This window comes from Camellia sinensis, chromosome 7 (assembly GCF_055761805.1).
Source record: "Camellia sinensis isolate YWXY chromosome 7, ASM5576180v1, whole genome shotgun sequence".
Taxonomy (NCBI): domain Eukaryota; kingdom Viridiplantae; phylum Streptophyta; class Magnoliopsida; order Ericales; family Theaceae; genus Camellia; species Camellia sinensis.
In genome coordinates, this window is record NC_138967.1 from 60,439,832 (window position 1) to 60,511,920 (window position 72,089).

A 72,089-nucleotide genomic window follows, 5' to 3' on the forward strand; every position below is an offset into this window, starting at 1 on the left:
ATGACTTCATTGATGGCGTGCCAGAGGATATTTTGCTGAGGGAGCCGGACTCCCACCTTTCCCACAACGTTACTGAGGTACAACACTATGTTTATGCTTTACTGTCTTTCATCTGGCTGTGTTGTACCGCTTTTTGTCTGACTCTTCTTTTATCACATGTCATTCATCTGATTCATTCTTTGTTTGCCACATGAGGACTCTTGCTCCTATAAGGGCTGCGGGGCAGTGATAGCCAGGGACTAGTATCACGATCTCCCCCCTCAGGTCCGTGACCTGGTCGATGAGGAAGGTTTTGGCTTACTCTGCACCGAGCTTATGCCCCACATGGCTAGCCGGGCCATACTCGGAGCACTAGTGGAGAGATGGTGGGATACCACCAACTCCTTTCACTTTTCTTCTACTGGGGAGATGACGATGACCCCCTATGAATTTTCGATGATCACGAGCTTAGGAGTAGGGGGTGATCCGATCCCTTTCGACATGGACATGGGCTAGTGGGAGGCGGCTTGGATCTACTTACTCAGAGCGAGTCCGCCTCTATACAGGCCAGCTATGGTGCGATACAATTGGTTCCTCGAGCAGTTCCGCCGTAGTCAGCCTGAGACACAGGAGGATGTAGAGCAGTACACCCGGGGCTTCTTGATGTATCTTATTAGTACCACCTTGTTCATGAATAAGTGGAACACTGTAGGTTTGTACTTGTTGAGTGCCTTTGTAACCCAGCCCCGAGTCCGATTTTACGACTGGGGTGGAGTCGGCCTTGCCAGACTCTATGACTACATGAGTTCGAGTTCTCGTATGAAGGGACACAGGGTCGGAGGCTACTGGAGAGCCTAGGAGGTATGCACTACACTTTTAGTTTTGTTTACTTCTTCTTATGCTTTCTGCTTTACATTTTCTACCTTATATCTGTTCATGCATTGTGTCTTCTGCCTTGCACTTTCTGTTTAGCATCTGTTCACACACTATGCCTTCTGACTTGCACTTTTTGCTTGGCATCTATTTACACACTGTGCCTTCTGACCTGCACTTTTTGTTTGGCATCTGTTCACAGACTATTTAATTCACACTACTGACCTTTCCCAGGCTTTGCCCCAGAGCCGATGGATGAGATTGCTCCAGCCATGCCCTACTCGCGGTGGTATGATCGCAGGTGCCACTGCCGGAGCCACGAGGACATGACCTTTGCCTTCTATCATCGCTACTTCGACACAGTGGTTGCCCACGAGATAATCTAAAACTCATAGCAACTAATAGCCTGTAAAATTTCTTTTGCAAATCACCTAGCAGCCTTGGGTGACGATGCCAGCCGAAGTTAGAGACCAGTATACCAGAGCCTAGGTCATGTCCCGATATCAAATTCTGCTAGAGGGCCCATTTTGTCAGGCTTGGTTCCTAGGTGAGAGGTTTGTATGACAAACACTAGACTTGCTCGCCCTGGTTGTTCCTATACCCCCCAGTATCCATGATGACAGTTGATAGCCTCTCAGCCGAGGCCATTATCCGGTATATGGTGGGGTTGGATTCCAACTACTTTAGAGGGGAGGGTGACGACACAGCCTTCATCAGAACTCACCTTATGCCACACTTGACTGAAGTTCATGCCGGCGATGCAGCAGGTACTTCCTTGGCCGAAGAGGCTGCTTAGGAGGCTGGGCCTGGAATTCGAGAGGCCCCTCCTGCTATGAAGGCTGCCGGTTGGTCAGTGATTCCCACTACGATTCCTTGTGGGCAGCTGAGCGGGATAACCTATTAGTTCCCGATAGAGCCATCGGAGGCGAGGCACGGGTATGTTCGAGCTCCAGGCGCACCTCAGGTATGGGCTACACTTTACAACTTGCATCCCGCACAAAATTTTCAGATAGTAGTTATTCCAATTCACTTGTAAGAATCCACAGAGTATACGGAGGACCTTTTCAGTTGGTTACCTACCTAGTCCACATGATGCAGAGGGGGGAGATGCTACTTGCTTTACACAGTATCCAGATACACTTCCCATCTCCTCATGCATTGCATAGCTTCCCACACTGTATTGACATACCATATTCCCACTGCCACACGATACTCATATTGTGCGACACTCACAAACACTGCATACTAACATACATTCTGATACTGCTTCACATTGTACTGATACATTGCACCCACGCTGCAACTATTTTCTATATCATACTCATACTGCACACTCCATTCTACAACAATACATACACTGTATCTGATATGTTGACGCTTGTTTTTTAGGTTCCACCAGTACCGAGGGCGCCAACGGTAGCGGTGGCACCTCCTCCAGCAACGGAGAGGAGAGGTAGACACGTCTCAGCACACGGCCATGACGAGCATCGGGGCCAAGGCAGATGCAGAGGTGCACGGAATCAGAGCAGCTCGAAACAATTTTGACTAGGGATGATATTGAGACCTGCGACTCTGAGGAGGCAGTGAGACGATGCTCTGAGTCTGAGAGCGGGGATGATGATGCTGGCTCTGGCTCGGAGAGCAAGAAGGATGCTGAGACTGGTTCTGAGTTAGGGAGTGGAGATGATGATACTAGCTCCGGCTCAGAGTCTGATTTTAATAGTGGCGCCGATGGAGATAGTTCCCCTGAGTCCCTACTGAGGAAGAGGATGAATAGGGCCTCTTAAGCTTGATGCGACTAGTGCTGATTTTTGTACTCTTTTGCTTAGTTCCTTTTGTTTTGGTAACTTAGCACATGTATAGCTTCAGATACGTTTTTACCTTTGCTTCTAAAAGACTTGTACTCTTTTGTGTAAAAAAAAAAAAAAAAAAAAAAAACTATGATTGAGGTAAACGCTGCAGTTTATGAAAAGAGTTATTGTTTTTGCATCATGAGCACCACATTTGCTTTGAATGAAAATGGAGTTGGCTTTGAAACTGAGAATGCTTGTATTGGAACGATGTTCTTAATTGAATAATGAGTCGACCAACAACCAAAATACAAAATACAACTCGATAAACAAAGTAAAAACAGCTCAAACACAGCTATGTACACTTGCTCAAAACGAAACACTCAAAACAAGACCTTTAAAACACAAGAAACAAGACAAAACCAAGATGCCAAACTGCTAGGCCACAAAGTGGGCAGCCGGGCACTTGTGGTGAACCACTAGATGGTTGACAGCTGGCCTCCACTCACAGCCCTATCTTCTACAAAAGGTCTTCCTTCGCCATTTCTTCACCACAACTTTTTTTTCCTATTGTTTCTTTACAAATGGAGATCTTCCTTGCCGAGAAGCTCATGGATTGGATAGCCACTTTAGACGGCACAGAACAGGTAAATTTTTTAGGTTTCGGCATAAACATGCTTTTTTCGTTGAGCCATACTCCTCTTTGTTTTCCGTTCCTCCATGTCGCAGCCCGATGTTAGGATCCAATTACGCATGTATTTTTTTTCAGAGCATAGGAAATGTGTCCGACTCTTGAAGGGTCTCAAGCATTGCTAGAATCCCAAAGCGACAAAGAAATCATGCCTCAACCCCATTTTGGCCATGCCCTGGCTTTGGGACGAATGTGTGGGCTTACTTTGCACGAAGCTCGATCTTTGGCTCATGACGGGGAGCTAGATCTACCCTCCTTGATTCACTGATTTTCCAACATGAGAGATAAAGGAAACCTTCTCTGGTGAGACTTTCATCAACATGCCCTCTGTTATGTGTGCTCGTGCATTTCCTTCTTGCCCCTAGTTATGGCGAAGCCAGAATTAAGCTAATCGAAGTAGGCCAATACTTGAAAGAGGATAAGAGCTACGTTGGTTTGGCACTGGCCGAGACCTTGATAGGTTTAGATGCTTTTCGTCGACGTGAGACCACCAGGTTTGCAAGGAGTCCACTAATGCTCCAGGTTTTGTTTCCTACCATTTCTTATATATGTGATTCTTACATCACTCGACAGTCACGCTTTACTTTCCGCTCAAAGACCTTTTTCTTTACTTTTCTCTCAACGTACATCTCTCCATTCTTTAATCTCTCTTCTTTTTCATCCTTTCCCAAGTTTGGCTAATTGATAAGCTGAAAGTGGTGGACTCTTGCCCCGAATATTCAGCTCAGGCTTACTTCTTCCGCCAGCAGCTGGTGGATTTTCGCACAGAGGGATGGTGGTGCAACTGGATATGCAGCAGATCTACTGCTGACATAGCTTGGTGTTGCCCTTGGCTTAATTTGGCAGAGATGAGCCACAACATGACCCGATAGCCAGGCATACAGTTGATTGGCCTCACGCATTGCGTGCTCTACTTCCCTTTCCGATTCAGACGCCAGTTCGGACATGATCAGACCCGTCCAGATGAAGGGGTAGAATATCTAGCTTCATTTCTCATTCGTGGTTCACACTTCACTCGGTAGCTCACTGCTTGGATGACGAGAGAGCTTCTAGCCAATGCCCCTAGTTTCAGTTATGCCATTTCTAGCGATTGCTTGGCTTGGCTTGAGGACAAGGCACATGTGGGGCCAACTTTGGCTGCAGAGACTTTCACGAGCACTAGCAGAGGACGCAGGTACACATGATCTCACCTATGCCCCTATTTTATTGCTTTGAACTTCTTTTCAAGCTTTATGATGTAAAAGCAACTTTGATTTGCAATCAAAGGATTGGAGAATGTACTTGTGTTGAAATCAATGGAATTAAAGTTGTGAGCACTAAAAATTTTCCTTTTGGTCCCAAAATGGTCTAAGTTGTAAAAAGGTAAAATTTTGAACAAAATCAACCTTTTATTAAAACTTTTCAAAACAATTTTTGGGAACGATCACTACCTGACACGCATGGAATCAATCCTCGAGATGTAAAACCTCAAATCAGAAGATTACAACTGCTCGTAACTGCATTCACCATCACTGCTCTGCCTTTCAACTGGCCCTTCCACCAAAATAGAGGTAACACAACCGAGATAAACAATGATGGACAAAGATGACCTGTTCGAATAGATGGACAAGACAACTAAGCTGGAGAAAATTTGCGGCCGAACTGCAGGATGAAGTTACCTACGTATCCTAAAGATGGGAATCAGGCCTTACGTAGTTCAGTTCAAGTTCAGTGGGGTATTAACTCTCTGCTTTTGTGCTCTAACTTTTGCCAAAGTTGCTTTTAGGATTTTCTACCTTGCGAGCTCAGTTTTTGTTTATTTTTAATTTTTAATGTTCTAACTTTTGCGTAGGTCACCCTTCTGAGTTTTCGTCCTAGCAAGCCTCTTAAGAATAATATTTCTTCAACTTATCCATGTTGATCAGCTGTGAAAATTCCAGGCCATCGAAGTCCATGAGAATAATCACCCCTCCTGACTGGATAGATTTGATGATGTAAGGACCAGTCCAGTTGGGTCGGAACTTGCCCCTAGGGTCATGGATGGGAGCTCGGTTGTCCTTGAGCACCATATCCCCTTCTTTGAGATTTCTGGACTTGACCTTCTTGTTAAAAGCCCTAGCAATTCTGCGCTGGTTGCCCTAGACATGATGCAATGCCTTCAACCTTCTCTCATCAAATAGTATCAGTTCCTCAAACCTGCTATGTTGCCAATCTGCCTCTGCTATCTGACACTCAACCATAATTCGCATTGACGGCACTTCAACCTCTATTGGCAGAACGGCCTCCATCCCATACACCAGAGAGTAGGGAGTTGCCACTATGGATGTCTGAATCAACGTTTTATAGCCCAGAAAGCAAATGGCAGTTTATCCAGCCAGTCCCTGTAGGTCTCAACCATCTTCCACAGGATGTTCTTAACATTTTTGTTGGCGGCCTCAATAACTCCATTGGTCTATGGTCTATATGCTGATGATTTGTGGAAAGCCACATTATATTTCTCAAGCAGATCCAGCACCTCTTTCTTGAAGTGTGAGCCGTTATTTGATATGATCTCATTCGGAATCTCATATCGATAGATGATGTTATTCCTGATAAACTTGGCTACATATGATGCCTTCAGCACAGCATAAGATTGAGCTTCCACCCACTTTGTAAAATAGTCAATCACCACTAGAATGAACTCATGCCCATTTGACCCTTTTGGTGTGACAGCGCCGATAACATCGATTCCCCAAACTGGGAAAGGCCATCGTGAAGTCATATTGTAGAGCTTAAACGGCGAGATGTTCATGTGATTGGCATGAATTTGACATTTGTGGCATCGCCACACAAAACCAATACAATCCTCCTCTATAGTTGACCAGTGATAGCCTTGTCTGAGGAACTTCCTAGCTAGCATCACACCATTCGTTTGTGCTCCATACTCCCCTCTGTGGATAGCCTCCATAAGACACATCGATTCTTCCTCTTTAACACACAACTTGAGCAATCCCAGATGGCCTCTTCTATATAGCTTATCCCCACAGCTGATAAATTGGATAGCCAGACGCCGTATTCCCCGCTTATCTATGGCACTCGCCCCTGGTGGATACATCTATTTTTCCAAAAAGTTTCAAATATCGCAATACCAGGGGTTTTTGTCTTGCACTTCATCTATTGCAACGATGGTTTCATAGGCCGGCTTGTGTTTCTATTCGATGATGATTGGATGCATTTTAACTTCTAGCGAGATGTTTACCATAGACAATAGAGTTTCCAATGCATCAGCGAACTGGTTGTTCTCTCTCAATAGGTGTGTAAATGTTAGTTTTTCAAACCTCAGAATTGGAATATCCAGGGCTTGATGGTAAACCTTCATTTTCTCCTCTTTGACTTTCCGGTCTCTGTTTGCTTGAGACACAACCAAGCTTGAGTCTCTAATGACATTCAACCTTATTGCCCCTAGTTCAAGGGCAGCTTCCACACCAACAATACACGCCTCGTATTCTGCTTCATTGTTCGATACTTTGAATCAGAGTTTGTAGGCTAAGGGTATATGGGAATTATCAGGTGCTATTAGTAACGCACCTATCCCATAACCGTATTGATTAGATGCTTCGTTAAAGTACATTATCTACATTTCCTCTTTTACTTGTAGAATGTCTTCATCTGGGAACAAATATTCCACTGCCTCATCGCCCTCTACTGGGTGGTCTGCCAGGAATTCCTATATAGCTCTTCCTTTGACTGACTTGTGTGTAATACATTTGAGATCAAATTCGGAGAGAAGAAGCAACCAACGAGCTAGCCAACTCGTAAGTGCTGGTTTCTTAAAAAGATATTTGACGGGATCTAATCGTGAAACTAGAATTACGGAGTGAGCTAACAAGTTGTGCCTCAACTTCCTGGCAGCCCATACCAAGACTAAGCAAGCTTTCTCTAAGGGAGTGTAGCGGGTCTTGTAGTCTACTATCTTCTTACTTAAGTAATAGATGGTCTTCTCCACCTTATCTTCAGATTCTTAAGCGAGTATACACCCCATGGTCGAGTCCATCACCGACAAATATAGAATTAGAGGCTTCCCCACCTCTAGTGGCGATAGCACAGGTGGATTCTGGAGGTATTGCTTAACCTGCTCAAAGGCAAACTGACATCGATTGTCCCATCGAAACTTCTTCCCTTTCTTTAGGAGACCAAATAGTGGTTCACAAGTCAAGGTTAATTTTGAAATAAACCGTCTTATGAATTTCACTTTACCTAGAAAGCCACGCACCTCCTTTTCAATCCTTTGTGGTGGCATTTCTAAGATGGCCTTAATTTTGGAAGGATCTACTTCAATTCCCCTCTGCGTGATTAGAAAGCCCAGTATTTTCCCTGCCGTTATGCTGAAGGTGCATTTTTGCCGATTTAACCTCAATTTGTGTTCCCTAATTAGTTGAAAGAATTTTTCCAGGGGGGTGTAGTGGCCTTCTCGCTCTTTGGACTTGACAATCATGTCATCCACATACACCCCAACCTCTTTGTGGATCATATCGTGTAGAATGGTGGTTGCAAGCCTCTGATATGTAGCCCCAGCATTTTTCAACCCAAACGGCATGACTCGGTAGCAGTACGTACCCCATGGCGTGGTGAAAGAAGTCCTTTGCCGGTCTTCCAGTGCCATCAAAATCTAATTGTACCCAAAAAACCCATCCATAAAGGAGAGTAAGGCATGGCCAGCAGCAAAGTCCACCAACTCATCAATGTGCGACACTGGGAAGTCATCCTTTAGACTGGCTCCGTTCAAGTCTCTGAAGTCGACTCAAACCCAAATCTTACCATCCTTCTTCAGCACTGGGACGATATTGGCCAACCAGGTCGGATACTCGGATATTAACAAGAATCTTCCATCAATCTGCTTGGTGACTTCTTCCTTGATTTTCAATGCCCAATCCGAACGAACTCTGCGCAGTTTTCATTTCATTGGGCGGGCCTCGGGGTCGATAGGGATCCAATGCTATACGATCTCAATGTCGATTCCAGGCATGTGTTTGTAGGACCACATGAAAACATTTTTGAAATTTTTTAACAAAGTGATTAAACGCTCGCGTTCCTCCGAAGACAACGTCGACACGATCTAGACCAAGCGCAGATCCTTCTTAATGCCCACATTAATGGCAATGATTTCATCAAATCATGGTTGAGAAAACCTCTCATCCTCTCGATTAATCAAGTTTTTCAAAACCAGAGGAATTTCTTCATCTTCGTTTTCATTAAAATTCTAAAAATCTTGGTCAATCCAATAAACCAGCGACATAGAGAAGTACACAAAACGTGCAACATTTTCATTCAAAAGGTCCAGATCTTCGGTTACAGACTCAAAAGAAAATCTGAATGAAGACCTATATAGGACTTTGGCATCCGGGTTACCACCCCCAGGAATGCCAGACTCAGACTCCCCAGACTGACTTGAATCTAATCCCGACTCCATAGACTCAGTGGAATCAGATTCTGACTCATCACCGATTCAAAATTTGAAAGATAGCCCTCCTCCAGTTGCCAAGTAAGATGCGGCGCTTTTGATGCATCCAAAATACCACTGTTTGGGTCCACACCCAGTTCTTCACTGATCATGGAGACAGTAAAGTTATCTCCCAAGTTCTCTAGGTTAGTCGTAGGATCTGTAAGGAGATTGGCCAGTGATGCCCCTACTTCAACCTCGCTGCTGTCTGAGTCATCTTTCGTGCTCTAGCTAGCTTTGATACTTGGTTCAACCCTTTCCTCATCATTATCCTGTAGTTATAGATCAAAGAAATTCTCGAATCCAGGTACGCGCTTCTTTGAGGAATTTACCCAAGGCTCAAGAAAGCCACAAAAAGGGAAATCCTCTCCCTCTCGAACAAAACGACCATTAAGCATCCCTCGGATTGGCCTATGGACGAGCTCATAATGATTCCCAACTCTCTTAGCTTTGGCTTTACCCCTCATCTTTTCTCCCTTTCTTATCCAGTCCTCTTTGGCGGGCACATAGCCTAGGCCAAAGGCATGCGAGTTGTGTGGCACCTCTGTTAATGCTACAACACCTTTCCGCCTGCTCTTTCCAAGCCCCATTCCTGGAACATGCTACAGCTTATTCATGAAGTAGATGGACTAGGCACTGACATACATGCCTTTTTCTATGGCCAAAATTGTCTGCACTATCCGGGCCTCAATCAGAGTGAATCCGAAGAGGAATACATCCTCGTCGCCATGGTTAATCTCTAGCACTGGCGTAGTCACCTCCGGAGGTGGATTGATGGATGAGTTTCAAAAAACAATTGCTACTCCTCCTCTATGAGGATACTTCAACATTTGATGGAGGGTGGAGGACAAAACCTTCACGTGATGTAACCAAGGCCTTCCTACCAGCAGATTAAAGGTAGCTGGTACAACCAGGATATGAAACTCGATCTCTTGCTCAGATGGGCCCACCTAGACTCGCACTTTCACCATGCCTATGACCTCTCGACTGGTGTTATCATATACCTGTATAACCTGGGTAGTGGGAACAAAGTTTGCCGATTTGAGGCCAATTGCATAGGCAGTATGGGATGAACAGACATTAATGGCAGAACCGGTATCTACCAACACCATTGGCACCCACTTCTCCTTGCATTCCACAGAAATGTATAACCGTTTGTTATGACCCGACCCTTTCAGTGGCAGCACTTTGTCAGAGAAAGTAAGCAATGGCTTGGCAGCACCAGGAAAGACAAAGCCGACCAGTTGCTCAGGCGTAGTATCAATGGACAATTTAGCTTTGTCCATCGCCGACAATACTACCTACCGATCCCTCTATGTGGCCATGAGAATACCCCAAATAGAGATGTCAGCTTGGAGTTTCTTGAGTTGTTGTAGCACTGACTCTTCTTCTAGTTGCTTCTCTTTCTATTTCTCGCCCTCCTTGCCCTTTCCAGACACGTCTACTTGATTCAGGTATGGCAGCTTAAAATACCATCCACTGCGAGTAAGATGGTCTATCTCCTCAGCATAACATGTATTATCTGGGATGCAACCTCCCCAATCTTCGTTGGTATAGGCCAGACACAAATCATTGTCGTCCCATCACTCGCGCTCAGCGGCCGTCAAACAATTGTCCGATTCCACTTGAATCATTTTAACAGTACAAGCGTCCCCCTCAAGAAGACACGTGGTTGCAGTCTTCTAACTATCCTCAACTCTTTTTCTCTCAAACTGTATCAATGCAGCTTCCTGTTTAGTGTATGTGGTGTTCACAACCCCCACTTCTTGACTTGGGTTTCCCACGCATGTGCCCTCTTGCAGTTTTCCTTTCTCATCAACCTTCCTGGCCACTGCAGCTACCTCGGCTATCTTTGCCTCTAGTTTTATCCCAGTTTCTTCTTCCTTGTCTGGCTCATCACTCAGCCATGCAGTGTTATCGTTCGATCCGTTTAGGTTGAACCACCCGATCTGTACATCTCCCTGATCATGCTCATCAAAGAACTACAGGTTATCCAAATCCTCTTTGAGATCTGCCAAATCATCCAACCCTTGGCTCGGGCCACCCTCCATGGCCACATTGATGTCTTTCGAGATTAGTAGCACCAATTCGAGCTTGGTTTGACTCATTGGCACAATATAGCAACTTGGGTCATACACCCTCTCAGATAAGTCCCTAGGACACTCTGACAATAGACTAGTACCTGCTTCCAAGGGAAAACCGTTCTTTACCATGGGTGTTGTCACCACATTGTGAGGCTCAGGTTGTGGCTTAAATGCATCTATCATGCACAGATTTGTGCCCTCAGGAATGAGCAGCATTGGTTTTGGTAGATGTGAGAGGTTAATATATTTGCTGGGGTCATATGTGACGGCCAGTGTATGGATCAGGTTAAGATTTTGAGATGGAGGGACTTGATTATGGGTTGGGAGTGGATTTGTGATTACATTTGGTTTCTGAGGTGGAGCGATCACCTTGTTGTCAATAAGATCCTGAATCTCATGATGCAATCGGAAGCACTGGTCGGTGTCATGACCATGTTGTTGGTGAAACACACAATATTTTGTAGGGTTATGCTTAGGTGGAAGAGGATCAGCAAGCAGATGGGATTCTAAGGGTTTTAGGTGCCCTTTTTTTACTATCACATTCATGGCTTTGGATAAGGTCATGTATAGTTGGTTAAAAGTCCTTTGGGGTCGGATAGGATTGGATGAGGTTTGTGGACCTACATTGACAAAGGTGTCGGCAGTTTTTGTGGTGGTGACAACACTTACATCCGATGGCCCCGCAGTTGTGCTACCACTAGCAGCATTGGAACTGCAAACAAACGGCCTTTTTGCCAGCTCCTTCTCATCTATAATAAGCCCCTGCTTCATGGCATCTTTGATTTGCACTCCCATTTCATGAAGTTCTGTAAACGTAAATAACGGGAGCACAATCATTTTCCGGAATAGCTTGCCATGCAGATTTCGGACGACCATTCTGATTTGGTCCTTCTCAGAAGGCCTCGTGGTCATCATCGAGGCTTTAGCTCTCCATCTTATCACAAACTAAAAGAAACCCTCCTTCGGCTCTTGACATGTCACCTCGAGATCATGAGTTGTGACCACAATCTGCGTATTGTAAGAGTACTAAGCAATTATGGCTTCGGCCATCTCCTCCTAATTCTGTTTGACAGAATCTTCCAACTTAGCATACCAAATGGCTGCTATGCCCGACATGGTGCGACCAAAGAGAGATAGCTTCTATAGTTTGGTTAAGCCCATCGGGTGCAAGATATCTGAAAACAGTCACAATTGAACCATCAGATCCCCGAAACTGTCAAAACGATCAATGTGTGGCATTTTGAACCGCTTTGGCAATGTAACCATGAAATTAGTGTCTCTGTCCTCTATGTCTAGAATGGAATTGACTCATTGCACTCTCTTAAACAGCTTCTCCAATTTGTTGACTTTGAACGCAGTAGGATCGACTTCAAGTTTGAATGGTTCCTTGGTCTGATAAATTGGGGCTTTGGAAGCTTGTGTGGGGATTGGCTCTGTTTGGATTGGAAAAACTAGATTTACCCTAGTTTTTTTTGGATCTTGAGTAGTGGAAGTATTAGCAGTGGCACCAAGCACAGGGATAGCTGTAGGGGGTACATGTGATGCAGAGTCTGTTGCTAGCTGTGGTTACTGTTGTTGTAGCCTAGTTATGACCTCAGCCTGATGAGTCATAACCTCAGCTTGATGAACCTCGTCATGTTGTAGTGTCACAACTATCTGTTGCAAATGGTGTGTCAATTCCTCCATACTGGCTGGGGGATACTGTGCCATTGGAATAGGTGACATTTCTTGAGCTGAACTGGAAATAACTGATGTTCCCGAACCAGAATGAATACAGGTGAACTGAGAGGTGATTGCTGTAAGAATTGGACTGGAAAACTTTGTCCGATTCTCTTTCGTCTTGTAACCAGTGAGAGTGAGGTAAACACGGGTTGTCCTCAAACAAGATCCCCGGCCTTGCAAAGTCTTCCGAATAGCACCTCAGTTAAGATGTGATTAACACAGACATGATCAAAGCTGTAAGATTGTACTCCGCATTGAATTCCGCCACTAAAATAGATACAAACTACACAACTGATATGCACATTCCAAAACAGTTTCACTGTAAAGCACATACCAGTTAAGAGAGAACCGAAACACCCCTATAAGCGGGGTAGGGTTACCATGTCCTAGTTTTTGTCATGAACTAGGGCTTCACTATTTCAAACAAGCGGCTTCACGCAATCCTGCATATGGGTGAGTATAATGTCCTAGTTTGGAACAGTCTCTATGGTTTTACTATATGTATCTAGGCCAAATGGTCAAAGAGGATGCCTCAGCAAGACTACCTAATATACCTCTCACACCTATCACCGAGAAGTGAAAGAAGGATCAAACGGTACAGCGGTAGTCCAGATCTAAGGGTTGTGTTCCCAACATGGAAGAGCCCGCGACCGGTCAGCCTTTTGGCAAGTTTTTGGGCAAGACTTCGGCAAACCGTCCAAGAATAACATGTGGCAAACACAGTGACTTAAACGCACCAATGCAAATGCAATACAAAGAACATATATCAGTAAATAAAACTTCACATCATGAAGTCCAAGTCAAGTTCTCTAAATTCCCTAGCAGAGTCACCAGAAACTATAGCTTGCTTTTCGTACTCCTTTCGAATATGACTAGCCCTACAGTTCGAACTCCCGTGGTTCTGAATCTGATTCCACACATGCAATGTGAAATAAGTAAACACAAATGAGTCCAAATCTAGCAATTCTTTCGGAAAGTCGATTTTGAATCAAAATGACAAAAATGGACTACTTTGCCAAATACAGAGTCGCCACCTAAATATTTTTGAGAAATTTAAGAAACCCAAGACTCGTGCCAAAGGCCACGTATCCGTTATCACCAAAATGTCTCAGCTTAGGAACTTAGGTACGAGAGGGAAAGGTCATGAATTGAACACCCCACTCGGCCGATCAAAGATCGGCCTCTACTAATCATGATGTAAATCTTATTTACATTATATGCTCTTGATTTGGTTATTAGGCTAACATTACTCTGTGTTGCACACAAATATAAACTAACTTGCAAAAATTGGAACGAATATGATCTCATGTTTGTTTTTGAAAATTGTTTCGAATATGTACCACTTGAAAAAGTGATCTCATATGCACATTACTCAAATTAACCCAATTTAAGTAATTAGCCTTCATCCACAGGTATTCAAACAAGTATATCAATTTAGAACTTAGCCTCATGGAAAACATGTTTGATATGGCAACAATCATACTTATGCAATATGCTAAAGCAATAAGTGCTCACCTAATACTCCCAAGTAAGCTGATACAAAGAAAAAGAATTAGAAAACATGCATGTTCCTAACGGATGAAACATGACTAATGCAATACATGGGAAATGCAATTAATAGGCTTGGCTATAAATATGGCATATGAATCAATTTGTCAGCATGCGGTTTTAAGCACGTTTTCAAAGAAGTATTTAAATGACAACGTTTGTTAGCATGATGAACTGAGCCTCATGCATGCATGACAATGGATGCTTTGTACATGGAAAATGCTAAACAAAATATGATGTGCTACACTATCCATCATAAGCGGGGAAATAAAAGGGAGAAAGACGTGGGGTTGGAAGACATACACACATATTACATATTTCGCCCTTGCATAGCGGGGTCCAAAGAAACGAATTAGCTAAGCTAGCTAACTAATTAATATTACGACACCGAATTTAACTAACTATTCTGGCTAATTAAATAATTACAACACAAAATAATTAATACAAATTAGCTAATTAAACTAACTAACTAGTTACATTACAGAATTAATTAACTAAGTAATTAATTACAAGTTAACTCACAATATACTACTAGTAACAAAACAAGTCTAACAGGTCCCGAGGAGCAAGGAAATGGCTTATGCATACACATGAAATTGTCCCCCCCCCCCCCCGAGAATGCCTCTGCACTGTTTTGCACCTCTGCCTCTACTATGCTCTGTGAAGAAAGTGGTACTACTTGGTTGAAAAAGTGGCCGGCAGGCCAACGGTGGTGGCCGGCCGCCCACTAATAGTGGCTTGCCACCCAGTAAAGGTGGCCTACTGACCACTAATGTTGGGTTTTCCCTACTACAACAGAAAATAAACATAGCACAAATAGTGCATTCTCAGGGGATGTCTGTCCACCATGCCTCTTTTTATCATAAAACATCTTAAAGGAGAGGTAGGCTTGATTCTCAAACCATCAATCGATGCAAATTCATTGCATGATGGCTTATGAATCAAGGGATATAATTTCAATAAATGCATAATTAAAGACTCATGAACCTCCTCCCTATCATGATGTTGATCAAGGGAAGCGGTTGACATCGACTCTTGAACCGTTTTCATCAATAACAAGTATGAAACGACTCAAGACTCAATGGGTTCAATTAATGTCTGATTGAACCCAAGTTGATTTTATTATCTAGCTTCATTTTACCCAATTTTATTACTCCATTTCATTACCTTTCCATTCATTAATCGATTGAGTCCAATATTGAGCATTAAGTCCACTAAAGGAGGGAAGTCTCAAACCAAGGGTTGGTTTAAGGCATGAGAGAGGTCATGCCATTGGTAATGAACCTCTAAAGAGAGTAAACCATTAAGCACAACAATCTCTATCTCAAGCTTAAACAAACAATCGGTTTGAAACGACTCTCAAAGCAAGGAAGAAGCCAAAAAAAAAAAGAGAACTACAAAGATGATTAGAGGTGAACACAAGTATGGAAAGCTTGGAATAAATGTTATGAATTCAAATAGGTTGGTGTCTAATGCCTAAAACACCAAACCTATTAGGACCGTTATACTACAAGCATGCAATACAAAGCATAAATGACATAAACAACTTAAAAACAATCCTAAAATAGGCTAAAATAGCACCGAAATTAAGGTAAAACATCTACCAAAGGAAACTAAAATAATGGAGCAATTAGCTAGTAAACAAGCCAAAGGAGGAGAGGCTAACCCCTCCATTTTTGGGACTTCAAAACCACATTTTAGCCTCTGAAAGACCTCTGAAAATCAGTGTTTAAAAGCACAAAAAAAGATAATGAAAAGATAGAAAACACAGGGGTAAAGGCCTAAGAAGCAAGGTTCAAAGAAAGGTGATCCACCCCTCTACCTTTAATGGCCTTAAATCACAAGTTTCATCCCATAAATACAGGTGAAAAATAGTACAAAAACAACAATAAATGATGGTCAATGAATACGGGAAAGAAGCTTGGAGTTATACCTCTTAAAGAGGAATGATCCTTTGAATCACAAACCACTAATTTCACACCCTCAAGAGCTTAAAATGCAAGCTCAAACACCTCAGCAAATAATCCTCAAGGTTTGGTTGGAGTGTCTAGGCAAAGGGTATAGAAGTTGCAAAGGAGAGAGAGAAATGTAGAGAGAAAAATATTTTCCAAAACTTACTTCCACAAATTTTTCTAGCCCTAAACTATGAGAGGAAGTCATCTATATGTAGAAATATATGAGACTATCGTGAAAATATCCATACAGATACAGCTAAGGCAGTGCATGCATCTGTGGAGACAGCTGGCACAGCTAGCAAAGAGATCTGAATTTTTACACAAGTGGTCGGCAGGCCACTAGTAGGTCCGTAGGTCCCCGGGTGTTCAGGCTTGAAAAATCTACTCTTTTGGTCCTAAAACAAGGCACAAGGTTTGTAGGTTCAAAACTGAGGTTTCCTGTTGAGGAAATCGAGCATTTGGACAAACGTGTAAATTCATCATTGGGTGATCAATTGGTGGCGCCCAAGTCTTAAGGGTCGTAAAAAATGGGGTGTCTACAATCTCAAAAACATTTCTAGGTCGTTCCCACCTTTGCACTGCTTCAATTTTAGAAGAATCTATTGTAACTCCCTCCTTTGAGACCACATGACCCAAAAACCTTACTTCCGAGAGTCAAAACTCACACTTCTCATATTTGGCATACAACTGATGTTCACTAAGGAGTTGTAAGACAATGTGAAGGTGCTTCTTGTGCTCCTCCTTAGAAGGTGAATAAATAAGAATGTCATCTACAAAAACTATCACGAACTTATCAAGATAATCTCAGAAGACTCGAATCATTAAGTCCATGAAGGTAGCAAGAGCGTTGGTCAAGTCAAATGGCATCACAAGAAATTCATAGTGGCCATACCGTGTACAGAAGGTCGTCTTTGGAATGTCCTCCTCCTTCACCCATGATTGATGGTAACCCGATCGTAAATCTATCTTTGAGAAGCACCGAGAACCCTTAAGTTGGTCGAAAAGATCATCTATTCGAGCTAAAGGGTATTTGTTCTTGGTTGTGACCCTGTTGAGTTTACGATAATCGATGCATAACCACAACGGACCATCTTTCTTTTTAGCAAAGAGAATCGATGTTCCCCATGGCAAAGTGCTAGGGCGTATAAAACCCTTGTCTAACAATTCTTGTAACTGCTCCATTAGAACAAGCAGCTCTGCTGGGCAAATCTATATGGTGACATAGAGATAGGTGTTGTACCGGGAACTAAATCTATAGAAAATTCTACCTCACGATGAGGCAGTAACTCAGTGAGATCTTCAGGAAAAACATTTGTATATTTACAAACTACCTTAGTAAACATCTCCCGAACCATATTATTCTTATCATCTACGATGGTCGCAAGAAAGAAACTGAGTTTGCCCCAAGTTCATGGGTCATACGATGGTGACAACCCACCGTTAGCTCTATCCCCCAAAAAATAAAAATAGTCCCCTCCTACGGTACACACCGTAACCCTTCCATGGTAACAATCCATAATAGCACGATAAGAGGGCAACTCGTCCATACCAAGAATGACATCAAAGCCTGACATTTCTAATAACACAAGATTAAAAGGGAGTTAACGTTTAGCCACCTCAATTATACACCCATGGCACCCCCGATCCAAAACGGCTTGACCCCCAAGTGGTGACTCAACCATAAGTGAAGATTCTAATCGTTCTATTTTCATACCCAACATGGATACAAATGCAGATGCTATGAATGAATGCCATGCCCCGGTATCTATCAATACATTGACCCATGTGTTATAAACGAGATAGATACCTCTCATCACTGATGGCCCAGATGACTGTTCAGAAGCAGTAGCAGCATAAACTCGTCCTTGGGGCCTTTGATCACTCTGATCACCTCTTGAAGTATTGGCTGCAGACACCCCATTTTGACGACCCTTATGACTTGGACATCATCATTTGCACACCCAATGATGAGTGCATATGCTTGTCCAGTGCTCGAAGTCCTTAACAGAAGGTCACAGCTTTGAGACTTTCAAATCCTACACCCTTGTTGCCTTGTTTTTGGACCAAACCCAGTGATCTTCAAGGCTGCAAACCTCTGGTGGTCTGCCGGCCACTCTATGGGCTACCAGCTATTGCTCTTGGTTGCCAACCACTGATGTGGCCTGCCGACCACCAGTGATGGCTTGTAGCTGGCCTACCACCAATGTGTTTTGCAGATATTTTTTGACAGCTGTGCCAGCTGTTTGTACAGATGCAAGCATCTGCTCCCACGTATATGGCTGGATGTTCTTGAGGGAATTTCATGTTTGTCTATATATAGAGAGCCTTCCCTCTTGCTTTCAGGTTAGAAAAAATTTGGAGCAAAATTTTTCCTCTCACTCTATACAATCCTCTCTCTCTCTCTCTAGCAAATTTCTTAACCTTTGCTTACACACTCTTCACCTTTGCCTATACACTCTTAACCAAACTTCTCCATCTTCAAGTTGAGGTACCTTTGAGCCTTGTTTGAGCTCTTGAGGGTGCGTTGGTCTTGTTTTATTACTTGAAATTGATTCTTCTCTTCAAGAGATATAAAGCTTTGCCTCTTTACTTGCTTTAATCACTTTTTTTTTTCTTCTATTTTCTAACTATTTTTAGGTTGTAAAAACTCTGTATTTTTTGGCTGAAACTTGGGTTTTAAGGCCAATAAAGGTTGAAGGGCGGCTCATCCTTCTCTACACCTTGCTCTTAAAGCCTTTACCATTGTGTTTCCCACCTTTGCATTATCTTTTTTTGAGCTTTTAAATTCTAATTTTCAGAGTTATTTCAATAGCTAAAATCATGTTTTCAAGTCCAAAGTTAGAGGGGTTAGCTTCCCCTCCTTGTGTTTTGCTTACTAGCCTAGCATGCTTCATGTTTTAACTTATTAATCTAAGCTATTTTTGTCTTAATTCCAACATGTTTCAAGACTATTTTTAGACTATTTTAGGACTATCTTTAAGTGTTTGTTGCATTTGAGCTTTGTTTTGCATGCTTGTAATGTAATTGTTCTCATGAGTTTGGTGTTTTAGGCCTTGGACACCATCTTATTTGAGTTGATTGCATTTATTTATGGCTTTCCATACTTGTGATTACGCTTAATCACCTCTGCAACCTCCCTCCTTTCTTGGCTTTTGTTTTTCTTTGAAAGTGGTTTCAAACTACTTGTTTGTTTAAGCATGAGATTGAGATGTCATGCTTAATGGTTTAATCCCTTTGGGGGTTCAATACTAGCGGTATGATGTCTCTTTCATGCCCAAAGAAACTCTTAGTTTGGGCCCTCTTTCCATTAAAGGACTTAACTTCACCTTTTGGACTCAATTGATTAAAGAATGGGTGGTAATCTAAAATGAAGTAATAAAATTGAGGGTAAAATAAGTGCAAGATAACAACTTGTTTGGGTTCAATCGGACGTTAATTGAACCCTTGAGTCTTGATTCGTTTCATACTCATTAGTGAAGAAAACAATTCAAGATTCATTATCAACTACTTCCCTTGATCTTTCATGATACGGAGGTGGTTTTAAGAGTCTTGTTTTATTGCATTTATTACACTTGCATACTTTGGTTCATGAACCATCATACAACGAAATTGCATAGGTTCATGGTTTGTGAATCAAGTTATACTACTCCTTTGAGCTGTTCAAATGATAAGGATGGGGTAAATGTGAAAACAAACCCTTGAGAATACACTGTCTCTGCTCTATTTGCTCTCTAGTGTAGCAGGGAAGTTTTGTCATCAATGGCTAGTACGCCATCATCACTGGACGGCAGGCCCTCTGCTGGCCACCAGTGCAAAATCAAGCAGTGTTCTCCTAATAAAGAAAAAAGTTGGTCTAGAGGTGGAAATCGATGCAAGTGTTCTAGTGTGCAACAGAGACATTCAGCAGCAGAAACAATCCCTTTTTTTGCGTGGAAACCGCATTCATGCATGAGTACTCCATCGATCCTCAGGATCTGTATTGTATATATTAGTGTTGTGATTAAAGTAGTGGCTTTGTACTTAATTAGTTAGAATAGCTAATTCATCTCGTGATGTAATTATTTTAATTAGATAGATTAGCTAATTAATTAGTTCATTTATTGTTGTTATAATTATTTAAGTAGTTTGGCTAATTATTCATTTGTTTTGTAATAATTAGTTAGCTAGTTAGTTTATTCAGACCCTCCTATGTGAGGGTGCAATGTTGTAATAATGTGTATGTCTTCCAACCCCAAGTATTTCTCTCTTTTATTTACTAGCTTATAATGGTTAGTTTAGGAGCATCATGTTTTGTTTAGCATTCTTCATGTTTGCATCCACTTGTATTGCATGCACTGAAGCTCGGTACATCATTCTAACTTGCATTGTTATTGCTTATACTTCTTTGAATACATGCTTAGACCGCATGCTATCAAATTAAATCATATGCCATATTAGTAGTCATGTCAAGTAATTGCATATCGCATATGTTGGATTGGCGATATTGCATAGTTAGGATCATGCATCTTTCTAACTTTTTCATCTTTTTTTGCTTGGAGTACTAGGTGAGCCTTCACTCGCTTTGGCATATTGCATTGTATGTTAGTGTTGCCACATCTAGGATTCTTGCCATGAGGCTAAGTGCTTAAGTGTTAAACAGCTTGAATGCCTGTGGATGAAGGCTAATTGCTTGAATTGGAATAATTTGAGTAAATGTTCATATGCGACCACTTTTTTCAAGTGGTACATATTTCGAAACAATTTTCAAAACAAATGTGAATCAAGTGTTCCAATTCTTGCAAGTTTGTCTATACTTGTGTGTGTGTGCATCACATAGTAATGCTAGCCTAAGAAATCAGAACAAGAGCATCTAATTTACATAAAATTCATATCATGATTAGTAGAGGCCAATCTTTGATCGAGCGTGGGGGAGTGCTTAATTCATGACCTTCCCCTCTCGTACCTAAGTTCCCGAACTGAGACAATCTTGGTGATGATAGACACGTGGCCTTTGGCACGAGTCATGGGTTTCTTAAATTTCTCAAAAATATTTAGGTGGTGACTTTGTATCTAGCAAAATAGTGCATTTTTGGCATTTTTTGATTCAAAATCAATTTTCCAAAAGATTTGCCTGATTGGGACTCTTTGGTGTTTATCTATTTCACATTGTACTTGTGAGATCAGATTCAGAACCGCGGGAGTTCGATATTGTAGGGCTTATTCGTCTTCTGAGAGGGGTCACAAAAAAGTTGAGCTACAGTTTCGGGTGACTCTGTTGGGGATATTAGAGAACATGACTTGAAATTCATGATATGAAATTTTATCTACACTTCTATGTTTCTTTGCATCGCATTTGCATTGGTGCGCCTAAGTCACAGTGTTTTCCATCTGTTATTCCTTGACGGTTTGCCGGTGGCTTGCCTAAAAGCTTGCCAAAAGGCTGACCGATCATGGGCTTTGCCGTGATGGGAACACAAACCTTGGATCTGGGCTATTGCTGTACCATTTCATCCTCCTTTCACATCTCGGTGTTAGGTGTGAGAGGTATATTAGGTAGTCTTGCTAAGGTACCCTTCTGACCATTTGGCCTAGTTGCATATTGAAAAGCCATAAAGACTATTCCAAACTAGGATAGGATACTTACCCGAATGCAGGATTGCTTGAAACTGCTTTGTTTGAATAATGAACCCTAATACCTAATGAAATTAGGACACAGTAACCCTACCCCCTCATAGGGGTGTTTTGGCTTCCACTTAACTGGTATGTGCTTTACAGTGAAACTGTACAGAAATGTGTGTATCAATTGTAAGTTTGGTATCTGTTTTGGGGCTAGAATTTAGTGTTGAGTGCAATCCTATAGCTTTGATTACATCTGTGTTGGTAACATCACTAGCTAAGGTGCTGTGCAGTTTCTGATTACTGCTTTCTTTTTTCCTTTATTTCCTTTTGCTAGGTAGTATAACACCATAGCTTCGGAAAGTTCGGATATCCCCCAAGTGCTTTGGACCCAAGTCAGAAGGCTTTGCAAAGCTGAAGATCTTGTTAGGGGATAGCCCGTGTTTACTTCACTCCCACCAGTTACGAGACGGAGAAGAGTCAGGCAAAGTTCACCGGTCCAATTTTTACAACAGTCACCCTTCAATTCATCTGCATCCAGTCAGGCTCAAGGACAGTCTTCTGCATCTAGTCCAGTACGAGTGCACTCGCCTATTCTGATGACACAATATCCCCCAGTCAGTATGGAGAAATTAATCCATCATCTTTAGCAAAAAGTTGAAACCCTACAGCAAGATGTTGCTCGTCAGACCGAGGTCACAGCCTGTCAGGCTGAGGTAATAAACAGACTATAACAACAATAGCCGCAGTCGGCCGTGACTTCTGCATCCCATACACCTTCTACAGGTATGCTAGCACCTAGAGCCACTGCCCATGCTGAAAACTAGGGCAATCTGGCAGAGCCGATCCCACCACAAGCCTCCAAAGCACACCTGAATATCCAACTGAAGCTCCATTTGAGTTTGAGGTTGACCCAACTGTGCTTAAGGTCAACAAACTGGAGAAGCTATTCAAGAGAGCACAGGGTGTTAGCTCAATCCCCGACATAGAAGATGGGTATACCGACTTTGCAGTGACATTGCCAGATCAGTTCAAAATGCTGCACATAAATTAATTCGACGGCTCTAGAGATCCCATGGTTCATCTACGGCTATTTTCTGACATCTTATGGCCGATGGGCCTGACCAAATTGCAGAAATTGTCTCTCTTTGGCTGAACCATGTCAGGAATAGCGGCCATATGGTATGCGAAGTTAGAGGATTCTATGGAGCAGAGTTGGGAGGAAATGGCCGAGGCCTTTATTGCTTAATACTTGTATAACACGCAAATCAAGGTCACAACTCGTGATCTTGAGGCAATGCGCCAAGAGCCAAATGAGGGCTTCTCAGAATTTGTGATAAGGTACAGAGCTAAAGCTTCAATAATGACCATAAGGCCTTCTGAGAAAGATCAGATAAGGATGGTAGTCCGCAATCTGCACGGGAAGTTGTTGCAAAAAATGATCGTCCTACCTTTATACACATTCACCGAGCTCTATGAGATGGGGGTTCAAATTGAAGATGCCATGAAACAAAGGTTGATTACTGATGAGAAAGAGAAGGCAAAGAGGCCTTTTGTGCACAATTCCAATGCTACCACCAGTGGTAGCACAACTGCAAGGCCGTTGGATGTGAGTGTTGTCACCACCACAACCAAGACTGCCAATCCCTTTGCCAATACAACTCCATAAACTTCAACCAACTTTGCCCGATCCCAGAGGACGTTTACCCAACTCTACATGACCCTATCTCAAGCCATGAAGGTGTTGGTCAAAAAGGGGCACTTCAAACCATTAGAGCCTCACCCACTACCTGATCCCCTTCCACCCAAACACAACCCAGCCAAATACTGCGCGTTTCACCAATAGCATGGTTACAATACCGACCAATGCTTCATACTACATCATGAGATTCAAGACCTCATTGACAACAAAGTGATCGCACCACCCCAGAAACCAAAGGTAACTACAAACCCTCTCCCGGTCCACAATCAAGTTCTCCCACCTAAAAATCTAAACCTAATCCATACACTGGCCATCCCTATGACCCCAGCGTATATATTACCCTTTCCCACCTATCCAGACCAATGGTGTTCATGCCTGAAAGCATAGATTTGTGCATGATGGACACGTCCACACTCCAACCTAAGCCTTTAGTGGTGACAGCTACAGTAAAAGTGACGCTGGCCTTAAAGGAAAGTACGAGTCCATTGCTTGAGTGCTATGAGGACTTACCTAAGGGGATGTACAATCCAAGCTACTATATTGTGCCGACTAGCCAAGTCAAGCCGGAACTGCTGTTGCCAACTGTAGTGGAAATTAATATGGTTAGAGAGGATTGCCTGAGCTAAGGGTTAGATGATCTGGCGAAACTCGAGGAGGATTTAGACATCCTGCAGTTCTTTGACAAACAAGATCAAGAGGATACGCAGATTGGCTAGTTTGACTTGAATGGATCAACGGATAACTCTGGGTAGCTGAGTGATGAACCAGATAAGGAGGATGAAACTGAATTGAAACCGGAATAAAAGGAAACAGGAATTACTATAGTGGCCGGAAGGGCCGATGAAAAGAGAAAACTGCCAGAGAATGCCGGTGTGGAAAACTCAGCTTAAGAACTGGGCATTGTGAGCACTGTGGACACAAAACAAGAAGATGCACTAAAGCAGATTGAACAAGAAAGGGTTGAAGACAACCAGAAAGCAATAATGGCCCAACATCCTGCAGGAGATACTTGTTATGTGAAAATGATCCGAACGAAGCCAAACAACTGTTTGTCGGCTGCCAGAGGTGTATGGTGAGAGAATGACGATCTACATCTGGCTCACACTGACGAAGATTCGGGTGAGTGCTTTCTAGACAACACATGGTACGCGGAAGAGATAGATCACATGACAAGAAGTGGGTGGTATTTTAAGCCATCGCATTTAGATCAGGCTGAGGCATCTGGCAAAGACAGAGAGGTTGAGAAACAGAAAGAGAAGCAGCAGGAAGAAGAGGCAGTGTTGAAGCAGCTTAAGAAAATCCAAGCTGACATCTCAATTTGGAGTCTTCTTATCCTCTTGGGTACATCGACAGGCAGTACTGCTAGCAATGGACAAAGCTAAATTTTCCATTGACACTACCCCCGAACAGCTTGTGGGATTGGTCTTCCCAGGTGATGCCGGGCCAACCCTAACTTTTTCTGACAAAGAACTGCCGCTGGAAGGTTCGGTTCACAACAAACCCTTGTACAAATCTATTGAGTGCAGGGAAAAATGGGTACTGGTTGTGTCGATAGACACCGGTTCAACTATCAATGTATGTCCTTCCCACATAGCTTATGCCATCGGCTTTAGACAGATGGACTTTGTGCCCACAACTCAAGTAATTCGGGCATATGATAATACGAGTAGGGAGGTTATGGGCACGGTGCAAATTAGAGTCCAAGTGGGCCCAACTCAACAAGATGTCGAGTTCCATGTCATGGATGTGCCAGCCACCTTCAACTTACTACTAGGGAGGCCGTAGCTACATCATGTGAAAGTTGTCTCCTCCACCCTCCACCAAATGTTGAAATACTCTCACGGGAAAGAAGTGGCGATTATTTTTGGAAATTCATCCATCCATCCCCCGCCAAAGGTAACTACACCAGTGTTGGAGATCGTTCATGGCGAGGAGGATGTATTCCTCTCAGGGTTCACTTTGGCTGAGGCTCGGGTAGTGCAGACCATTCTAGCCGCTGATGAGGGCATGTATGTCAACGCCCAATCTATCTATGTCATGAACAAACTGCAGCATGTGCCAGGAATAGGACTTAGAAGAAGTGGCCAAAAAGGCATCACAGCATTGGCTGATGTGTCGCACAATCCACACGCCTTTGGCTTGGGATATTTACCCACCAAAGAGGACTGGATCAGGAAAGGAGAAGAAATCAAAGGCAGAGCTAGAGCCAAGCAGGTCGGGAAGCACTATGAGCTTATCCACAGGCATTGGGGAACGTTGAATGGCCACTTTGTTTGGGAGGGAGAAGATTTCCCTTTTTGCGGCTTTCCCAAGCCCTGGATGAATTCCACGGAGCAGTGTGTTCCTGGGTTTGAAATCTTCTTCGACCTGTAGTTGCAAGATAGTGATGCCGAGGAAAAGGCTAAACCAAGTGTTGAAGCTAAACAGAGCATGGAAAGTTACTCAAACAACAGCGAACTTGGAGTAGGGGCAGCACTAGCATGTCTCTTTACAGATCCTTCGGCTGACTCAGAGAACTTGGGGGATAACCTTACCATCTCCACGATCGGGAACGAACCAGGTGTGAACCCGTCCAGCAACATTTTGGATGCATCAGAAGCACCATCTCTTATCTGGAAGATGGAAGAGGGCTACTTGTCTAGTCTTAAGTCGGGTGATAAGCTAGAATCTGATTCCACTGAGTCTGTGGAATCAGAATCAGATTTTGGTTCTTCTGAGCCTGAGTCTGGTATCCCCCGAGGGTGATAACTCGAATGCCAAGGTCTTGTTCAGGTCCTCTTTTTCTTTTGCTTTTGAGTCGGTTATGACCGAAGATCTGGATCTTATGAATGAGAACGTTGTCGATTCTGAGTATTTCTCTATGCCATTTATTTATTGTATTAACTAAGATTTTTAGTATTTTAATGATTATGAAGAGGAAGGAATTCCTTTGGTTTTGAAAAACTTGATTAATTGAGAGGAGGAAAGGTTTGCTAAACCTTGTGCTGATAAAGTCATTCCTATTGACATGGGTACTGAGAAGGATCCGTGTCTGGTCCAGATTTGGTCCACGTTGTCTTCGGAGGAGCACGAGCGCTTAGTCGCTTTGTTAAAAGATTTCAAAGATGTTTTTGCGTGGTCCAACGAAGACATGCCTGGAATCGATCCTGAGATTGTACAGCATCAGATCCCTCTTAACCCTGAGGCCGAACTCGTCAAGTAAAAGTTGCGTAGAGTCCGTCCAGATTAGGCGTTGAAAATCAAGGAAGAGGTCACCAAGCAGATCGAGGCAAGTTTCTTATTAGTATCTAAGTATCCGACTTGGCTGGACAATATCGTCCTAGTGCCGAAAAAGGATAATAGAATCTGGGTTTTTGTGGACTTTAGGGATTTGAACAGAGCTAGTTCGAAGGACGACTTTCCTCTGCCACACATCGATGAGTTAGTGGACTTCACCGCGGGCCATACATTGCTATCCTTTATGGAAGGGTTTTTCGGGTACAACCAGATTTTGATGGTGCCCAGGGACAGAGAGAAAACTGCATTTATTATGCCGTGGGGAACCTACTGCTACTGGGTTATGCCGTTTAGGCTAAAGAATGTTGGGGCTACCTATCAGAGGACTATGACCACTATTCTTCATGATATGATCCACAAAGAGGTCGAGGTGTACGTGGACGACATGATTGTCAAGTCCAAGGAAAGAGAGGGCCACTACATCGCCTTAGAGAAATTCTTTCAACAGATCAGAGAATACAGGTTAAGGTTGAATCCGCAGAAATGCACCTTCGGCGTGACAGTAGGTAAAATGCTGGGCTTTTTGATCACATAGAGGGGCATCGAAGTAGATCCTTCCAAAATCAAGGCCATCCTAGATATGTCACCACCAAGGACTGAAAAAGAAGTACGAGGCTTTCTAGGTAAAGTGCAATTCATAAGACGGTTTACTTTCAAATTACCCTTGACTTGTAAACTACTATTTGGTCTCCTGAAGAAAGGGAAGAAATTCTGATGGGATGATCGATGTCAATTTGCCTTTGAGCAAGTCAAGCAATACCTCCAGAATCCGCCTGTGTTGTCGCCGCTAGAGCCGGAAAAGCCTTTGATTTTGTATCTGTTAGTAACAGACATGACTATGGGATGCATGCTTGTTCAAGAATCTGAAGATAGGGTGGAGAAAGCCATCTACTACTTGAGCAAGAAAATGCTGGATTATGAAACCCTCTATACTCCGTTGGAGAAAGCTTGCCTAGCCTTGGTATGGGCTACCAGGAAGTTGAGGCACTACTTGTTAGCCCACTCTGTAATCCTGGTTTCAAGATTAGATCCCATCAAATATATCTTTGAGAAACCAGTGCTTAATGGTCGGCTAGCTCGTTGGTTGCTTCTCCTCTCCGAATTTGATCTCAAATACGTCACCCGCAAGTCAGTCAAGGGAAGAGCTGTAGCGAAGTTCCTGGCAGATCACCTAGTAGAGGGGGATAAGGCGGTGAAATACTTGTTCCCAAATGAAGCCATTCTACAAGTTGAGGACGAGGCTTGGACGATGTACTTTGACGGAGCGTCCAATTAGTATGTTTATGGAATAGGTGTGTTATTGATAGCACCCGACGACTCCCGTATACCTTTAACCGTCAAACTCCGGTTCAAGGTGTCCAATAACGAAGCAAAATATAAAGCGTGTATCGCTGGTTTAGAAGCCGCCCTAGAACTAGGGGGAAAAAGATTGGATGTTATTGGGGACTCAAACTTAGTTGTTTCTCAAGCAAATGGAGACTGGAAAGTTAAAGAAGAAAAGATGAAGGTTTATCACCAGAACCTAAATGTTCTGATTCCTAGGTTTGAAAAGCTGACTTTCACACATCTATTAAGAGAGAACAACAGGTTTACTGATGCTTTAGCAACTGTATCCTCTATGGTAGACATCCCACTTGGAGTCCGGATGCATTCGATTATCATTGAGCAAAAATGCACGCCGACTTATGAAACTATCGCCGCAATAGATAAAGTGCAGGACAAAAAACCTTGGTACTACGATATTTGGAACTTCTTGGAAATTGAGATTTATCCACCAGAGGAAAATGCCAAGGACAAATGAGGAATATGGCAAATAGTTGTCCAATTTATCATCTACGGAGGTAAACTGTATAAAAAGGGATGCACAAGTTGTGTGTTGAAGAAGAGGAATCAAAGCGCCTGATGGAGGCCATCCATGGAGGAGAGTATGGAGCACACATGAACGGAGTGATGTTAACTCAGAAGATTCTCAGGCAAGGTTACTACTAGTCCACCATGGAGGAGGATTGCATTGGTTTTGTTCAACGATGCCACAAATGCCAAATTCATGCCAATCGCATGAATATCCCACCGTCAAAGCTATATAACATGACTTCGCCATAGCCTTTCTCAGTTTGGGGAATCGACGTCATCGGTACAATCACACCAAAAGGGTCGAATGGGCATGAATACATCTTAGTGTTAATTGATTACTTTACAAAATGGGTGGAAGCTCAGTCCTATGCAGTGTTGAAAGCATCGCATGTTGCCAAGTTCATCAAAAACAATATCATTTATCGATATGGAGTCCCAAACGAGATCATATCAGATAATGGCTCCCACTTTAAGAAAGAAGTAATAGACTTGTTGGAGAAATACAATGTGGTTTTCCATAAGTCATCTACATATAGGCCGCAAACCAATGGAGCCGTTGAAACCACCAACAAGAATGTCAAGAACATCTTGCAAAAAATGGTTGAAACCAATAGGGACTGTCGTAGACACCCCATTTTTTACCGTCCTCAAAACTCGGTTGTTCTTGTAGGTACATCCGGACACAAGTTCGATTGCTCATCGGGTATTCGACTTTTGCGGCGAAACGTCACAGGTTCGAGCTTTCCAAACCCTGTAACCTTTCTGCCCCATTCTTGGACCATGACTTGGTCCTTTCAGAATGTGTTTCTTGGTGCACTGCCGGCCACCTTTTGGCCCTGCCGGCCTTCACTTTGTTGCTGCCAGCCATTGATTGAGCCTGCTAGCCATCAATGATGCCGGCCATCCCTGATGGCCAGGAGCACCCCTGTCTCAGCAGGTTTCACTCCAGATCTTTTGAGCCAGCTTGAATCCTTTTATCTGCCCTCCATATACGTGTATGGAGGGATGAAGCTCTTGCCAAGCTTCTTGAAGAAGCTTTGCATTTCTTTTCTTCTATATAAGGAGAGAGACTCTCTCCTTAGTAGAGGTCCAGCATTTTGAGAAGAAATATCTCTCTCTATATTGTTGTTCATTTGTGCCTTGAAGTCCATTTTCCTTGCATTTTTACACTACAACACTAAGAGATACACCACCGTCTTTGGGTTGAGGTTCTTGGGAGGACTTCTTGAGCTCTGAAAGTGAGGTTTTACCCCCTGAAGTTGCTGGTTTCAAAGTTGATCTTCAAGGGTGAGTTTCTTTCCCTTTTTAGCACTTTTTTTGTACCTCATTTTGGCCATCCTTGAATATTGTTTTAGACCTTTCTTTCAACTAAAAAAAGTCTTGTATTTAAGTGCTTTTGAAGTTTGTTTAAGGTCTTTTGGCTGTTGAAGGTCTTCAACCCTCTTGTTGGCCTTGTTTGGCCTTGTTTTGAGCCATGCCTTAAGGCCTCCGAGCTAGCCTTGGTTTGGCCTTCTACCCACTGAAATCTAGTGGATTTTCAGTGGTAGGCAGGTGGTTTTGAGGCCTCAAATCAGAGAGGGTAGCCCCCTCTCTTTTGGTTTTTGTTTGCTTGCATTTTTGGCCTTCCAAAGGAGCATGCCTCTCTGTACTTTTGATGCTTGGTTCAGACCCTTTTTTGTGACTTTTAGGACCTTCCTTGGCTCTATCCATGGCTAGTTTGGTCACCTTTTGCATGCATCTTGTATGTGTAGTGTAATCCCATTTGTAGCTCATCAAAGTAGCATGTTTGCCTAGCTTGTGTTGAGTTCATTTTAGTAGGTTTTTGGTGATGTTTTACCATGCCTTAGATCTATTTTGGGTTGGTTTTGTCACTCCATGCATGTGCAATACACTTGTAGTGTAAATCTCACAAACTAGCTTTATATGCTTCTTGCTTTAGCATGTTATCCTAGCTTATGTTCAGTCCATTTCAGCATGTATTTGGTCATCATTTTGCATGTCATGACTCTATCTTTTTCTTGTTTGGTCGTATTTTGCATGCTCCATATACTTGTAGAACAAATCTTGCTTACTAGCTTTATGTACATGATGTCTTGACTCATCATCCTAGCATATTTTGGCTTCACTCTAGCATGATTTTGTTCTTATTTTGGGCTGTTCTTAGACTGTTTTGGGCTGCCATGGCCATATCACTCATGCTTTGTATAGCTATAGTACAAATGCTTAGGCTAGCCTTGGGTTTTGAGGCCCTACCATGCCATACATGTGATGTTTGCATGCTTTGCCATCATTCTAAATGTTATTTTAGTCCATGAAATGTGGCCATACACTTGCATTTGACATGTTTTTAATGCCTTGGAGCCTTGGCTCTTTATGCCTCATGAATGGATCATTGTGCATGCCATTAAGCCTAGGCCTTTGGGTCATCATATCAATGCATTTTTGGTCTTGTTATACCATGACGTAACTCTATTTTATGTTGTCCAAGTCATGCCATGTTTGGTTTTAATAGGTGTAGTGCATTGCCTCTTTTGTAGCCTTGCATGCTCCATGTTTTTGGCCTTGTGTTTTAGCTTGTGTTGGCTAGCTTCTAGCTTGTTTTTGGTCTTGTTTGGACTTGTCTTGGGATTGTTTTTGGTTCCCTTAGCCCTTTGGGGCTTGCATTTCATGGTCATGGCTTAAATCCCTTTGTTAGTTTTGAGCTTTGAGCTTTCTCACATGCTATGCTTGCATTGTTTAGTTGATTTGGCATCAATTTACATGAGATTTCAGAGGATGTAGTATTGTCATACTTGCATGCTTTTCACTCCTCAAGTGTGCTTAAGAGTTGCATCTTTATGCCTTAATTCTTGGGCCCATTGGCATGCATGCTTGTCTAGCATTTTGTACCATCAATTCAGCACCTTATGGCCACTGATTTGGGCATAGTTGAGGTCAGCCCATCTTGGTTTAAGTCCATCCCTGCATGTTTTTGCATGCTCGTCTTGCATATTGTTGTATGCTTGCTCTACCTTTGCATGTTATCGCATGCTAGTTCCATTACATGTTGTTGCATGTTTATTACACTGCATTTTGCATGCTTAAGTCATATTGCATGATTGCATGTTCGAGTTAGCATTGTCAATGCCATGCTTGTTTTGCATTGTCGTTTGGATTAAAGTGTTAATCTGAGCACGAGGAACGAGGGGCGTTTCATACTTCAAGTGATGAAACATGTCTTAATTCTCGGTCGCCGACGCTCTTGATGATTCATGATAGAGTTTTAGGCTTTATGTGTTTATTTCTGCATTCATTTCATATTGATTTGCACAAGTTAGATCTTTCACCATCATGCATCGGGATGCGTGATTGATGGTCGTAGATCCGACTATGCCTCTCCCTTGATGTTTTGAGATGATATGGGGTGGCATAGTGCGTACATACCCTTGGGAGACCCTCTATTTTCTCTGTTTTGTGCTCTATTGTAGCTTGGTGTCCCAGCACATCAGTGGCCGGCAGTCCTTCAGTCTTGGCCGGCAGTGAGCCATCTTTGGTCGACAAGTGGTCGGCAGCATCTCCCTATGGTCGGCAGGCCACTGATGTACTCCCCAGCAAGTTTTTGGTAAGGTTTAGTAGGAATTCCTTGAGGACACCCTGTAGACAGAGCCTTTAAAGAGCAACCGGAGAGCGTTTCGAGGCGAGAAACTGAATGCGAGCATGCATACCCTTCTGCTTCTGTGAACAGAGCTGGAGCAGCTTTATTTGTTGCTTTTCATTTTGTAGTTAGTTAATTTGTTAATTAATTAAGTGTTGTAATGATTAGTTGTAACTAGTTATTCAATTCAGTTATGTAATAATTAATTAGCTTGTTAGTTAGTTAATTAGCTAGCATGTATTATTTATTCAGACCCTCCGTCGAGGGGGCCACTTTTGTAATAAGTGTCCGTGCATGTGTGCATGTCTTCCAACCCCACGTCTTTCTCCCTTTTACTTACCCGCTTTTCTTGGTTAGTTTTAGGTCATTTTTCAATTAGCATACTTATGCTTTGCATGTTTGCATCCATTCATTTGTCTAGCATACTTGTGCCTGCATGTTTGCATCCATTCATCTATCTTGCATGCACCGGGCTCGGCGCATCATACTAACTGCATCGTATTTCAATTCTAAGTTGAATACATGTATCAATTGTTGCATCTTATATGCCATTTTAGGATAGCCGAGCCTATTTCTAGTTGCATTTTGCATGCGTTACATTAGCCATCTTAACATGAACTAGGATCATGCATTGATTACTAACTAGCTCTTGTTTTGGCTCGGAGTACTAGGTAAGCTTTTATGCTTTAGCATACTACATGTGTGTCATTGATTGCCATGATAGCATGCTTGCCATGAGGCTAACTGCTTATGTGTTTAACTGCCTGAATGCCTGTGGGTGAAAGTTGGATTACTTGAATTGGAACAATTCATTGAAATCCGCATTTTAGCCTACTTACGAGTAGCAAACTTCAAACCATTTTCCAAACAAACAGATATGCAATGCTTTGTTCCAAATTAGGCGATCTAGTCTATACTTGTTTTACTGTGCGCATCACATAGTAATTCTAGTTAATTAACCGGAATAAGAACACATGTGTTTTCAAAAACTAGATATCATGTTTAGTAGTGGCCGATCTTTGATCGGGCGAGCGGGGATGCTCATAGATGACCTTCCCCAATCATACCCAAGTTCCCGAGCCAAGGCAACTTTGGTGATGACGGACACGTGGCCATAGGCAACGAGTTAGGGTTTCCTAAATTCCCCCAAAATAAAATATTTAGGTGGCAACTCTGTATCTGGCAAAGCAGTCCATGTTTGGCACTTCTTTCTTAAAAATCAGTTTTCCAAAACGATTTGCCGGATTTGGACTCTTTGGTGATTTATCAATCTCACATTGCACATTGTGAGATCAGATTAAGAACCGTGACATTTGAGTCCGAACTGTAGCATGAGGCCCTCGGGGTGCTTTGAAAAGTCGATTGTCAGAGGCCCGCTTTGAAAAGCGTGCCATAAGGCTGACCAGTTGCGGGCTCTGCCTCGACGGGAACACAAACCTTAGTTTTTACCGGGGGACCCGTTTTAACCAATCGACCTAGTGCATATTCGGAATCCATAGTGACTATTCCAAACTAGGACAGGTTGCTTACGCGATTATAGGTTGTTTGAAACCGCTGTGTGCGTGGTGAAACCCTAGCCCCTGACAATATAGGACAAGGAAACCCTACCCCAACATAGGGGTGTTTTGGCTCTCATTTGCTTGCTATGTGCTTTTAGAGTGTACCTCTACAGGAATGCATGTATTAGTTTGCAAGTCTGGGTATCATGCCTGCGGGCATCAATATCAGTATTTTCAGAATCAGTTATATATACGGGTGTCAGATTCAGTTTTGGAGCAGTAATTTGGGGAATAGTGATCAGTGGTTGAGGACAGTTCTTTCAGCTTGTGTGTGCCGACCGTGTGTTGTCTTTATTTAAGCTGTTATGCTGCCCATTTTTTTGCTTATTGTTTCCTTATTATGCTTTATTTATCTTCTTGCAAGGTAGTTTAGCACAATTGCATCCGACCAGGTAGATATTCCCCAAACACTCTGGGTTAGAGATCGTAGACTTAATCGATCCAGGGATCTGATAGACGGACAAGCAGTGTTTCTTTCTTTACCCCCTATTACCAGGCGGAGTTCAGCCAAGCGCAGTGTATCAATACAGCGGTCGCCAGATCAGTGGTCTACCCCATTAGTGAACAGTCAGACTGAGGTCTCAGTTTCTATTGCAAGGACAGATATACCGGTTATTTAGATAGATCCGTACAATATGGCAAGCTTAGAGGAGATGGTGCGTCACCACCAAGAAAGCATGAAAACTATGCAGCAAGACGCTGCCCGTCAAGTAGAATCTATCAAACAACAGGCCGCGATTGTGACCCAACAGGTAGAATTAATCACTAGGCTACAACAGCTAACTGGAGCATCTGCTTCACACCAGGCTCCTCCCCCACCAAGAGTTCCCATACTTGGGGAGACAACTAGCGTCCAGGATGATACGGACATTCCAATGGGGCCGGCTCCGCCCCGGTTTTACCCCAGCTGTCCAAAACACCCACCAACATGCCAGATTCTCCCTTTGAGTTCGAGACGGACCCCACAGTACTGAACGTAAGCAAGATTGAAAAGTTGTTCAAGAAGTCTCAAGGGGCTCATTCCATTCCAGATATTGAGGATGGGTACACCGACTCGGCCGGAACACTGCCGGACCGTTTTAAGATACCACATATTGACCACTTTGACGGGTCGGGGACCCTATGGTGCTTTTGCGGCTATTTTCTCACATTCTAAGGCCGATGGGCCTCTCTAGATTGCAGAAGCTTTCCTTGTTTGGCCGGACCTTGTCAGGTGTAGCGGCCATTTGGTATGCAAAATTGGAAGATTCCGTCAAGAGGAGTTGGGAAGAGATGGTCGAGGCCTTCATAGCTCAATACTCATACAATACACAGATCGAGATTATGACCTGTGATCTTGAGACAACCAAGTAGTAGTCGAAAGAGAGTTTCTCCGATTTTGTAACTCGGTGGAGGGCCAAGGCCTCAATGATGACCATTAGGCCAGTTGACAAAGATCAAATACGGATGGTTGTGCGCAACCTCCAGCCCAAGCTCATGCAGAAGATGATTGTTCTCCCCCTCTCCACCTTTGCAGACCTACACGAGATAAGGGTGCAGATCGAGGATGCTATGAAACAGGGTCTGATTGACCAAGACCGAGAGCATCCCAAGAGGGCATTCAACCGTAGTTCAAATGCAGGCACAAGCAGTGCTGCAGCTGGCAGATCTTCAGATGTGAGTATGGTTACCACCACCAATACCCCAAGAACCCTTGCAGCTACGCCATACACCGATGCGTCCGGAAGTAGCTCACAAACAACCAAGTATTCCCACCGAAGCCAAAGAACCTTTACCCCACTGTGCATGCCTCCATCCAAAGCTCTAGGGTTTTGATCAGGAAAGGGCACTTAAAGCCCCTAGAGCCGCGGCTGCTACCAGACAGACTCCCAGCTTCCCATAACCTGGCCAAGTACTGCACCAATCACCAGCAGCATGGTCATGACATCGACCAGTGCTTTCGATTACGTCACGAGATTTAGGATCTCATCGATAACAAGGTAATCATGCCCCCGGAAAAACCAAATGTCACAACCAACCCTCTCCCACCACATAACCATGCTCCACCTCCCAAACGCATCAATTTCATCCAAACTAGGGTTGTGTCATACGACCCCAGCATATAAATCACCCCTTCTCACTTACCCAAGCCGGAGGTGTTCATTCCTGACAGCACTGACTTGTGCGTGTTGGACATCTCCCAAACCCAACCAGAAACGGTAGTGGTAACTATCGGAGATGGAACTGGGTCAACTGTGAGAATAGACGAGGATGAGCAGTCAGAACCTGAGGGGTCTGCGAGTTTCAAGTACAACCCGAGCGGTTACATTACATCAGTAGGCCAGGCTAGGCCGAATGTGGATTTGCCAGTAGGGGCAGAGATTTGTGTAGCACGAGAGGATAGACCTGATCAAGGGCTAGATGACCTAGCGGATCTGGAAGAAGACCTTGTAAATCTGCAATTCTTTGAAGAGCAGGATTCAGGGGACGTGATAGTCAATTGGTTTGATGGGTCAGCAGAAACTACCGGATGGCTTGACGACTAACCAGATGTTGTGGAACAACCTCAATTAGAGCAGAGTCCACCGGGGACGAAGACATCAACAATGGCCGAAAAGGCCGGGAATCATAATACACCGCCGGAGAGCACCGATGATAATAATTTTGCTCAGGACCAGAGCATTTCGAGTATAGAGGATATTGAACAGTAAGCCGCACTGAAACAATTCGGGCGAGAAAGGACCGAGGATTCTAAAAAAGTCAAGAAAGCCAAAGCCCCTGAGGGGACAGAATGTGTTGTGAGCATGGGAACAGAAGGTACTATGGGTACAGGAATAGTTGTAACGGAGCCGGACAGGTGCCTGTCGGTTGCCGATGGCATGTGGTGGGAAGATGACGACCTGCGTCTTGCCCACACAGATGATGACTGGGGACAAAGCCAGCCAGATGATACCTGGTATGTGGGTGAAGTAGACCACATGACTAAAAGCGGGCGATATTTTAAGCCCCCGCACTTAGATCAACCAGAAGCATCCGGGAAGGACAAGGAGGTGGAGAAACAAAAAGAAAAGTTACTCAAAGAAGAGGTTGTGCTGAAACAGCTGAAGAATATACAGGCAGACATCTCCATCTGGGGACTGCTTATGGCTTCACGAGTTCATAGACAGGCTATCCTTTCGGCAATGGACAAGGCCAAACTCTCAATAGATACCACACCTGAACAGCTGGTAAGGCTGGTCTTTCCGGGAGTAGCTTCCCTAACGTTGACCTTTTCTGACAAGGAACTGCCCCCTGAGGGCTCGGATCACAACAAACCACTCTACATCTCTGTGGAGTGTAGAGACAAGTGGGTACCGGTAGTTCTTGTCAACACGGGATCCACCATCAACGTGTGCCCGTTAAGGACAGCATATGCAATCGAGTTGAAGCCCGCAGACTTTGTGCCAACCATCCAAGTGATAAGGGCATATGATAATACAAGTAGAGAGGTAAAGGGGACCGTGTAGATTCAGACCCAGGTTGGTCCAGGACAACATGATGTTGACTTTCATGTCTTGGACATTCCTGTAACCTTCAATCTACTCCTAGGGCAGCCGTGGCTGCACCAGGTGAGGGCGGTCTCTTCCACCCTGCATCAGATGTTAAAATATCCCCACGGGAAGAGGGTAGCTATTGTTTTTGGGAATTCATCGATTCATCCGCCACCAGATGTGTTTACACCGATTTTGGAAATCGAGCACTGCACGGAGGATGTGTTCCTATCAGGATTTACCTTAGCCAAGGCCCGGGTAGTTTAGAACATCTTAGCTATTGATGAGGGATTGTATGTCAGCGCACAGTCAGTGTACCTCATGAACAAGCTCCAGCACATCCCCAGGATGGGACTAGGAAGAAGTGGCTGGAAAGGCATTGCAGTATTGGCTGAAGTGCCGCACAACCCGCATACCTTTGGCTTAGGCTATCTGCCTACCAAAGAGGATTGGGTAAGGAAAGGCAAAGAAATGGATAGAAGAGCCAGAGCCAAGCAGACCAGGAAACATTTTGAGTTAATGCACCGACCCATCCAGGGTGCCCTGAACGGACGCTTTGTCCGGGAGGGGGAAGACTTTCCATTCTGTGGCATCCCAGAGCCATGGTTGAACGCAGAAAAGAGGCGCATGCCAGGATTTCAAATCTTCTTCGACTTGCAGTTATGCGGGGATGATGTCGCCGAGGAGAAGACAGGTCCATCAGCTGAGGTCGAGCAATGTAAGGAAGTGGATTCCGAGAACGCCGAGTTTGAAATGGGGGTAGCACTGACCTGTCTACTATCAGATCCTCCAATCGTCCATGAGTGCTTGGGGGATGATCTCTCAGTATCTATGATTCGGAATGAAACGGCTGCGAGCCCACCTTCAAACATTTTGGATGCATCCATTGCACCTTTCCTCGTCTGGCAGTACGAGGAAGGCTTCTTTTCGAGCAGCATCGGGTCAGGCAGTGAGCCGGAATTTGATTCTACCGAGTCCGTAGGGTTGGAATCAGGTTCCAGCTCGTCTGAGTCTGAGTCCGGTATTCTTGGGGGTGATAACCCAGACGCCACAGTCCTGTCTAGGTCGTCTTTTTCTTTCTCTTTTGAGTATGTTGTAACAGAAGAATTGGATGGACTGGATGAAGTGATTAATGAGAATAGAATAGTTGTGGCTTCTGAGTACTTTTCTGTGCCTTTGATTTATTGTATTAATCAGGACTTTCAAAATTTTGATGAAAACGACGAGGAAGAAATTCCTCCGATTTTGAAATATTTGCTTGAACAAGAGCAGGAGAGGTTTGTAAAACCGCTGGTTGATGAAATCACCCAAATTAATGTTGGTACTGAGAAGGACCCGCAGCTAGTCCAGATCGGGTCCACGTTGTCTTCGGAGGAGCGCGACCGCTTAGTCGCTTTATTAAAAGATTTCAAAAATGTTTTCGCGTGGTCCTACGAAGACATGTCTAGAATCGATCCTGAGATTGTACAGCACCGGATCCCTCTCGACCTAGAGGCCCAACCTGTCAAGCAGAAACTCAAAAGAATTCGCCCAGATTGGAGTATCAAGATCAAAGAAGAGGTCACCAAGCAAATTGACATAGGGTTCCTGCTGGTATCTGAATACCCAACTTGGTTGGCCAAGATTGTTCCAGTGCTGAAGAAAGACGGCAGAATTCGGGTATCTGTGGACTTCAGGGATTTTAACAAAGCCAGTCCGAAGGATGACTTTCATCTGCCGCATATCGACGAATTAGTGGACTTCACTACTGGGCACGCATTGCTTTCGTTCATGGATGGCTTTTTAGGCTATAACTAGATTGTAATGGCACTTGAAGACCGGGAGAAGACTGCCTTTACCACCCCGTGGGGGACCTATTGTTAGAGGGTAATGCCATTTAGGCTGAAGAATGCTGGAGCTACATATCAACGGGCTACGACTACGATATTGCATGACATGATCCACAAAGCGGTTGAGGTGTACGTGGATGACATGATTGTCAAGTCCAAAGAAAGAGAGGGCCACTACACCGCCTTACAGAAGTTCTTCCAAAGGATCAGAGAATTTCGGTTGCGGCTGAATCCTCAGAAATGTATGTTTGCTGTTACAGCAGGGAAAATGCTGGGGTTCTTGATCACACAAAGGGGCATCGAAGTCGACCCTTCCAAAATCAAGGCCATCTTAGAAATGCCACCACCAATGACTGAAAAGGAGGTGGGAGGCTTTCTGGGTAAAGTGCAATTTATAAGACGATTTATCTCAAAATTAACCTTGACTTGTGAGCCACTCTTTAGTCTCCTGAAGAAAGGAACGAAGTTCCAATGGGACTGCCGATACCAAGCTGCTTTTGAAAAGATTAAGCAATACTTCCAGAACCCACATGTGTTGTCACCACCTGAGCTGGGGAAACCGTTGATCTTGTATCTTTCAGTGACTGAAACTACAATGGGCTGCATACTTGCACAAGAGTCTGAGGACAAAGTGGAGAGTGCCATCTACTATCTGAGCAAGAAAATGCTGGATTACGAGACCCGCTACACTCCGCTAGGCTACTAGGAAGCTGCGGCACTACCTGTTAGCTCACTCTGTAATGTTGGTTTCAAGATTAGATCCCATCAAATATCTGTTCGAGAAACCGGCACTTACGGGTAGGCTAGCCCGTCGGTTGCTTCTGCTTTCCGAATTCAATCTGAAGTATGTGACGCGCAAGTCAGTAAAGGGGAGAGCAGTAGCGGAGTTCCTTGCCGATCACCCAGTTGAAGGGGATGAAGCAGTTGAGTACCTATTCCCAAACGAGGCCATTTTGCATGTCGAAGACGAAACTTAGATGATGTACTTTGACGGCACATCAAACCAATACGGGTGTGGGATAGGAGTGTTGCTGATAGCGCCCGACAATTCCAGTATCCCTCTAGCATTCAAGCTACATTTCAAAGTATCGAATAATGAAGCAGAATATGAGGCATGCATTGCTAGTTTAGAAGCTGCCCTAAAACTAGGGGCAAAACGGTTGGATGTCATCAGGGACTCGAACCTTGTTATATCTCAGGCTAAAGGAGATTGGAAAGTCAAAGAAGAAAAGATGAGAATTTACCAGCAGACCTTGGACTTGCTAATTCCTCGGTTTGAGAACCTAAACTTCGCTCATCTGTTAAGAGAGAACAACAGGTTCGCAGATTCACTAGCAACTCTATCTTCCATGATAGACATCCCTTTTGGAGTCCGGATGAGCCTATTCATCATTGACCAGAAATTTGTGCCGGCCTACGAGCTGATTGTTGTCATAGAAGAGGTTCAAGATGAGAACCCCTAGTATTACGATGTTTGGAACTTCTTGGAAAAAGAGGTGTATCCACCAGGGGCAAACGCCAAAGATAAGAGGGCACTTCGAAGAATGGCTGCTCAGTTCATCATCTGCGGGGGTAAACTGTACAAGAGAGGTCATCTGGGAACGCATAAGCTGTGTGTTGATGCTGAAGAATCGAAGCGCCTGATGGAGGCCATCCATGGAGGAGAGTGCGGAGCGTACATGAATGGGGTGATGCTAGCCCAGAAGATCCTCAGACAGGGTTATTATTGGTCCACCATGGAGGAGGATTGTATTGGCTTTGTCCGGCGATGCCACAAATGTCAGATCCATGCAAATCGCATGAATATTCCGCCATCTAAGTTGTACAACATGACTTCGCCATGGCCGTTTTTAGTTTGGGGGATAGATGTGATTGGAGCTGTCACTCCAAAAGGGTCCAATGGGCATGAGTTCATTCTGGTAGCGATAAACTATTTTACAAAGTGGGTTGAGTCCCAATCTTATACAGTGTTGAAGGCATCACATGTTGCCAAGTTCATTAGGAACAACATCATCTGTTGCTACGGGGTCCTGAATGAGATCATTTCAGATAATGGTTCCCACTCCAAGAAGGAAGTGATTGACTTGTTGGACAAGTACAACGTGGCTTTTCACAAGTCATCTACATACCGGCCACAGACCAACGGAGCAATTGAGGCCACCAACAAGAACATCAAGCATATTCTGCAAAAGATGGTGGAGACCTACCGTGACTGGCCAGATAAGTTGCCATTTGCTCTATGGGACTACCGGACTTCAATTCCTACTTCTACTGGAGCAACTCTGTATTCCTTGGTCTACGGGATAGAGGCTGTTTTGCTTATCGAAGTTGAGGTTCCGTCTTTGCGAGTATTGGCTGAGTGTCAGATAGCTAAGGCAGATTGGTAGCAGAGCAGGTTCGAAGAACTCATGCTATTTGATGAGAGAAGGCAGAAAGCACTGTACCATGTTCAGGGTTATCAACGCAGAATTGCCAGGGCTTTCAACAAGAAGGTTAAGTCCAGGAATTTGAAGGAAGGGGATCTAGTGCTCAAAGACAACCGAGCTCCCATTTACGACCCTAGGGGCAAGTTCAGACCTAATTAGACTGGCCCTTACATCATCAAGTCTATTTGGTCAGGCGGAGCCGTCGTTCTGATGGACCTAGATGGCCTAGAGTTCTCCCAACCAATCAACATGGAGAAGTTGAAGAAATATTACCTCTGAGTGGCTCGCTAGGCCGAAAACCCAAAAGGGCGACCTAGGCAAAAGTTAGAGCATGAAAAATTTGAAATTACAAAAACTGAGTTCGCAAGGTTGAAAACCCTCAAAGGGCGGCCTTGGCAAAAGTTAGAGCGCAAAAGAAGAGAGTAAATACACGAGTGAACCCAAGCCGAACTACGTAAGGCTTGATTCCCATCTTTGGGATACGTAGGCAACTTCATCCTAAAGTCCAGCCATAAACACTTCCTCAATCAACTTTGTCCATGTGATCATGTTTGGTCATCTTTGCTCAGCATTCAAGAGCTTGGTTGTGATCTCCAGTGCAGTGCTATTCAGACTAGGGGCAACTTTCCAGTTGCTAGGATCCGGGGTTGTACATCTCAGTGATAGATCTCGGGCATGTCCAGTTTTGATCCATATCGAAAATGGTTTTGAAAAGTTATAATAAAAGTTGATTTTGTTCAAATTAATCTTTTTACAACTTGGACCATTTTTGGACCAAACGGAAAATTTTTAGTACCCACAACCTTCAATTTCATTGATTTCAATACAGAGTTCTCCTACTCGTGAATACAAATTGAAGTTGCTTTTTTTTATTACATTCAAAAGAAAACTTGAAAGTTCTGATTAAAGCAAATAAATTCGGGCCATAAGTCAGGTGTTCCTGCCTCCCCTCCCATAGCTTGTGGAAGCCTCTGACGCCAAAGTAGGCCTTACTTGTGCCTCTTCATTGAGCCAATCTAGGCACTCATCAGCAAGGGTGCAGCTGAAAGCGGGAGCAGGAGCTAGAGGCTCTCTTGTCCTCCAGGCTGTGGCATACGGAGCTAGCTGCATGCCTCGAACTAGAAATGTAGCAGGGTACTCTATCCCCTCCTCCGGGCAAGTCTGATCATGTCTGAACTGGCACCGAAATCGGAACGGAAAGTAGAACACGCAATGTGTTAGGCCAACCAATTAAATCCCAGGTTGACGGGTCATACTGTAACTCATTGCCGGTAGATTGAGCCAAGGGCAGCGCCAAGCAATGTCAGTAGCAGATAAACTGCACATCTAGTTAAACCACCATCCCTCATCCGGGGCATCGACTAGACGTCGTTAGAAGAAGTAGCTACGAGCTGAATATATGGGGCAAGAGTCCACAATCTTCAATTTGTTCATCAACCATATCTGGGGAGGGATGAAAAATGAGAGATTAAAGAATAGAGAGGTGTATGTTGAGAGAAAAGTGAAAAAAAGGGTTTTGAGAGAAAAGCCGAGCCTGAGGGCCGAGTGATGTGAGAAACATATGTGAGAAAGGGTGGGAAACTTACCTACAATAGTAGTGGGCTCCCCGACAAGCTAGCTGTCTCCCGACGATGAAAAGCGTCCAAGCCTATCAACGTCTCAGCAAGCGTCATGGCGATGCAGGTTTTGCCCTCCCTCAGGCCCTCAGCAACTTCAATCAAACGAGTGCTAAACCCGTCGGAGCCTGGAGCAAGTAAGAAATGAGATAACATGCACAAGTGTAGACACCCCATTTTTGACCGACCTTAAGGTTCAGACGTCATCTATTGAGCGCTCGGTGATTGCGCATGTCGTGCTCATTCTGAGGTTTCAGAGTTTCAACTGAGGTCCTTACCCCCGGACCTCGGGACCCATTTATGCTTTGCCTCAGTTTACGAACTAGGTCTTGCTTTCTCTTCCCAGAGGGAGGGAGAGGTCTTATAGACCATCTCTCAGTGGTCGTAGGCTACTTTTCATGGTCGCAGGCCACTGTTCCCGTTTGGAGACCAGTTTCCGGTTTTCGGAGACGTCGGTCGCGAGCCTCGATTCGGGACCGCTTAACATTCTCTGTTTGGCACGATTTTTGGCACACACCTTGTTTCCTCTCTCTAGAGAGACACTATGGCCTGGGAGACCACCTTTGTGGTCACACGCCACTTTCGATGCTTAACAACCTGTTTTCGGGGCACCCGGCTGCGCGTTTTGACCCCCGAACCCTCGTTTTGCATCCATCTTGTTTTCATTGTTTGGGAGGTGGTACAAGGGTGGGAGACCACCTTTTCTCCTTGGAGACCACTTTTCTCCCGCCAGCCGATTTTCTTGTCAGGAAGCTGGTCTCCTTGGTCTTTGAGCCACATTTACTGGTCTCCCACCATACCACTAGCTTGCATTCAATGTGGAGACCATCAAATGGGGCTACCAACCACCTTTCATTGAGTTGAACCTTTTGAACTGGTTGGCCGACCAGGGGAAGTGGTCGGCCTGCCTCCCCCAGTTTTGTCTCTGTGAGTTGTTGCCAGTTGTGCCAACTAGAAGGCACAGACTGGATCCTCCATACACGTGTATGGAGAATCTTCAACCTTGGTTTTTAGCTTCTTTGAGAAGCTTTGGTTCGTTTTGGCTATAAAGGAGGGCCTCTCCCTCCTTTGTGAGGGTTCAGAAATTGGTTTAAGGCTCTAATACATATCTCTCTCTTTATCTCTATATTTTGGGTTCAAAAGGGTCTTGTTCTTGCACCTTTGCACACCACCTCATAGCCTAACCCTTCCACCATTTCTTGGAGCTTCTTGAAGGCCATTTTCAGAGGTTAAGGAGTTGGGTTTTGGGTCCAGAGGTTGCTGTCTTGCTGAGCTTCAAGGGTAACACTTTTTTCCTCTTTTAAGCTTTATTTTGATCCATCTCTTAGCCTTATTTTCATGCATATTTAAGCTTTGTTGTCAACTGAAAAAAGTCTTATTTTGAGGTTCTTTTGATGTTTGTTTAACGTCATTTTCTTGTTGGGGGTCATCTACCCCCTTGTATGCTTTATTTTGCCGTGTTTTGAGCCATGCCCTAGGGCCTTTGTGTTGACCTTTTCTTGGCCTTTAACCACTAAAATCCAGCGGATTTTTAGTGGTTAACATGTGTTTTTGAGAGCCAAAATCAGAGAGGGGTGACCCTCTCCCTCCTTGTCTTGTTCACTAGCATTTTTTGCCTTACAAAGGAGCCTTCATTTGCACACCTCCAAGCCTTGTTTCAGGCCCTTTTCAATGACTTTTAGGGCCTACCTAGGCTCTGTCCAGAGTTGGTTTTGTCACCTTGGGTGTGTCCCTTGCATGTGTAGAATAACCCCTCTTATAGCCTATCAAAGGACCATGTCATTCTTGCATGCATTGATCATGTTTCAGTGGGTTTTTGGGCTTTATTTGGCATGTCATGTCTCTAACTTTTGCTGGTTTAGTGGCCTCTTGAATGCTTCATATGCTTGTAATGTAATCCATGTTCACTAGCTCACATTGCATGTTGTTTTGGCCATTGATTCTAGCATATTTTGGCCATGTTCTAAACTGATTTTATTCATGATTTGGGTTGCCTTAGCTCTATTTTGAGGTCCCATGGTCGAATGATGCTTGTCATGCATGCTTGTAGTGTAATACCCTTGCCTAGCTTCGAGTTTTGAAGCCTCTTGCATGCTTAACTTGAGTTGTTTTCATGTTTTGGTATCATTGAACATGTTATTTTAGAGCTTATACTTGTTCCATATTCCCATGTTCTCGACTCTTTAAATGCGTTTGAGAGTTGTGCTTGTATGCCTCATTTTTGGGCTATTGCATGAGCTTCATTTTTGTGCATTGCAAGCCATCATTTTAGTCCACTTTGCCACTATTTCGGGTTTGTATAGGGACTGTTTGGAATTGGTTTGGTCATTTGGGCATCGCTTTGCATACCTCTAGTGTAATGCACTTCACTAGTTTCGGTAATTGTGTCATCCAACATGCATCGGGTGAGTTGTTTGCATGATTTGGGACCATCTTGTATGTCATTTTAGAGCTGGAACATGTGTCATTGTATACCATATTTCATCCTTGTCATGCTTTAGTAGAGTTGCACTTTGCTCCTTAGGTTTGGTCCCTTGCATTTGTGCATGTTTGCATGTACCTTGTTGCCTCATTTTTATTATATTGGCCACTGATGTGGGTGTGGCCGAGGCCCATCCATCTTGGTTTAAGTCCATCTTACATTGTGTATGCTTTATAGTCCATGTTATCGCATGTTTAATCATTGCATTGCGTATGCCTCGTTCATAACATTGCGTATGTTAGTGCATTGTGTATGCATGCCACATAATCCACGTGCATTGAGTATGCCATTGATTAGTTCATAGCATTGTGTATGTCATTTGCATGCTTACATGTCATTCCGTGCATCTTCGCATCACTTAGTTGCATTGCATTTAGATCGCATGCTAGAGTTGCATTTGTACATGCCATGCCATTCTACTTGTTGCATTGTGTTTGGAATAAGAGTTAGTCCAAACACGGGAAATGAGGAACGTTTCATACTCCAAGTGATGAAACGTGCCTCGATTCTCGGTCGCCGACACTCTTGACCATCCATGATGGAGTTGTTGGTTTTAGTTGCTTATATGTGCATTCATTTCACATTGAGTCATGCAATTCGACTCCTTGGCCATCATGCATCGGGATGCGTGATTGGTGACCCGAGGATCGAGGACTACACTCCCTAGAGCCTATGCAATGACAGGAAGAGTGGTCGGGCACACATATGTTGAAAATACTTTGCCTTCTCTCTCTCTCTCTCTTGCCTTTGTTACAGAAAATGCAGAAACCAGGAGAATGAACTGGTCGGCCGACCAGGTTTTCTAGCAGGCCGACCACCTTTTCTAGTCTTCGCTACCAAGGGTGGTCGGCAGCTGGTCTCCCTTTGTCCATAGCTGGTCAGCAGCCTGTCCACAACTTCCCTGGGTGGAGTTTCATCTCTCTAGAGCCTCGTGCAACTTTCTGAAATCAATTACAAACAAAGGCGAGTTGAGACATCGCGATGGATTTCCCGATGGATTTCCCGACAAGGCAACTCAAGCATGCATGCATCCTTTATCATTCGGAACAGAGCTGAGACAATCCATTTCATGTAGCTTGCATGCTAGTTTATTTGCTTCCTTAGTTAAATTGGTTAATTAGCTCGTGTTGTGTAATAATTAGTTGCAATTCATTATTCATCTGGGTTGTGTAATAATTAGTTTAATTAGCTGTGTATTATTCATTCGGACCCTTCGAGGAGGGCAATGTTGTAATAAGTGTGCGTGTGTGTGATGCATGTCTTCCAACCCCACGTCTTTCTCTCTTTTATTTAACTCCTATGATGGTTAGTTTTAGGGCATGTTTCAATTAGCATCCTTATGCTCGTATGCTTGCATTCATTCATCTGTATTGCGTGCACCGAGCTCGGTGCATCATACTAACTGCATTGTATTCCAATTCCGAGTTAAATACATGTTATCTGTAGCACCTCATATGCCATCTTAGAATAGCCGAGCCTATCTTAGTTACATCTTGCATGTGTTGCATTAGCCATCTTAACATGAACTAGGATCATGCATTGATTACTAACTAGTTTCTGTTTTGGCTTGGAATACTCGGTGAGTGTTTATGCTTTAGCATCCTTGCATGTGTGTGAGTGACTGCCATGATAGCATGCTTGCCATGAGGCTAACTGCTTATGTGATATAACTTCCTGAATGCCTGTGGGTGAAGGTTGGATTATTTGAATTGGAACAATTCATTGATTGCGAGTTTTAAGCCCACTTGAGAGTGGCAAATTACCATATTTTCTAAGCCCACTTGAGGGTGGCAAAATCCGCATTTTAGCCTACTTGCGAGTAGCAAACCGCTTTCAAAAACAAACATGAGATGTTTTGTTCCAACTTAGGTAATCCAGTCTATACTTGTATGTTGTGCGCATCACATAGTAATTCTAGGTTAATAAACTGGAATAAGAACGCTTGTGTTTTCAAAAATAAGATATCATGTTTAGTAGTGGCCGATCTTTGATCAGGCGAGCGGGGGTGCTCGTTGCATGACCTTCCCCAATCATACCCAAGTTCCCGAGCCGAGGCAACTTTGGTGATGACGGACACGTGGCCTTAGGCACGAGTCAGGGTTTCCTAAATTCCCCCCAAAATAAAATATTTAGGTGGCGACTCTGTATCTGGAAAAGCAGTCCATGTTTGGCACTTCTTTCTCAAAATCAATTTTTCAAAACGATTTGCTGGATTTGGACTCTTTGGTGATTTATCAATCTTGCATTGTACTTTGCAAGATTAGATTCAAAACCGTGTCATTTGAGTCCGAGCTGTAGTGAGCCCAATGAACAAAACGGGATTTTTCCTGGGACGTTCGGGGACGTCGACAACAAGCAAAGCGCATATCGCCGATAACCCTGCCAATGATAATCGCCGCGGTCACCGGCATCAGAAAACCGACAAACCAAGCTCGGAATGTCTAAATCTCTATCATGAATCAATGATTGAGCATCATGCAAAGTGAGCCCACGCATCCGCCCCAATGCTTGGACGTGGCCGAAGCGGAATTGTGGCAAGATTTCTTCATCGCACTCAAATTCCATTAAAGATTGAAAGTCTTTGAAAATGAGACACATCTCTTGCCCGCCAAAGCTAAAGACGTGTGTCACCAGATTCCAAAACCTTGCCGCAGCATGAAGAACGGAAAACGATGCGGGGTGCGACTCAACGTGAATAGTGCACTTATGCCAAAACCCCGGTAATTAAGCTTTTCTGAGCCATCTAAGTTTGCAATCCAATTTGTGAGGTTTTGAGCAAGGAATGCTTCCATTTGGTGCAAATTTGAGCTGAAATGAAGAGGATCCCGAAGCTGGAACTCATATAGAAGATAAGGCAGTGAGTGGAGGACAGATGTCGACATTTCGGAAAGTCTGCCATCGATGGCCGGCAGTGGTTCATCAGTGGCCGGCAATGGCACACTGATGGCCGGCAGTCTCTCCCTCATTCTCACTGACCTTCTTGTTGAAAACCCAGTTGTTTGCTGCAAAGAAGTCCTGTTACCTAGGTCTTTTAAGGTCTTGTTTTGTCCTGTTGGACTCTGTCGTGTCTCGTTTAAGACATATTAGTTTCTTTTTTGTGTCAGGTTGTGATCATCTTCCTTTCATTTATCGAGTTGTGGTAATTTGCTTATCGAGTTGTAAACTTGTTAAGACTTTGTTTTGCTTATCGAGTTGTTTTGTTGTCAGTCGGTTTACTACCTGATTAGTGCAATTCGAGTGTTTGGTTTTCAAAACAAAAGTTCGAACTCATTTACATTGTTATGTAAAGTCATGCGATGCATAGATTGTACAAATGAAACACTTTTTCAACAAAATGTTGTTTTCATTCCATCATAGATTCTTTTTACAAAAGAGCATAGTTTTAAAAAGTAAATCTGCCTGACACAGTACAATGTGCAAAACTACTAGTAAAAAGAAAAATAAAGCAAAAAGAAGAGCAACGTCTGGATCAGAAAAATGTCTGGATCGGTGCCAATCGTCCTCCTCGTCTTCCTCGACCGAGAGGACTCCGGAACATCACCACCGTCAGCACCTGACTCCGAACTTGAGCCATCCCCAGCTCCATCTCCATCCTAAGACGACTCTGACCGCGGACTCACTGCCTCCTCGTGAATTAGTCCCTCATCCTGCTCCGCCTGCTGCTCGGGGAGGTGCTGAAGGACCCGCCCCTGCTCCTGCTGAGGTACTGGATGGGCTTGGCGTCAAGAAAGCAATCTGAAAAAAGGGCAATCCACCAAAATGCATTAGTAATCAAGATGTATCATATGCAAAGAATAATGTGCTGTGAGCAGTGAATGATTTGCAGTGAATGTGTACCGTGAACGGTGTATGGGGGCGATGTATCAGATCAGCGTAGTGTGCAACTGTGCAAATGATGGCATGTCGAGAAAAGACTGTGTGGCATGATGTGTAGTTTGAAAGAACTCACCGGAATACTGTAAATACTGAGCAAGTCCATGCTCGTCTGCAGCATCCCCGTCACCGAAGCCGTCATCTCCAGAGACTGACGAGTGTACTCAATGGGAGCCTGCAAAAATGTTGAAGTCATTAGTTTTATGCGGGATATCCAATGCAATGAAATGACTGTGCAAAATGAAAAGTATAGCACATACCGGGGTCGAGCCGTAAACTCCAATAAGCTCATGACCGGCTGGAGGAGGAGCGAAGGGAATCTGATAAGTCTCTCCAGCCCGCCCTCGTGTAGACACCCCATTTTTGACCGACCTTAAGACTCAGACGTCACCAGTTGAGCACTCGGTGATTTTGCATATCGTGCTCGTTCAGAAGTTGCAGAGTCCTGGCTGCGAGCCCTGCCTCCGGACTTCCGAACCCTCTTCTGTGCCTTGCCTCGGTTTGCAAACCAGACTCGGTTTTCTCTGTTTCTTTCCTGAGGAGAGGAAGAGGTCCTGTAGACCATCTCTTAGTAGCCATGGGCTACATTTTGTGGCCGCGGGCCATTTTGCCCATTTCGGAGTCCGGTTCCCGGTTTTCGGAGCCGTCAGGCCGTGTGCCTCGGTTCGGGACCGCTTAACCATCTCCTATTGCTCCGGTTTTTGGCATACTTCTTATTTGCTCCCTTTTGAGGACACTGAGGTCTGAGAGACCCACTTCGTGGTCGAACACCACTCCCGGTGCCTAACAGCCAGTTTTCGGGGCCTCGGGCTACGCGTTTTGGCCGCCGAACCTTCATTTTGCATCGGTTTGGGCTCATTTTTGGTGGAGACCTTATTTTCACTGTTAGAAAGCTTGTAGGAGGGTGGGAGGCCAGCAATTTTGCTGAAAAGCCAACTTCTTTTTGGTCAAAAGTGGTTCAGCATGAATCCGGGAAGGAGAAAAATCTGCGCGGCTTCACCGAAACGGGCGTAACTCTTTGTACAAGAGGAATTAAGATATGAGGACACCACCATTGGAAAGCTTACTTCCAGGGCTTCATTTTTCACTCAAGAATATCCCAAGTCCAAGTCCGGGGGGGAGAGATGTGGTTGGTTGAAGTCCGCTTGGACCGAATCTGCGCGGCTTCACGGAAAAGGGCATAACTTTTTCTACAGGAGGAATTTTAATTCAAGGTTTGTGCCATTGGAAAGCTAACTTCTGGGGCTTCATCCTAGGGGGTGGCCGGACACTTTTTCTGGCCGGCCGGCCACTTTTTTCCTTTGACCTAGCCGGCCCGCTAGGGGAAGTGGCCGGCCGGCCACCTGCAGCCAAAATGTCAGGCCGGCCTGCTTCTTCAGGTTGAGTACATTCCAGCTGTGCCTTGGTTTTCCCCCAAAAATATCTACATCCGGGGGACCCTTTTGGAGGGAAAAAAAGGCCTCATTTTCCCTCCACTTTGGCTAGACTCTTCTCTCCATCTCTTATCCATATAGAGAGCCTCCCAACTCTAGAGAAAGGGTTACAAGAGTTGCTTGGAGGAGATAGATACATATCACCCCATTTCCTTCAAGTTTTGGGCTCCATTTCTTCACCATCTTCAAGCTCTACCATCACCACTCCATTCCACCAACAAAGGAGGGGATTCCAGCAGCTTAGAGTCACCAAATCTGGTCCAAGAAACAACAAAAGTGTTGGTCTTTAAAGGTAAGTCCAATTGCCCTCTTTTCTAGCTCATTTTGGCACCATCTTTAAGCCATACATGCTTGCTGAGTTGAGCTCCGACCAAAACTGGAAGTGGCCTTCTTTTAAGCTCATTTTCTTGTTTCATTAAGGGCTCAACCCTGTTTGAGGCCCCCATATTGCCCTTGCTTCAATATCCCCTTGTATGTCAATTTTCTTGCATGCTTTGGCAACCCATTATGCTTCCATTTTTGGGCGTTTTACAGTTCTGTAAATAGGCTTATTTTGAGCCCCTCTTCAACATTGAAGAAGGGATCATCACTGTTTGGGACCTCCATATGTCACTTCATGTTATATCTCTCTTTTGGCCCCCATTTTTGCATGCTTTGGCAGCCTATCATGCTTCTGTTTTTGTTCTTTTTACAGGCCTAGAAATAGTCTTATTTTGACCTTCTTAACATGTTTCATTAAGGGTCTTTGGCTGTTTGGTGAATGCTTTGCATACTTTGTGTTATAGCCTCTTTTGAGCCTCATTTTGCATTGCATTTCTAGCATGTTTGTATACTGTTTTGGAGTTTTTACAGTTCTCTAAATATGCTTATTTTTGGTCCCTCTTCAATGTTGTAGAAGGGAATTTTTCAGTTTGGGCTGTGCATATACCACTTGCCTCTTTGGCCACCTTTTGGCCCTTTTTCTTCCATAAAAGCTTAGCCATGTCTATGTTTGTTTTTGGGTTTTTTACAGTTCTGTAAATATGCTTATTTTTGGTCCCTCTTCAATGTTGTAGAAGGGAATTTTTCATTTTGGGTTTTACATATACCACTTGCTTCATAACCTCATGTTTAGGGCCATTTTTGCATGCCATTGTTGCCCTATCTTTGCTTGCTGTTTGGCCATGCTTTGTACTAGTAAAATGCTAATTTTGGGGCTGCCTTGCTTCTGTCTATTCATTTCATATCCATATTGTGCATGTTTGGTATAGCTATAGGCCATTTCGGGTCCCAAAATTCATGTTTCGGGACAATTCCATGCATCGGGTGTGTTTTCGCCTCATTTCGGGGCTGTTTTCCCCCACTTTTCAGTGCTACAATCCCATTAACTTGTTTCCATGCCATTGCATTGCATATACCATTGCCTCAGTTTGCGTGCCCGTGTGCACGCATTTCGAGGCACTTCATTTTCACCCATAGGCATCTTATGTGAGTGTGGCTGAGGCTCTCTCATGTTAGTATAAGTCCATGTTGCATTCTATATGCCATTTGGTTCATATTGCATTGCATATGCCATTGTCTCGATTTGCGTGCCCGTGTGCACGCATTTGGAGGCACTTCATTTTCATCCATCGGCCTCTTATGTGAGTGCGGCTGAGGCTCTCTCATGTTAGTATAAGTCCATGTTGCATTCTATATGCCATTTCCATGCCATTGCATTGCATATGCCATTGCCTCGGTTTGCGTGCCCGTGTGCACGCATTTCGAGGCACTTCATTTTCATCCATCGGCCTCTCATGTGAGTGTGGCTGAGTCTCTCTCATATTAGTGTAAGCCCATATCGCATTTTCATATCATTTGCATTGCGTATGTCATTTTCTTGGTTTGCGTGCCTGTGTGCACGTATTTCGAGGCATCTCATTTTCATAGCATTGTGCATACTAGGTTGTATCTTAGATCGCATTCATGCATTTTCTTGGTTTACGTGCCCGTGCGCACGCACTTCGAGGCATCTCATTTTCATAGCATTGTGCATGCTAGGCTGTATCTTAGTTGCATTCATGCATGTCATGCATATCGCATTGTGTTCGGAATAGGAGTTAGCCCGGGCACGGGAAACGAGGTGCATTTCGTACTCCGAGTGACGGAATGTATCTCAATTCCCTAGTCACCGACACTCCGGATTACCCATGATGGAGTTAGGCTTTGTTGTGTTTTCGTGTGCATTCATTCCATATTGAGTTGCACATTTCGACCCCTCTGCCATCATGCATCGATATGCGTGATTGGTGGCACGAGGATCGAGGCATGCATATATTTGTGAAAATACATTGCTATGCCCCTTTCCTGCTCTCTGTTGCAGCAAAATGAAGAATCAGCAACTTTTCGGGACTTGGCACGCGTTTCAAGAATAACTGCTAAACAGAGGCTAATTGGGGCATCCCGGTGAATTTCCGCGCAAGGCAACCCAAATGTACATCATCCATCAGAAGCAAGGCAGTCCCTGGCTTGCATGCCAGTTTATTTATTTTCTTAGTTAATTTATTAATTAATTAGGAATTTGTACATTATTTGGACTGTAATATTTGGACTGTAATATTCTTTTATTTGGGACTGTATATTTATTCGGACCCTCTGCGCGAGGGCACAACTGTAATAAGTGTGCGTGTGTGTTGTATGTCTTCCAACCCCACGTCTTTCTCCCTTTTATTTACCTGCCTATGATGGTTAGATTAGGGCATATTTCAATTAGCATACAGTATGATAGCATGTTTGCATTCATTCATCTGTATTGCATGCACCGGGCTCGGCGCATCATACTAACTGCATTGTATTTTCAATTCCAAATTGAATACATGATAGTTGTAGCATCTCATATACCATGTTTTGAATAGCCGAGCCTGCTATAGTTTGCATTTTTGCATGTGTTGCATTAGGCATTTCTGTATACTTAGGGTCATGCATGATTTCTAATACAGTTCTTGTTTTGGCTTGGAGTACTCGGTAAGTTTTATGCTTTAGCATCCTTGCATGCGTGCGAGTGACTGCTATGAATAGCATGCTTACCATGAGGCTATTTGCTTATGTGATATAACTGCCTGAATGCCTGTGGGTGAAGGTTGGGTTATTTGGATTGGAACAAATCATCAACTGTTTGTTTTAAGCCCACTAGATAGTGGCAAAACCATCTTTTCCAAGCCCACCTGCGGGTGGCAAAATCTGCATTTTAAGCCTACTTGCGAGTAGCAAACCATCTTTCAAATAAACAAGCATGAAATGTTTTGTTCCAATTCGGGCGACCCAGTCTATACTTATATGCTGTGTGCATCACATAGTAACCTAGGCTAATAACCGGAATAAGAACACACAAAGTTTTCAAAAATAGATATCATGGTTAGTAGAGGCCGATCTTTGATCGGGCGAGCGGGGGTGCTCACGAAGTGACCTTCCCCAATCGTACCCAAGTTCCCGAGCCGAGGCAACTTTGGTGATGACGGACACGTGGCCTTTGGCACCGAGTCAGGGTTTCCTAAATTTTCCATTAAAAAACATTTAGGTGGCGACTCTGTATCTGGCAAAGCAGTCCATGTTTGGCACTTCTTTCAAAATCTGTTTTCTCAAAACGATTTGCCGGATTTGGACTCTTTGGTTCAGACTTAGAACCGTGACAATTTGAGAGTCCTGAGCTGTAGTGACCCCAAAATGAACGGAACGGGAGCTCGTTCCTCCCGGGGCGTTCGGGGACGTCTACTGTTTCTGGCGACTCTACTGGGGATTTAGAGAACTTGACTCGAACTCATGATATCTGTTTTTGACTACATTTGTGTGATTCTTTGCATTGCATTTGCATTGGTGCGCCTAGGACACCGTGTTTGCCATCTGCTATTCCTGAACGGTTTGCCGGAGGCTTGTCTTGTCAAGGCATGACCATAAGGCTGACCAGTTGTGGGCTCTGCCAGCATGGGAACACAAACCCCGGTTTTACCGGGGCACCCTCTTTGACCATTCGACCTAGTGCATATTCGGATCCACAGTGACCATTCCAAACTAGGACAGGTTGCTTACCCGTTTATTGGTTGTTTGAAACCGCTGTGTGCGTAGTGAAACCCTAGCTCCTGACAAAATAGGACAGGGAAACCCTACCCCAACATAGGGGTGTTTTGGCTCTCACTTGTCTGCTATGTGCTTTTAGAGTGCGTCTCTACAGGAATGCATGTATCAGTTTACAAGTTTGGGCATCAGGCCTGCGGGCACCAGTTCAGTATTTGGGAGTCAGCTTTACCTGTGGGTATCAGACTCAGATTTTGATGCCGAATTTTGCAGCAGAATTCAGTAGAGGGCACACTCATTCAACTATGCTCGTATCTGTTCAGATGGAATCAGGCTAAGATGCTGTCTGTTTTCTCTTTTGCTAGGTAGTCTGGGAACCATAGCTTCAGAAGGCTTCGATATCCCCCGAGGTTCATCAAACTTGTGCTGATAGACTTTGCTAGGTCAGAGATTCAGTTCAAGGGCAATCAGTGTTCCTCCGCCAGAGGCAGGGTAAAAGGGGCCAGTTAGGCACAGATCACCGGTTCAGCAGTTACCCGATCTGTGGCCCTTGTCCACCCCACCAGTGAACAGTCAGGCTGAGGTCTCAGTTTCTACTGCAGGAATAGATACCAGTCAGTCAGATGGAACAGCAGAACACGTTAGGGATGGAGGCCATGATGCGCCAGATGCAAGAAAGTATGAAACTCATGCAGCAGGATGCTGCCCGTCAGGAGGAATTTTCCAAACAGCAGGCTGCGATCATGGCCCAGCAAGCCGAGCTCATCATCAAGCTGCAACAGCAAAGCGGTGCATCCGCTTCACAACAAGTTCCTCCCCCAGCAGGAGCTCCAGCGCCTGGGGAGACGCCAAACATCCAGGATGGTACGAACATTCCGGTAGGGCCGGCTCTGCCCCCAATTTTACCTCAACTATCCAAAACACCTACCAATCTACCGGACTTTCCCTCCGAGTTCGAGGTTGACCCCACAGCGTTGAAGTTGAGCAAGCTTGAAAAGCTGTTCAAGAAATCCCAGGGGGTAAAGTCCATCCCGGGCATTGAGGACGGGTACACCGACGCAGCTGTAACTCTGCCGGACAGGTTCAAGATGGCTCACATCGACCGTTTTGACGGGTCAGGAGATCCCATGGTCCACTTGAGCTTGTTTTCAGATGTTTTGCGCCCGATGGGTTTGACAAGATTACAGAAGCTCTCCCTTTTTGGCAGGACCCTGTCGGGTATTGCAGTCACCTGGTATGCCAAATTGGAGGATTCAGTGAAACAAAGCTGGGAGGAGATGGCCGAGGCCTTCGTCGCACAATATTCATACAATACCCAAATCGAGATTACGACCCGTGATCTTGAGACGATGAGGCAGGAGCCGAAGGAGAGCTTCTCAGAATTCGTGACCCGCTGGAGAGCCAAAGCCTCAATGATGACCATTAGGCCAACGGACAAAGATCAAATTCGGATGATTGTGCGCAATCTCCAGCCCAAGCTAATGCAGAAAATGATCGTGATCCCCTTCCCTCCTTTCTTAGATTTACACGAGATGGGAGTGCAGATCGAGGATGCTATGAAGCAGGGCCTCTTTGACCAGGAGAAGGAGCAGCCCAGGAGGGCGTTTTCCCGCAGTTCGAATGCGACCACCAGTGGTGATGCAGCTGCAAGATCTTCTGATGTGGGCATGGTGGCTACCACCATATCAAAAACAGCTACCCCATTCACCGGTGCGTCCGGAAGTAGCTCACAAGGAACCAAGTACCCACCTCGAGTCAAAAGGGTTTTCACCCCGCTTTATATGCCTTTGTCAAAAGCTTTAGAGGCCTTAATCCGGAAAGGGCATCTGAAACCGTTGGAACAACGGCCCCTACCCGATCCTATCCCTGCAAAACATGGTCAGACTAAGTACTGCGCCTACCATCAGCAAACAGGCCATACTACCGACGACTGCTTTCGTCTGCGCCATGATGTACAAGATCTGTTTGACAACGGGATCATCCCCGCGCTAGTCCAGCAAAGTCTATCGGCACTTGATAGGTGAACTTGTGGGGGGGATAACGTGATCTAATCAGGGAATGAACCACCTGCGGATGGCGTTCAGATTATTCCAGCTGTGGTGGATGGCATGCACTGTTTTGACCAATGTACAAGTGCTGTTAATTTTGCATTCTGACTTGGGTATTGGGTCAGTCTTGTTGTTTTATTTTGAGTCTGTCTTTTTGTTTTGAGTCAGTCTCTTTTTGTTTTGGGTCTATCTTGTTGTATCAAGTCAGTCCTGTTGTATAGGAGTCGGGTGATTCCGGGGGATGTTACCTCGGGCATCACCATTTTGTTTTGTGTCTGTCTTTTTCGTTTTGTTTTGAGTCTGTTTCTGCCAGGGAGCCAGTTGTACCAGAAGATTTGAATGAACAGCAGCAATTTTTGCACTTCTGTGTTCGCTTCTGCCATGTGCCAATTGTGCCAGAAAGTTTGAATGAAATGGCAGTGCATTCCACCTGCTCTCTTGTGCCCTAGAATCATTGCATTGACCTAAGTTTTTCAAAACTTTTTAAACACTGTGGTGAAAATGAAGAGGAAGGAATTCCTCGGGATTTGCAAAACTTTGATCATTTGAGAGAAAGAGAGGCGTACTAAGCCCTTAATGAAATCATGCTTGTTAGCGTGAGTACTGAGAAGGACCCTGGCTTCATTCAGACTGGTTTCACACTATCTTCAGCGCGAGCGATTTGTCGCTTTCTTAAAAACTTTCAAAAACAAAATGTTTTGCGCGGTCCTGCGAAGACCTGTGTGGAATCGCTCCTGAGATTGTGCAGCCTAGGATCACTCTCAGCCTCGAGACTCAACCCCTTTCGCTTCCAAACCTTGAATTTGAATTCAGAAGGTTCAATGGCCAACTACGATATGAGGCCTGTGTGGCCAGATTTGAAGCAGCCCTCGAACAAGAGGCACCCAAAGTCAGGTCAAAAGATCTGAAGATCAGAAGAAGCTTGCAAAGCTAGAACAGAAGTACCCCTCGAACTAGGGGCAAAGATATCAGACATGCTCGAAGAGCTGAAGATGAGTCATCTTGCAAATCAACAGCCACTCTCCTGGATACGGACAGCTTCGAAACCCTATAACCATTTGGCATGGACAAAGCTACACTTTTACCCTTGAGAGGCTCGCTGGGCCGAAAACCCGGAAGGGCGGCCCAGGCAAAAGTTAGAGCAAGAAAAAGAACAAAAAAGAACAAAAAAAGCAAAATGCAAAGAATGAAAAAAAGAAGAAGAAAATGAAGAAAATGAAGAAAATGAAAAGAAAGAAATGAAAAGAAAAGAAAAGAACACAAAAATTGAAAAGAAGAAAAACATAGCTCGCAAGGTTGAAAACCCGCAAAGGGCGGCCCTGGCAAAAGTTAGAGCGCAAAAGGAGAGGTTAAATACCCGAGTGTACCTTAACCCCGAACTACGTGAGGCTTGATTCCCATCTTTGGGATACGTAGGCAACTTCATTCTGAAGTCCAGCCGTAAAACACTTCAAATTCGATTGTGTCCATGCGATGGTTTTGGTCATCTCTGTCTTCTCTGTATCTGAGAGTCTGGTTGTGTTCGTCGCTCTGAGGACTAACTACAATGCGCTGCGGTGCTACCCAAACAAGGGGCAACTTTCCGTTGCCATTCAAAACGCCGCAATGTCATTTCAAACAAGGGACAACTTTCCGTTGCCATGCAATGTCCTTCAGACAAGGGGCAATTTTCCATTGCTATGGGTCCGAGGTTGTGCATCTCAAGAGTAGGTTCCGTGCTCGTTGAGCAGTGGTCATTTGCAAAAATAGTTTTTGAGAATTTTTACTGAGGTTGACTAATCTTCTCGAAAAGTACTCCATTTTTCAAAACTGGACCATTTCTTGGACCCAAAAAAGGAAAACTCTCAGTGCTCATAGCCTGACTTGCATGATTTTAAATCAGAAAATTGAACAAGCATGTTAATCGAACTCTCATTTTGGTCAAAATTGTCTTAGTAGAAAGCCAAAAACAAAAAATGGTCGAAATGATGAACTAGGGGCACAGTTGAGTCAGGTGTTCTGTCTTTTCCCCTTTGTCAAAATACTTGCCAGAAAGGGCACTCTACTTGTTGGAAAGGGCACCGTATTCGCCAGAAAAGTTAACAACAAAGGGCTGAAAGCTCTCTCATCCTCCAAGCAACGAGGTATCAAGCCAAGTGCGAAGCACGAACCAGAATGGGACAAGATATTCCACTCCCTTATCTGGACAGACCTGATCACGTCCGAATTCCCCAACAGAGCATCATCAACCGATGTTAGCTGCCGATTTGCTACACATCCTGTTGCAGCGCAACCCCTCTGAGAGAGGAACTCACTGCTATGAGCAGAAGAAAGAGAATCTAGCAGAACACTAAGGGCGCGAGCCCACAATTTGCTGTTCGTCCATCAACCACCCAGGGGAGGGATGAAAAACGAGAGATTGAAGAATAGAGAGATGTACGATGAGAGAAAAAGTGAGAAGAGGGCTTTTTCAGAAAAACAGAGCTTGAGGGCCGAGTGATGAGAGAACCACAAATGAGAAAGGGTGGGGAACACTACCCAGTGAAACAGGCTCCCGGTGCACGTCTGTTTGTCGTGTCTTTTGTTTTGTGTCTCGATTCTTGTTTTTGAGTCGTTTCGAGTGTTACTCGATGTGTCTAGGTTGCGTGCCTTTTATTTCCTTGTTGAGTCGTTTTGCTGTGTTCGATCGTAGGCTCGATACCCGGTCAAAAACTCATTTACCAATTCCAAAATAAAATCGTTTTGTGCTCCGAGTGCCATGCCATTCTCCACATCTGTGCAAAACAAGATTCGTTCTTTCATAAAACCGCAGGGTTCAACCCAGGTCATGTCAGAACAATAAAAATTAGGACCTATCTGAAGCTATATGGGTTCCAGACTACAAAGCAAAAGAAAAAGAGGAAATGTCGAGCATCTGAGTTTGTTTCAACTTCAGTAAGTTCCGAGACTGCATTCCGTGTGTACCTCTTCAAGTTTTGCCAATGCTCCGAAGTACGAGTGTGCCTCTACCTCAAGCTCAAGATCAAGTCTGCTTCAAGCCAGAATGGCGATCAAGTGCTCTCCCTGAGTACCATTCCCTGCCAGAGGCATCTTGGTTATGTTTGCAATGAGTTCCTAGGAGACCAACTGCGACGGTGGAAACTAGAGTTCGAATGGCTGATGCCTAGAACATAAAGGTTCGGGATTTCCGGGACTAAAGTCTGGTTTAAATACCCAGAGGCGTGTCCTCGGCTTGAAATCTGTATGGAAGCCCCATAGGTTGAGATAGCGTGTATGCACCTCAATTCTGGATACTGAACCAACCTAGTCTGTCACCCCGTTGGAGAATAGGGAAAGTTGTGAATATGATCAGGAAGAAAGGCAACATCCAAAGTGTTCTACGTGAAGAATCCTTGTCAATATTTCAGAGCCTTTATACTGTAAGATTGAAGGTAAGTGTTCGAAGAGCACAAGGGGCGATCCCCATCGGAGAAGAGCGGTTCACCGCCACTCACCTCGTGAGGTGCTTTCTAAAGCGCCGCTACGCTTGTTTATTGCGTTCATTAAACATCATGCATTGTATTGCATTGTACCTATCAAGTTTCTTTCTCATTCATGCACGATATCGTACGTACGGTTCGTTCAAAGAAGTTTGGTTGAAGATCATTTCTTTAGTGTATCTATCACACTTTTCTTCATTCACTTTTGTGTATCTATCACATACATTCTCATTTTGTGTATCAATCACACTTCTTTCATTTAGTGTATCAATCACACTTCATTCGTTTAGTATATCAATCATACTTTGTTCACTAAGTGCATCTATCACACTTTGTGTTCGCTTTTAGTATATCAATCATACTCTGCTTACATTGTGCATCTATCACACTTTGTGTTCACTTTTAGTATATCAATCATACTCTTGTTCACTAAGTGCATCTATCACACTTCGTGTTCGCATTTAGTATATCAATCATACTCTGCTCACATAGTGCATCTATCACACTTTGTGTTCACTTTTAGTATATCAATCATACTCTTGTTCACTAAGTGCATCTATCACACCTCGTGTTCACATTTAGTGTATCAATCACACTCTGTTCACATAGTGCATCTGTCACACTTTGTGTTCACCTTTTGTGTATCCATCACACTTGTTCACATAGTGCATCTATCACACTTTGTGTTCATTTTCAGTATATCAATCATACTCTGTTCACTAAGTGCATCTATCACACTTCGTGTTCATATTTAGTATATCAATCATACTCTGCTCACATAGTGCATCTATCACACTTCGTGTTCACATTTAGTATATCAATCATACTTTGTTCACTAAGTGCATCTATCACACTTTGTGTTCACCTTTTGTGTGTATCCATCACACTTTGCTCACTTCGCCCTTTGTATATCAATTACACTTTGCTCAAATAGTGTATCTATCACACACTCGCTTTGCTCACTTAGTGCATCTATCACACTTTGTGCTCACCTTTTTGTGTATCAATCACACACTCTCGCTTTGTGTATCTATCATACTTGTTCACTTAGTGCATCTATCATACTTTGTGTTCACCTTTTTGTGTATCAATCACATGTTTGCTCTGTGTATCTATCACACATGCACACTGTATTTGCAGTGAGAATTCCATAATTTTCTTACATCCTTTCTGCACGAAGTGTAGTTTGGCTCGAGTTTACTTGCTTGCCTAGCATTCGCTTAAAATGTTGCATTTATTTCGCATAATTGCTTCATTACAGCTCTCTTTGCATGATCATGAGTGATAACCGGCTTCGCGTAGCGTATAAGACCAACTTTCAAAACCGGCCTCGCGTAGCGTATAAGCCCAATCTTCAAAATCTTCTGGCATATCATTTGCATTTTGCCCCTGCCTGCGGGCATGCCTGCGGGCACATCTTTGTCTATCTTATCTGCTTTGTCTAAGTCTTCAGCCTTGTCAAAAATGGGTCGTCTCTGGGTTTTGACATTCACTCCCGTCATTTGTGACTTCCGAGTTCTGTCAAAGAGGGGCAACTGTAGACACCCCATTTTTGACCGACCTTAAGACTCAGACATCACCAGTTGAGCACTCGGTGATTTTGCATATCATGCTCGTTCAGAAGTTGCAGAGTCCTGGCTGCGAGCCCTGCCTCCGGACTTCCGAACCCTCTTCTGTGCCTTGCCTCGGTTTGCAAACCAGACTCGGTTTTCTCTGTTTCTTTTCTTGAGGGGAGGAAGGGGTCCTGTAGACCATCTCTTAGTGGCCATGGGCTACATTTTGTGGCCACGGGCCATTTTGCCCATTTCGGAGTCCGGTTCCCGGTTTTCGGAGCCGTCAGGCCGTGTGCCTCGGTTCGGGACCGCTTAACCATCTCCTATTGCTCCGATTTTTGGCATACTTCTTATTCGCTCCATTTTGAGGGACACTGAGGTCTGAGAGACCCACTTCGTGGTCGAACACCACTCCCAGTGCCTAACAGCCAGTTTTCGGGGCCTCGGGCTGCACGTTTTGGCCCCCGAACCTTCATTTTGCATCAGTTTGGGCTCATTTTTGGTGGAGACCTTATTTTCACTGTTAGAAAGCTTGTAGGAGGGTGGGCGGCCAGTAATTTTTCTGAAAAGCCAACTTCTTTTTGTTCAAAAGTGGTTCAGCATGAATCCGGGAAGGAGAAAAATCTGCGCGGCTTCACCGAAACGGGCGTAACTCTTTTCACAAGAGGAATTAAGATATGAGGCCACCACCATTGGAAAGCTTACTTCCAGGGCTTCATTTTGCAAGAATATCCCAAGTCCAAGTCCGGGGGGGAGAGATGTGGTTGGTTGAAGTCCGCTTGGACCGAATCTGCGCGGCTTCACGGAAAAGGGTATAACGTTTTCTACAGGAGGAATTTTAATGCAAGGTTTGCGACATTGGAAAACTAACTTCTGGGGCTTCATCCTAGGGGGTGGCCAGCCACTTTTTCTAGCCGGTCGGCCACTTTTTTCCTTTGACCTAGCCGGCCGGCCACCTGTAGCCAAAATGTCAGGCCGGCCTGCTTCTTCAGGTTGAGTACATTCCAGCTGTGCCTTGGTTTTCCCCCAAAAATATCTACATCCGGGGGACCCTTTTAGAGGGAAAAAAGGCCTCATTTTCCCTCCACTTTGGCTAGACTCTTGTCTCCATCTCTTATCCATATAGAGAGCCTCCCAACTCTAGAGAAAGGGTTACAAGAGTTGCTTGGAGGAGATAGATACATATCACCCCATTTCCTTCAAGTTTTGGGCTCCATTTCTTCACCATCTTCAAGCTCTACCATCACCACTCCATTCCAGCAGCAAAGGAGGGGATTCCAGCAGCTTAGAGTCACCAAATCTGGTCCAAGAAGCAACAAAAGTGTTGGTCTTCAAAGGTAAGTCCAATTGCCCACTTTTCTAGCTCATTTTGGCACCATCTTTAAGCCATACATGCTTGCTGAGTTGAGCTCCGACCAAAACTGGAAGTGGCCTTCTTTTAAGCTCATTTTCTTGTTTCATTAAGGGCTCAACCCTGTTTGAGGCCCCCATATTGCACTTGCTTCAATATCCCCTTGTATGTCAATTTTCTTGCATGCTTTGGAAACCCATTATGCTTCCATTTTTGGGCGTTTTACAGTTCTGTAAATAGGCTTATTTTGAGCCCCTCTTCAACATTGAAGAAGGGCTCATCACTGTTTGGGACCTCCATATGTCACTTCATGTTATATCTCTCTTTTGGTCCCCATTTTTGCATGCTTTGGTAGCCTATCATGCTTCTGTTTTTGGTCTTTTTACAGGCCTAGAAATAGTCTTATTTTGACCTTCTTAACATGTTTCATTAAGGGTCTTTGTCTGTTTGGTGAATGCTTTGCATACTTTGTGTTATCGCCTCTTTTGAGCCTCATTTTACATTGCATTTCTAGCATGTTTGTATACTGTTTTGGAGTTTTTACAGTTCTGTAAATATGTTTATTTTTGGTCCCTCTTCAATGTTGTAGAAGGGAATTTTTCAGTTTGGGCTGTGCATATACCACTTGCCTCTTTGGCCACCTTTTGGCCCTTTTTCTTGCATAAAAGCTTAGCCATGTCTATGTTTGTTTTTGGGTTTTTTACAGTTCTGTAAATATGCTTATTTTTGGTCTCTCTTCAATGTTGAAGAAGGGAATTTTTCAGTTTGGGTTTTACATATACCACATGCTTCATAACCTCATGTTTAGGGCCATTTTTGCATGCCATTGTTGCCCTATCTTTGCTTGCTGTTTGGCCATGCTTTGTACTAGTAAAATGCTAATTTTGGGGCTGCCTTGCTTCTGTCTATTCATTGCATATCCATATTGTGCATGTTTGGTATAGCTATAGGCCATTTCGGGTCCCAAAATTCATGTTTCGGGATTATTCCATGCATCGGGTGTGTTTTCGCCTCATTTCGGGGCTGTTTTCCCCCACTTTTCAGTGCTTCAATCCCATTAACATGTTTCCATGCCATTGCATTGCATATACCATTGCCTCGGTTTGCGTGCCCGTGTGCACGCATTTCGAGGCACTTCATTTTCATCCATCGGCATCTTATGTGAGTGTGGCTGAGGCTCTCTCATGTTAGTATAAGTCCATGTTGCATTCTATATGCCATTTTTGCCATATTGCATTGCATATGCCATTGCCTCGATTTGCGTGCCCGTGTGCACGCATTTCGAGGCACTTCATTTTCATCCATCGGCCTCTTATGTGAGTGCGGCTGAGGCTCTCTCATGTTACTATAAGTCCATGTTGCATTCTATATGCCATTTCCATGCCATTGCATTGTGTATGCCATTGCCTCGGTTTGCGTGCCTGTGTGCATGCATTTCGAGGCACTTCATTTTCATCCATCGGCCTCTTATGTGAGTGCGGCTGAGGCTCTCTCATGTTAGTATAAGTCCATGTTGCATTCTATATGCCATTTCCATGCCATTGCATTGCATATGCCATTGCCTCGGTTTGCGTGCCCGTGTGCACGCATTTCGAGGCACTTCATTTTCATCCATCGGCTTCTTATGTGAGTGTGGCTGAGTCTCTCTCATATTAGTGTAAGCCCATATCGCATTTTCATATCATTTGCATTGCGTATGTCATTTTCTTGGTTTGCGTGCCCGTGTGCACGTATTTCGAGGCATCTCATTTTCATAGCATTGTGTATACTAGGTTGTATCTTAGATCGCATTCATGCATTTTCTTGGTTTGCGTGCCCGTGCGCACGCACTTCGAGGCATCTCATTTTCATAGCATTGTGCATGCTAGACTGTATCTTAGTTGCATTCATGCATGTCATGCATATCGCATTGTGTTCGGAATAGGAGTTAGCCCGGGCACGGGAAACGAGGTGCATTTCGTACTCCGAGTGACGGAATGTATCTCAATTCCCTAGTCACCGACACTTCGGATTACCCATGATGGAGTTAGGCTTTGTTGTGTTTTCGTGTGCATTCATTCCATATTGAGTTGCACATTTCGACCCCTCTGCCATCATGCATCGATATGCGTGATTGGTGGCACGAGGATCGAGGCATGCATATATTTGTGAAAATACATTGCTATGCCCTTTCCTGCTCTCTGTTGCAGCAAAATGAAGAATCAGCAACTTTTCGGGACTTGGCACGCGTTTCAAGAATAACTGCTAAACAGAGGCTAATTGGGGCATCCTGGTGGATTTCCGCGCAAGGCAGCCCAAATGTACATCATCCATCAGAAGCAAGGCAGTCCCTGGCTTGCATGCCAGTTTATTTATTTTCTTAGTTAATTTATTAATTAATTAGGAATTTGTACATTATTTGGACTGTAATATTTGGACTGTAATATTCTTTTATTTGGGACTGTATATTTATTCGGACCCTCTGCGCGAGGGCACAACTGTAATAAGTGTGCGTGTGTGTGTTGTATGTCTTCCAACCCCACGTCTTTCTCCCTTTTATTTGCCCGCCTATGATGGTTAGATTAGGGCATATTTCAATTAGCATACAGTATGATAGCATGTTTGCATTCATTCATCTGTATTGCATGCACCGGGCTCGGCGCATCATACTAACTGCATTGTATTTTCAATTCCAAATTGAATACATGATAGTTGTAGCATCTCATATACCATGTTTTGAATAGCCGAGCCTACTATAGTTTGCATTTTTGCATGTGTTGCATTAGGCATTTCTGTATACTTAGGGTCATGCATGATTTCTAATACAGTTCTTGTTTTGGCTTGGAGTACTCGGTAAGTTTTATGCTTTAGCATCCTTGCATGCGTGCGAGTGACTGCCATGAATAGCATGCTTACCATGAGGCTATTTGCTTATGTGATATAACTGCCTGAATGCTTGTGGGTGAAGGTTGGGTTATTTGGATTGGAACAAATCATCAACTGTTTGTTTTAAGCCCACTAGATAGTGGCAAAACCATCTTTTCCAAGCCCACCTGCGGGTGGCAAAATCTGCATTTTAAGCCTACTTGCGAGTAGCAAACCATCTTTCAAATAAACAAGCATGAAATGTTTTGTTCCAATTCGGGCGACCCAGTCTATACTTATATGCTGTGTGCATCACATAGTAACCTAGGCTAATAACCGGAATAAGAACACAAAAAGTTTTCAAAAATAGATATCATGGTTAGTAGAGGCCGATCTTTGATCGGGCGAGCGGGGGTGCTCACGAAGTGACCTTCCCCAATCGTACCCAAGTTCCCGAGCCGAGGCAACTTTGGTGATGACGGACACGTGGCCTTTGGCACCGAGTCAGGGTTTCCTAAATTTCCCATTAAAAAACATTTAGGTGGCGACTCTGTATCTGGCAAAGCAGTCCATGTTTGGCACTTCTTTCAAAATCTGTTTTCTCAAAACGATTTGCCGGATTTGGACTCTTTGGTTCAGACTTAGAACCGTGACAATTTGAGAGTCCTGAGCTGTAGTGACCCCAAAATGAACGGAACGGGAGCTCGTTCCTCCCGGGGCGTTCGGGGACGTCTACACCTCGGCATGTCATGGTAGCAGGCAGCACGGGCCATGCAGTCCCCTGTCTCCCCTCAGGACCTCTCCCCCTACGAGACCTGGTCACTCCATGTCATGACCCGAACCCGCCTTCGTGGGTTAAGGACATAACCGGCCAGTAATCATGAGATTACCTACGGCCTCAAACCAAACCAGACATATTTTAACAGAGTTAGTGGGGGCCAAATGTAAGCAATTTTAAAACTTTGTCCATAGAGCCGTGCTTATATGCACCTCATAACATTCCATACATACATATGTTAATAACTCACAACAAAAAGTATAGTAACATAAAGTTCTATACAGACAGGATCATTCAAATCTAAGTCAACCAAAACAAAGCTATATACAGACGTACACCAAAGTCCTCGCCAACATGACAAAATAACATAGAATGGCAGAAGAGCAAAGACGTGTCTCATGCGTGAGACGCAAGGGCTGACTCTTCAAACCTTAGTTGTTCCATAGAAACTTCACTGGGGCTGGGTTTGGACTTCTCTTGGCTCACCTACAAACACATGAATGAGCGTGAGCGAAAGCCCAGTGAATAATATCAAATAAAGAATATACATTGGAACAATATATATCAAACGGCCTTGGGCCCGATTTATATTTCTACTAATACATACATACATGGACATATGTAAGTTAAGCAACTGTGGTTCCAAACACATCATACGACCTTGGGCCCAATTCATTAGTGTCAAACTGTTATTCCTGTCAAACTGGCCTTTGGCCTTTTCAAACTTCCCTTTGGCCTTTTCAAACTTCCATATCAAACTGGCCTTTAGGCCTTTCAAACTTTCATATCAAACTGTCCTTTAGGCCTCTCAAACTTTCATTCATGTCAAACTGGCCTCTGGCCCATTCATGCATGTCAAACTTTCATTTGTGTCAAAACGACCTTTGGCTCAACCATTTATGTCAATCGGCCTTCGGCCCAATCATTCATGTCAATCGGCCTTTGGCCCAATCATTCATATCAATTGGCCTTTGGCCCAATCATTCAAATCAATCGGCCTTTGGCCCGATCATTCATGTCAATCGGCCTTCGGCCCAATCATTTATTCTTGTCAAAACGGCCTTCGGCCCAATCATTCATATCAATCAGCCTTTGGCCCAATCATTCATGTCAATCGGCCTTTGGCCCAATCATTCGTGTCAATCGGCCTTCGGCCCAATCAATTATTCTTGTCAAAATGGCCTTCGGCCCAATCATTCATGTCAATCGTTGTCCACCATTCAAATTAATGAACTTACAAAGCTTACATAGAAGTAAACAATTGGACAGCAACATATTTCAGATATCAGATATTAATCACAGTGATCGGCTCGTGGATTTGCCCTGGAGCTTGACCCTACACATCATATAACACATATGGATCACAAACGATTCAATCCGTTCTTTAATTCACATATTCCTCTTTAGGCTTCATTCTTATCTCTTTAACTCAATTACAATGCTTAGTGCATGCCTAAGAGTGCTTGCAAGTGAAAGAGAATGGAAAACGAAACACAGAACGATCACACAAAATTTTCAGAAACAGGGTTCCCGCTCGAGCGTGGACTTACCCGATCGAGTGGACCCATGAGGTCTGCAAAAGTACTGGTTATGCCATTTTTACGCTCGAGCGTGGAACTTGGATGCTCGAGCGGAAGTCCATCCTACATAGCTTCCCGCTCAAGTGTGGACTTCTCCGCTCGAGCGGACATTATGGTCTGCAGAAAATACTGGGAGCTCGAAATCCCCGCTCGTGCGGCGGTTCCCCCACTCAAGCGGACATCAAAATTCTGGGTTTTCCAGAATGTGTTCTTGAGCTCAAATTCGACATTCCAACCACATTCCTTGCATATTATGGCTCCAATTTCACATATACTTGTATTAACATGGTACCAACACTAAAACACATCAACATGGAGCTCAATTTCATGACTCAAACACATGCATGGCTCATTCTCCACCAAACTCATTACCAATATAACAATTTCATGCATTCAACACGTACACCCTTGTAATTTGCACATGCATGTGGTATATTATTCTCATTCTCAACTTATATGATGAAGAGGTGGTCAAGAACATAATCTTCAACTAAAAACTCACATAGATCATGCATTTGGTGCTCAAATATGCAAATTCAAAGCAACTACATACATGCATGCAACATTGACCTTCAATTCAACATGATCAACTCAATTTCATTTCAATTCTTGTTCTTGACCATTAATCAACTTTGAACACACAAGATTACACATTACACTCATGAATTCAAGAATCAATTGCTTACCTAGAGGCTCAATTTTTCCAATCAATAGCAAATTCTTGAATAATCCTCAAGATCATCAAGCTTTGAGCTAAATTGCACAATTCTCTCCCTTTCTCTCTCTACAGCCGACTCTCCCTCCCTCTCTTGGGGCCAAAATCAGCCAAATGATAAGAAAGAGAGATTGAGTGTATATGGCCTCTCATGTATAAGTCCACTAACCAATATAGCCAATATTTAAATAATTTGAGCACTATGCCAACATTTTAATCTAGTTAATTTGATCCAAATAAATTTCAATTAAATTTCACCGTAGGCTCTAAAAATTATGTCAATCACAATGGCGTAATCAATTTCGGGTTCTGTGGCCGACAAGGCCATGAATTTAATTTCCGAAGTAGATAATCAAACAGATATTCCTACGGTGAACAGATAGAAATTCAAAACCACATATATTCACATAATTGGCACACAAAATCATATCAGACACATAATCAAATTCATAATAAGGACCAATTAGCTAATTATGGAACAGGGTTATCACACTTCGCCTCTCCCTCTCGCAGCTGGAGCCCTCGCTCCCTCTCATCCTCGTATACCGGACAAAGGAGGCATCAGATGTGTTTGAATAAAGGTCGCGTAGTCGCCCTCTGTGCGGAAGTACTCTGTCTCCAGTCCTACCATGAACTGAATCACCTGGTCGGCAGACAACCAGTGTCTCCCTCATCGATGGTGGAGGTGCCATCGGCACAAATGAAGCAGGCGCTCCCAAAGTCTGATGCACGAAGCGCTCACTCAAAAACCAGGCACAACAGATCGGGCCCTCGAACAAAATGTGATACTGAGACATAGTCCGGGCAATGTGGTACTGATCTTGGAGTCCTAACGGGATCACATCCCATGGCTGCCATGTAATCTGAGAAAAGAAAACCGACAAGATGACCAGTCGTCAAATAACTAAGGTGGGTGCATCGAGTTAATTGAAATAATCTTATTGCAGACTTACCTCTCGCGCCATGACCGTGTCAAAATACTGCCGGAAGAACATGAAGCTCTCTCGGGTCCTACGACAGAGCGGACCGTCGTATACATCAGAAAATGGGACCGTCGCTAGGGTCTCCTCCACAGGCACTGGAGCAAGTGTCGGGAAGTATGCGTATACCCACAGCTGTTAGAAAGATGTGATCAGTACAGTGTATGAACGTGCAGAAAATAGAACGCAGTACAATGAATAAAGGTTACAGGCCTAGAGCAAATATTTGATTGTGTGTGTGCAGTGTATGGTATGTAGTGTGCAGCATGTATGGTGTACAAAAAATGCAAAGCAGAAAGCATACAGTGCAAGAGCAGATACATAAAATACAGAAAGTACAAGTGTCGAACAAAGCAAAAGTACAAATGTTGAGTAAAGCAATGAAAAGGGAAAACTAGGTTGTGTACCTCCCAAGCTCGCCAGTAGCCGCCAATCAACCTCCCACACATCCCAGAGGTGAAGCTCATGTATCCATAAAGGGTGGTGAGGCCCGCCACGCCCCAATCGTAGAAACAGACTCGCTGGAGTACCACCAGAGCGCCCAAGAAGTATAAACCTACGGTATTCCACCTGTTCGAAAACAAGGTGGTACCGAAAAGGAACAAGAGGAAGCCCCTGGCGTACTGCTTTGCCTCCTCATCAGTATCGGGATCCTCCCTCCTGTAATGCTTCTCGAACCAAGAGTATCTAACCATGCCTGCTCGAAGTATCGGTGGACATGCTCTAAGCAATGTGTCCCATGCAGCCACCCACTCTCCCATGTCGAGATTAAGGGGAATCGGATCACCTCCTACGCCCAAGCCGGTGATCATGGCGAAGTCAAAAGGAGTCATGGTCATCTCTCCCGCCATGGAGAAGTGGAAAGAGTTGGTGGTGTCCCACCACCTCTCCACAAGAGCCCCTAGGAGAGGGCGACTCGCTGTAACCCGCGTCAAGCTACAGCAAAATACGCCAAAGCCAGTCCCGTCGATGATCCGGCGGACCCTCGCGGGAAGTACATCGTACCAATCCCGAGCAGTCGTAGCGCCATAACCCCTGAAGGAGCGGGATCCATCCTGCAATAGTAAATGCAGTTCAAGATCAGATCAATGATGTATTGAAAATGCAGTTCAGATCAGATCAGTGATGTATTGAAAATATAGTTGCGTGCAAATCAGTGGTGTATCGAAGATACAGTTGAATTCAGAATAGTGACGCCTGAGGTGCGCACGTATACAGTCAGGTCAAAACATGTGATGCGATCAGATCGAAACAGTGCAAGAAATGCAAATAGTTGAAAGTAATACTGCAGAAAAGCAGAATTCGTGCCTCTACAGCAATGGCCGACAAATGAGACATCGGCTCCCTCAGCAAAAGGTCGTCTGGCACGTCCTCATCAAAAACAGTAAAAGTATGGATGCCTCCCGCCACCGGAATGATGTGAGTCTCCGGATGATACCTCGCGGGGTCGAAGGGACGTGTGCTCAATGGTAAAGGCTGCGGCTTGACCTCTGGCTCAGCCGCAAAGTCTGTCGGCAACTCTACTGGAGGGAGTGCGGGGAAGCCCTCATCATGTGGGACATCGTCAGCCATCTGAGATAGATGCAAAAATAAGCAAAAATGAGCAAATGATGAAATTTTGAACAAATCAAACCCTAAGAGAGAAAATTCAAGAAAAGTTGAAAACCCGGGGAAAGTAAACTAGCCTCGAGAGAAGTGGGGAAATGATCCTTGAATGCGGGAAATGATGAAAGAGGCCTCAGATGCAATTTTTGATTAGTTCAAATCGAAGAAAACCAAGAGGTTTTAACGATTCAAGGCTGTTTAGGGTGTTGGGAAACGCATAGAACGCGTGAATCTAGAGAGAAAGCGCACCTAGAGGGCAA